This window comes from Excalfactoria chinensis, chromosome 1 (genome assembly GCF_039878825.1).
Source record: "Excalfactoria chinensis isolate bCotChi1 chromosome 1, bCotChi1.hap2, whole genome shotgun sequence".
NCBI classification, from domain to species: domain Eukaryota; kingdom Metazoa; phylum Chordata; class Aves; order Galliformes; family Phasianidae; genus Excalfactoria; species Excalfactoria chinensis.
The window spans coordinates 167274949-167338590 of record NC_092825.1 but is presented as its reverse complement, the minus strand read 5'-3'; the positions used below and the strand labels follow the sequence as shown (position 1 = coordinate 167338590).

Genomic DNA, 63642 nt, shown 5'->3' with positions numbered 1-63642 from the left:
CGCTTATTCAGATGAAATCTGATAAATAAATTATATCCATTTGTTTCCTTGGGTGAAGGCCTAGATGTATTTAATCGTAGACTCATAAGAATCACCAAAGTTGGAAAAGACCTCCAAGACCATCCAGCCCAACCATCCACCTACCACCAATTCTTCCCACTATACCACGTCCTTCAGTACATCTAAATGGAGGGGACCATTTGAATCACAGAACAGTTTTGTTTTGTGGCTGCCAGAAAAGCCAAAACTTAACAATTTGCTTGGGCAGACACATACCAGAATATCGCATTGCGATGTAAGGCGTTGGGTCTCCTAGGTGAGCATCCTTTTGTGTTCACCACTCAAAGGAACACACGTAGCAAACAATTGAGTCTACTGACTGAATCAATGGCAATGTGCAATCTGTTCCAAAGGAAAAGCTCTGAGCCAGGACTCCTGATGGGCCGCCCTGCACTCACGAGTGTCCCTGCACTCACCTGGGGTTGGGCCGGGTTTGGTCTGGAGATTTTGGAGGTACCCTTAGAAGCAGGCTTGATTTCACAGCATATGAAAAAATACTAAATTTAAGTCTGCTTAACCCTTAATTAAAAAACATTTGTAAGCAAATAACCAATGTGAATTTAGAAAATTGAAAGCAGTTGTCCTATGCAACCTCTAACAGTATGTACGGGTCCTGCTTTGGATAAATGAAGGCAGTGATCCTCATTGCTGATCAACCTCTTTACGTCATTTATAGATGCTCTCACAGATTGTATTTTATTTCAAAACCAAGTTGGTAATTTATTAACAATTTGCCACGGGGAAAATATTCCGAGTGGGATTTTAATGTAAGAAAACATGAATGTGGGATTACTCATCTTCACCAGCAGAAATTCTTCATACACAAATCACCTGACTGCGTTATTCTGAGCTGCAGCATCTGCCAGCATGTTTTTGAGTAATTCGACATGAAGTGTCATTTGAAAGGGAGCATCAGAGAAAACAGCAAAACAGAGCAAACAGACTGGAGCTGTTGAGGTAGTTGTGTTAGCCTCGGTGATAGTGCTGCTGGTGTTCTCAGAGGATGGTCGTCCTGAGGCACTAGTTGCTCAAGAGGCCACAGTGGGGGAGGTTTCAGTGTGGCGGAGAAGCCAGACGTCTCTGATGCATGGAAGTGCCATTTTCCACACAGAAATGCTGTCTAAAATCTGTCCTTTAGCTTGAGTTAGAGTGAGGATGTGCTATCACCCAGACATGCCTTTGAGGAGTCCTAAAACATGGTACGGATAAAGGAGGGAGAAATGCCACGTGTAAACAAGAAGGTGTTGTGATGAGTTGGATTTGGTTTGTCTCTGCTGGGCATTTAAGAGATTTACATGCCAGACAAAGTGGTGAAGGAGGTTTCCTACTGGGACGTTGGGACATCTGTGACAAGAGTCATACTATGACCATGCGTGGTTTGCTCTGTTGCTGCTCTTTTGACAATCTCAATTCTTGGAAGGCTTCAGTACAGAACTGCTTTTGGCTGCTATGTAGATAGAACCTGTTGTCAGCAGTTTAGAAATAGCTCACCCAGAGTGACCCAAGTACAACACCTATCATTGCTAGTATGCCAAAAATTGGGGAAAAACACATCACAGCAGGCAATAGCATTTCTGCTATCCAGAGATGCAGTGGTACAATGTACCCTCCCATTCCCCTGCTAGCTGTTGTTCTGACACGAGGATGTCTACACAGCAAAAATGCAACACTGTTGTTTGGGGCTGGATGATCCTTGATGCAGAAGGCCAAGGTGATAAAGGGAAATAGACTCTGAGGTTGTGTTTATTAGCCAGGAAGTGATTATTACCAAATGGGCAGGAAATGTGCCGGAGGCCAACGTACCAACACTGACACAGACAGACGTACGGGTCAGCTTTACTCAGTGTCACTGAAATACTGAAACTGCAATGTCAGCTTTTGTTTGAGAGCAGCCAATTGACTTCAAATTGTTCTTAATTTTTAGCAAACTCTGAAAGCAAACCCACCTTCACTTAGAGGGAGTGCATCTAATTTCTCTGCTCCAATGATTTTGGTGAAGATGAAGCCCATGAAATGAGACTGTCCACTGCTTTTGGAGAGATGGCAGCTGCACTGTATGACACTGTGCAGATGGCAAGAGGGAGCAGGATAGAGAACAAAAATCCCTTCAAGAGCTGCCATTGCTGGAGGCTGATTCTCACGAAATGCTGCCGTGACACTACTCATAGCAAGGTGACACCCAGGGGCAGGGTGCTCCATTCCACCTTCATTCACAAGGCAGTTTTGGCAGAACACTCCATGCTGTGCTGCTAAAGCCACACAAGCTTCTCAGCTCGGACTCCACAACCCAGTCTGCTCAGGACTGTTCTCAGACACTGCTGGTAAACTTACCCATGACCAAGCCCAGAGCTCAACCCTCTTATAAGCATGGACAGAAAAGGAGTTATGTGGGCAGCATCACCCCAAAACTGTGCTCCACGTAGGGAAAGAGCAGACTGGGGCTGACTCATCTAGCAGCAGCAGTCCAGAGAAAGACAGCAATTCATACAGTTTCTCTGGTTAAGAAGATGCCCTTTCCAGGTGTCTTTTTCTTTGGTCCCAGAACTGCTCTTCAAATGTTTTGCTTTTGACAGTAATTCAAACAAGGGATTACCTCATAGTCAACTTCACAAGTGGATGCTTTTCTGAAAACAAAGCAAGATTAAAAAACAGATATATGTGCCTCTTGTCAGACTTCGGTGTAAGACTTCAATTGTTAATTTACAACTGTAGGGGTAGCCTTCAGCTAGACTTGGTAGAATTCAGAGTAAGTTAAGCTGTGAGGAATGATTCAGTCTATGCAACAATGGGAACACGACATCAGAGTAATACATGGTGAGGCACAGGATGCCCAGAGAAGTTGTGGATGCCCCATCCCTGGGGGCTTTCAAGGCCAGGCCTCGTGGGGTCCTGGGCAGCCTGATCTAGTGGTTGGCAGCCATGCCCATGGTAGTGGAGGTTGGAAGTAGATGATCTTTGAGGTCCCTTCCAACCCGCACTCTTTTGCCAAAATATGCAGCGGTGGAAAGTCCCCATCCCATCCAAAGGCCCATCGCCTCCGACATCACTATTTTCACTCCCTCGAATGGTGGTACAGCAGTGTGGGATGTTGTGCTCCAGCATGAGGATGGTGACTCTGACTGTGGCAGCCTTCTGGGCTCAGAGCGGCTGGATATTGCACATCGTTCCGGTTTTGTTTTAGCAGTTCTGTGGAGCTGTTTTAAAACTATAAGACAATTAAGTTGAAAGTCTGAAAAGTTTCTAAAATCTACCTGAAAAGATAAAATTAGGTTTTATTTTCTGTTCCACCAGGCTGCTACTGGGACCTGACTCATGTGGCAGTGCTGGCAGGCCCTTGCCCAGTCTGCATCTGATGCAAGCAGTTATTACACAGTCTCCTGCACTGTAAAGTATCTGAAATCCTGTCAGTAAGTCAAAAAGGCTGAGGGAGTCTCAAATTCTTCTTTTAAACCCCAGGATGTGGACTTACTGTCTGGTTTAGACAGTTGGAGTCTCACCACAAGATGGCCCCATCACTAAGCACTGCCTGACCAGTCTAGTACGTATTAAGTGTTCCTGTGAGAAATATCTTTCCAGTGTAATCAGGCCTCTGTGAAACGATCAGCCTTTGGCTCCATGGTTCTACACACCAAGCACTCTGCCCAGCTGATGAGGTGGTCAGCACCCACAGTGTTAGACGTTCTTCATTGCCTCATTGGTTGTGGTGAGGTGATATCTGATGTAAACAGATCTGGGATGAAAACTGAGTACCTCATCCACAGGTTTCTGGGAGGTGAAGGCCGGTTAAGGCATCCTGTGGGGAGGCAGTCCAGGAGCACACAGCTCGATACTGGGAACTGTAGAATCACAGAACCATTAAGGTTGGAAAAGACCACTAAGATCATCCAGTCTGGCCATGAACACATCCCCACCATGCCCACTAACCACGTCCCTCAGTGCCACATCTCCACATTTCCTGAACACCTCCAGGGAGGTGACTCATGTGCAGGACACCAACTTGAGGGATTAAATTAAAGTTTCCTGAAGCATTTTCCACTCCTTGGCTGCTGGAGTGGGAACACTTAGGTCAGTGGCTATTAAGGTTAGCACTTAATCTAGAGACTGCACGGCATGCTCTCAGCTCTCATTAGCACCAGCAGCTGCTGAGGACATCCAGATCTCAACCAGAAAGATAGCCACGAACAGATTAATGAAGAGGACTACAGTGCCTGAACTTGCAGCGTCATTTGTATCCCACAGCCTTAAATGACATCGGCAGATCCCATAATAATTCTTAGAGTGAGGCAAGTGTTTTATTAGAACTGTATAATAAAAATATTTTTGCCTATGGAGTCACTTGAGATAGCTAAATTACCAAAGAGGGAAAGAGCAAGAAACGCTTATGTCACTAATTTGGTACCTCTGGTCAGAGTGCTGCATCTGCTGCTCAGCCATACCAAACCAGCTTCCTGGCCTGCACACAAATAGGAAGCTGCTTTGTTTGAGCACGGTCAGTCGGCTGGTGGCTGGAGGGTCAAATTCTGGGTGGGAAAGTGGCTCCTGCTGGACCTCTGCACCCTCTGGAGACAGAAGTTTCTCTCATCCCTTTGTGACAGCCTGTCTCATCAGACCGCTGAGGAGCTTGTCGTGGGAACTCTTAATTTCACCAAAATCTATTGCTCTGAAGCAGAAACCTCCCCCTGCAATTCTACTCCACTACTCCAATGAGCACAGCCACCATTTGCTGCATCTAACAAAGCCGGCTCTGCTCGTCAGGTACACAGTCCTTTACCTAGGTTAGGAATCTCATTTTATACCAGCCTGGCATCAGCTTGAATAAAGACCCTTGGCAGCTTGTAAGGAGTAGGATTAAGGCTTGTTTTTTAAGCGTCTTTGCCCCATGAAATCAAGGATCTCATGGGCTTGTGAGGGCAACCTGAGGGCTGCCAGAGCTGGCCATATTGTGGCAAGAGGTAACTAAGGACCCAGATGCATCCAAGAGCCTTTCAGGAACTGGATTTATCCTCCCCTCAAAGACTGACATCTGAGACATCCACCCATCAACCCACTGCTCAAGTGCTTGGGAGAGCTGCGGTGGAAAAGGAAAGTAACTCTAGTTACTAGTGGCAAGACTTGGCAGCTCTTCTGGGTAACCCTTGGGGGTAAAAGTGAATAGCAGAGTGGAGGGATCACACAGCAACGTTTTCTGACCTCCCATCACCCCTCATTTCACTTTTTGTCCACTAATAGCAAGTGTGAAAGGGGAAGCAAAGCATCCAGACAACAGGGGAAAGAGTCTTAACAGAAGCACCGTATGTTCCTCTTCATAAAAGTACATACTAACTCTGGGCTTCCCAGTGCAGGAGAAAGCCATCTGAAAATTGGGCTGGGGGAACTGCATACACCTGTGCTAGTCTGCCTGGTTTCTGCAGGCAATTAAAATGCCAACATATTGCCAACAATATGGGTCTGTGACCCACAGAGTGGCTCGGTGCCCATGGGAACCGTAGAGGAGCGAAGAGACAGAAAACTGTCAGTGACTGAAGTTCTCCATAGGCAAATCACCATGAACTGCAAAGAGGGAAGGAAACAACCTTTGTGGTTTGGAGTATAATAGGGCATAATGCTGTGTGTAACACCACCCCAGCAGCGTGCCCCTACACCTGGGATAACTCGGAAGCTGTTGGCGGGCAGAGGTGAGCAGTAATTATCACACCCGAAAGAGGGCAGCAGAAAAATTCCAACGGTCTGTTCCACGGTACAACAGGAAAATGGTTTTCGGCAATGCCAACTGCTGATTCAAGAAGCTCAGTAACTGGGAGCTGTGCCAGAGCCCAGCAGCAGAAGCTGGTGTTTCACTGGAGTTTCTCGAAAGGAACTCCAGCCCGACTGCATATATTGATGCTCAGAAACTGCAAAGTAACAGTTTAAATTCATGATAAAGGGATGGGGATGCAGCGTGGGGCTACCCCGGGTCACCTCAAGGTGTCCTACAGCTGAGGAGAAGGTACCAGGGCAGGAATGTGCTGGCAGCAATGCACTCTGCTTTGGCAAAACCACTGATTGAAATCAGCTGATTACTGAACGAGCTGTTAAAAATCCCTCCAAGCAATCTCCAAACGAAACAATTACAGTTTTTCAGCTTCCAACCAAGTTTCTCACCTGCACGGGAGATTTTAGACTCAGTTTTACATAACTTGAACACCAGGTGAAAGCCATTGACACAGCTGCTGCACTATCACTCAGCAAACCCGTGCCAGGGCATGCCTAAGTCCTGCTCCAAAGCTTTCACTGTGACTTTGAGCAATTAGGCTTCAAGGTCTTCACTGAATTAATTATCAAGGCCAGGAACAAGACTTGGGAATGTGGAATTGGCTTTGGCTAGGAAGCAACGTATAGAAGGGATTATGCTCTTGATGACCACGACTCTGTTTCAGCTGGACACGCCTGGAGCCCCTGTGTAAGCCATAGAAGCATACCACAGAATAGCTTGGGTCGGAAAAGGCCTTAAAGATCACCCAGTTCCAATGCCCTGCTGTAGGCAGGGTTGCCAGCCACCAGATCAGACTGCCCAGGACCTCATCCAACCTGGCCTCAAGCATCTCCAGGGATGGACCATCAGCAGCAGCAACAGCCTGTGAGGACAGAAAAGACAGAGGAGCCCCAGAACACTCTTTCCTGAGGGCTTCATGTGCCATGCTCAGCCAGAGCGTGATCAACATGGACAGAAGCCTTCTGGTACCTCTTGACTTCGGGATCTGGAGCTGGTCCATTTTCCTCAAGTCAGGTATGGCCATTACTCCCCATTGCATTCCCATTCAACACGCTCTCTCCTTCCAACTCACTAAAACTGGCATAAGGACAGCATGTCTCAAACTAACTGGCCTTGAAACGCTTTCACATCACCATCTTGCCTTGTGCGTATGTCGCTTTTTATCTTGCATTGTAAAAAGCTGCCCTACAGTTGAATTTGAAAACAACAATAACAAAATGTCCCAGCCATCAACCATTACCCTGAGCTGAACCATAATAGAGAAAAAAACTGCAAAACAGCAAACCACAGTGTTTCTATAAATTAAAGCAAACTGCCTACAGCGACGTCAACTCCCCAGCTGTGAGCCTGGGTGAAGAGCTTTTGTTTCACAGGAGCACTTTACAAAGATGCTCATGGCTGGGCTCATCTATAGAAGGCCCACCTTGGCCACAGGCACAGCTTGCTTTGGAGAATCACCCAGCACAGGACATCCTCTGCCAAGGGATGGTTTGGACACCCATGCAGTTACCAACCTCTGCATGACCATTGCTGTGAACCATCCCTAGATGGGATACAGGGATCCCTAATGGGATACAGGTTAGAACAGGCTGCCCAGGGAGGTGGTGGAGTCACCATCTCTGGAGCTGTTCAATAAACGTGGAGATGTGGCCTAAGGGACGTGGTTTGGGGTTGATGGTTGGACTGGATGATCTTAGTGGTCACTCCAACACTAATGGCTCTACGACGCTTTGGTGAAGACAGATGACATCAGCATTGCATGGAAGACGAGGATGTCAATTAAGCTCATTTTTATTCCAGATATTATTCAGTTCAACCTCCTCTGTTATTTTTAGAGCTAGTTTTAAATGGCAGGTCCTGTAATGTGGGAAGTTGAACATTAAAAAAATATATATATATTTGGTCTTAAATTGGAACAGGCAGCTGGAAATTTCTGAGAAATTATATTTCCAAAACCTGCCCTGGAAACATCGGAATGACTTATTCACAGCTGCTCATTTCTGGTTTTTTGGCCTCTTTGTAATTTTCTGCTTTGATTTTTGGACACGCCGTATTTATGTTTTTGAAGTGTAATTGTAAAGATATCAGTAAGTTCCTCCCTAAATAATTCCATTCACGTCAAACCAACATTTGAGATTTTAAAAGCATTTTCATTGAGGAAAAAAGAACAACAAAACCCAACAGTCACTGATCTCTGGATTCGCATCTTTCTGCCCCCGTGATTTCAGCAACACAAACAGCATTTCCCTGAGTGAAACAGCCCACCCACACCGGCTCCCTGGGAACGGAAAAATGGCTTTCTTCTGGGAGATACTTGCTTTTATTTATTAAATGCCCTTGGGATCATAGAACCATTAAGGTTGGAAATGACCTCCAAGACCATCCAGTCCAACCATCAGCAGCACATCCCCACCGTGCCCACATCCCTCAGTGCCGCATCTCCATCTTTCTCGAACACCTCCAGGGATGGTGACTGCAGCACCTCCCTGGGCAGCCCGTGCCACTGCCTCCTAACAGACTTGCCTTACAAGCACAGTATCACAGAGGGGTTTGAGTTGGGGGGGACCACAAAGCTCACCCAGCCCCAACCCCCTGCCATGGGCAGGGTAACTACCCACCAGCTGAGGCTGTCCAGGGCCCCATCCAACCTGACTCTGAATACCCTGAAGAGTGGGGCACCCACACTCTCTGGGCAGCTGTGCCAGTGCCTCACTGCCCTCAAAGAGAACAATTTCTTCCTTATACCCAATCTAAATCTATTCCCCTTCAGTTTAAAACCACTGTTCCTCATCATGTCACTATAAGCCCTGGCAAAAATTCTTTCTCCATCTTCTGCGCAACCCCCCAACTGAAAAGCCACAATGAGATTTCCCTGGATTCCAGGCTGAAGAAACCCAGCTCCCTCAGACTGTCTTCACAGCAGAGGTGCTCCAGCCCTCTGGGCATTTTTGTGGCCTTCCTCTGGGCTCACCCCAACAGGTCCACGTCCTTACGCTGGGGCTGGATGCAATATCCAGGTGGGGTCTGGTGCCAGGGACTGTAACTCTTTGGATACTGCACAGCCATCAGTGCTCTCTTTGCGATGAAGCAGGGCTGTGCAGACAACAGGTAACCTCAAGGTGACTAAAGGACTTGGTACGTGCTTAACAAATACCCTCACCTGCAGGTGTATGTGTGTGCCTCCTCACCATTAGCAATGAGGACACTGTGGTTCTTCCTCACACAGCATGATGCCAGGGGCTGTAGGCCACGTGCCTGGGGCTGTTCTGCTAACAGCAAATTCCTCCAATATGCAGAAGCCAGAAGATGCAGTCATGGGCATTTTCCACCCAGCTGAAGGGCAGACAGCGCATCCATCAGCCCATGTGAATTTCAACTGCCCACGGCACCGGGCTTCTGCTGGACCTGGAGCTACTGCGGCCTTTGCAGAAGGTGACCAGAGCTTTGCAGATCAGATCCACAGTTTGTTTTCATTAATGATAGTGATAATGAGCCCAGGACTCTGTTTTTACCAACACTGTCCAGGGCACGTTCACTGCTCAGACCAAAAACCAGAGGAAGTCACAACTTCCATGTTCGTGCTGCAGCAGATTTCTTTGCCAGGAAAAACATTTTTACACATCTTTTTTTTGTGCATTAATGGTTGCTATTCCTACATTATCTATTCCTGTGATTACTTCCTGTGGGAAAGATGTAATATTTTTAATTCTAATAATATTTTTAGTAGCGGTTGCTATTTTCTGCCAGTGATTCTGTATTTTGGGATGGAATCGAATTATATGTTCTAACTGCCCATTCCCATCGCAGCTTCCCTAGGAAACCTTTAGAGCAGTTAATTCATACCCCGTAAGCTACAGGGAAGAGAACAGGATTTTATGAAGTCTATGAGGCCGATTTTCCACCCAGCTCCAGGCGATGGCCCCGCTTCCTGCATGGCTAATCCTGTCCTTGCATTTCCATTTGAAAGCCAAATGGTTTTTTCCCTCATTTAGTTTAAGTTATTCAGGCTGGGTCATAACTTCTTAGCTTGTAACTTCTGTAGGTAGTTCTTTCTCCCTGAACCGGGAACAATGTGCTTACCAAGAGCTGCTGCTGTTTCCTGGCCCCACCAGAGAACGCAGAGATGAGGGGCTGCAGAAGCTCTTTTCTTCTTGTTTTCCCCTGAGGTGGATGAGAAGGTAGGAGCCTTCTGGAGACGGTGCCTGATAAGCTGAAAGGATGTAACTTCCAGTTCAACTCTTTGTTGGGTGACACGGCAATAGTTGTTCCCTGCAGTACAGATGCTGAACAAGCAGTCTATTAGGTGTGGAATCATCACTTCCTTTTGGTCTTGTTTTGCTTAATTGCAAAGATTCTGCACCCGAAGGTGAATTACCCACCTTTGGGTAATCTCCAAAGAACCGCTGCTGTGAAAGCGACAGCACTGCATTCAATGTCATATACTTTGTGATATCAAAATTGCCTTAAATGTGCCCAGAAATCCTACACCAGATGCTACAAAGAGATGAGATTCGGATCTTGTGTTTGAAGCTCAAGCCCATCACTAACGTTACAAAACAGACCCTTTACAAACTGCACTTGAGAATAGGCAGAAGTGACCCTTGCCAAGAACACATGAGGCACCTTCGGTTTTGATTCAGATTTTTAATAAATTGTGCCAGTAGAAGCTTTCAAAGGCAATGATATATCAATAAATAACAGTTAAACTGAGTTCCTGAGAAAGAACCTACCACATGAAAGAATGTCAAATAGATGTAAATAACAAAAAATGGCATTACTATATAAAAAAAAAGCAGTAATACTGAACCTTACATGAACTGTCACAACACAAGCACTGCATACCTCAGAACATTCCTTTCATACAAATGTAAACAAATACACAATCTTTTCTGTTTAGTTTAGGCTGATGAACTCGTATGTCGTTGCTTAGATAGCTAAACACTGGATAGGATAGGATATGCTAAAACATTAAGGAATAATACGTGGAACAATATATGGAAAAAATAACAAGGTTCCAGATTTAAAACAAACAAAAAAAGAAGCAAAAACACATGAAAGGAGTGTTTTCCTCACCTGTTACGATGTCAATCACCTTAAATAGGACTGTTACACTCATCGTTAATTAATTAAGGATTTTTGTGTGTGTTCACTTATATATAATATATGCAAATAAGTATGGCTTAATTACTTTAGTATTCTGATATCGTTTCAAATAATTCTCACTTACACATACAAGAAAAATGCGTATTTTAACATAGTTAAGAATTGATATTTCAAAGTATGTCTACAATCCGACAGAAACAAAGGACTGCTGCGCTCCACCACAGCAACGTTCTCTAAAGACAACAGGGCAGAACGATCTGTCAGCAACAGCAGCACCTTCAGATGCGGTGCCTAAAACCCTGGGATACACAGGAGAGAGGTGCTGGCTGGAAATGCCGCATCCCTCCAATGAGCTGAGGGTCCGTGTGCTGCAGGAGCACAGCTTGAGCCCCTCTGTTCTGACTGAGCTCCATGCTGGCATTGGTGCTCTGTGTTACGGACAGCATTAAACAAGGAAGGCTGTGCTGCATGCCATGTGAAGGGGCCAGACCCGGCCTGCTGCCACTGACCTGCCTCCTGACAACAGCCTTGCTATCGATCCTTCGTGGGGAAACGTGTGTGCCCATGACAAATGGTTACTGAAATGATCCACTGCATCGGACCACAAAATCACTCCGCAGTTATCAACTTTGCAATCAGTTTTACAAAATTAGTACTGGATACAATCATAAGAAGAAACCATCCACACGATACATTATCAACACATGGTTTAAAACGGTCTAATTTCAGACCCTCAGTAAAAACGGATCCACAGGACCTGCCTGTGAATGGCAAGAAAAGGCCATTTCAAATAGAAAAACACTGCTCATGCAACATTCTTCACACACTAGACAATGAAATCACACCCAAATAGTCGCCTGCTCACACTTTCTATTACATTCCAACAAGCAGAAGGAAATCAAGCAGCTTTAAGGTTATGTCACCATTTTGAAATGTGGAAAATACATACAATAAACAAAAATCATGGTGCGAATATAATGGCATCAGTAAATTAAGGAAATGAGAGCTGACTTTTTTTGTTGTGGGTTTTCTTTCTTTCATTTTTCCTTTTTTTTTTTTCTTTTTTTTTCCTTTCTTACATTATTGCACAGAGACCTTTCATCACACGTTCTTCAGCTTTACGCGTTTTCCTAAATGCGAAATAAGTGCTATGGATAAAACAAAAATGTAGAAAAGAAGAACAGCAGCATGATTTGTCAAAGTTAATCCCTATAATTTAGTAGGAAAAAAAACAAAAAAACACCCTGCTATAAACAAAATATAAGTGCTCTTTATTCATTTAAAAAATAACGCTGACAGACGCAGGAATCTGTAGATGTTATCTGAGTAGGGGGATGCTGACCTCAAATAAAAACAGGCCCAGAAGCAACAGGCTTCTGGCCTTGCAGATTTTGGTGAAGACCAGGACTTCAAGTGTAATTATCAACAAAGTTATTTACAGTAAAACTGACCTGAACTTCCAAGAGTGCCATTTTTAGGACCTGGCCCTGCAAGTTTCTGACTCCCCAGGATGACTTCAGCTTCATCTGAAGTTAGACACGAACAAGCACTGCAGGATCAGCTCCCAAAGGATCAGTTAAAGGCCCTACTGGATTTGAGATTAGTCTAATCTGGAGTACTTTATACAATAATTTACACATATACAGGTTGACAAGCTCCAGCCTGATCCACCATGTCTTTGTCCTCTACACTGGATTTCTCAGACTGGCCAACTTCCATTCCAGAAGGTTTGGGATACCTGAACGGATACCCGTTGTCATCGAAGAACCTTCGGAAAGTAAATTCATAAAAGGCGTGCTCGGTGTGTTTGCTGTTGGAAGAGGCTAATGGATCCCATGTCCTGGTGCTGTCACCACTAGCATCGTTCCAAGGACTTTCTTCTTCAACTGGATCAAAATTTGAAGTGTCCATTGGATGGCTGATCTTTGGAACATAAGGAGCTGGCTGCCTACGGATATCAGTAGAGAAGTCCATAGAGTGAAAGAAAGAATGGGCCTTAATATCATCTGCTCCATTTCTTCCAAGCCTGTCCTCAGCTGCGCAGCACAGCTTTGTGATGAGATCCGCTGCTTCAGGGCTTAGCTTGATCTGTGAGGGGATGTGCAGTGTGCTTTCCCAATTTATCACCTGAAGATGAGAATGGTATTAAGCAACTTCTAATCCTAGAAGCAGAAACCTTCTGATCCTTTTCTCAAGACTAACTGTACAGAAGTATACATGAAACTAGTCAGTTCAAATCCTGGTTAACGATTTTAGAGGTTCAAGAACCCAATGATTTGATAGGATCAGTTGCTAAAAGATTTCTTTAACAAATCAAGAAACATTGTCAGAGAGCAAACAGAAGAAGCAATTACATCATAAAAAAAGACAATTAGTTCATGGAGTGACTTGAAGGAATTGCTTCATTCAGTCTCCAAATTGTAGGAAGCTGGTTACGAGACACATTCCTTCTAATAAAAACTACTGAATGCTTAATTCTGAAACTCTCACACTGCCATCTGACATCATTACTGAATCAGCTTGCTCAAATCCGATATGCACCCTACAGAGTTGATATGGATGAACCTGTGCTCCAGAAACCAAAATTATGCAAAAAAGATTCATAAAACTAGCTGTGCAATTGGACAAGTCAGTTCTGATTTGACATCCAACATCTTCACTGATCGCAAAAGGTATTGTCCCTGCACAGACCTATTTAAAATCAAGCTTTTATAATGACAGCTCCTTTCTCCAGTACAAGAGGGGATGTGTCTGTACATGGTGGAGAAAAGACAGAAAAGGTTCAAATTTTGCTACCGCAGGAATTCCACTTACCTTCAGTTGGGTTTCCGTGGGTGTAGGAGCCAGAAAAGGAGGCTGTCCCACTAACATCTCAAAGAGGATCACACCAACACTCCACCAGTCACAGAGCTGGGTGTATCCTGAAAGGCAAGACAAAAGTTTGTCCTCCACCAGTCACAGAGCTACTATTTCCTCTTGCAGTTAAAGATCAAAACTTGCAACACAGACTTCTACCTTGTCTCAAACAAGTGAGCCAAAACCAAAGTACTCCTGGCCCAACCTTGTCATAAAATGCTGCTTCTTGCTGGCATACATTCTACTGTTGTCAGTAAAGATCTAACTCTGTTGTCTGGGAAGCATTTTCAATATATTTAATTCTCAACAACAGTAAGTGGGGAAACCACATAATTAGGAAGAATGAAGCTTGTTGGTTTTTTTTTTTTTTCCCAAGACCCACCCAACAGTTCTATCACTTCACAGCATATACTGGCCCTCAAAGAACACAAAATGCTTGATGACCAATGTCCCCCTCTAGGTTCAGTGGAGCTGACATTATGGGTCTGAGAAGCTGCTGAAAGACAAAGCCAGACTAGAGATAAAGGTGACCTTTTGAGCAAGTTCCAAGCAGAGGAACAAGTTAAATCACTTCATTGTTTAGACAAGTAAGATAAAGCTCTGAGATCTTCAAAAGGAATGGAGGACTTGAACACTGAATTCAATGGAGATTTTTGTTATTGGATGCTGTAGAATCTAACCTGAAATCTCTAGAATTGAAAACAGTAGAGATAAGTCTTAGGGTCTGGGTTGCAGACAACTCTGAACAGTGAACTTACTACAGTAAACAAGTCTGTCATGGATAGTCACAGAGTATTGTTTACATTCCTCAAGTACAGCTTTAAAGTGTAGTTAAGTTTTAAGTTAACTCGTGTAAGATTTCATTTTGTTTCCTCAAGATTCTGACTGGGAATCTGGAGAATTTGTATCCACAAGTTTTTATCAGCTATACTGAAGTGATCCATCTAAACAGATGATTCTAAACATTTGTAAACTTGCTAGTGGTCACAGTCTATGAGTACAGATAATTGCCTTTAAACCTGAGAAACAGCACTGCCAACACATCTGACATATTAGCAGTCCCCTTCAAAGGCCTCAGAGTGAAGAAATATGGAGACGCATATTGATGGTTGGACTGGATGATCTTTTAGGTCTTTTTTCCAACCTTGATAATTCTGTGATTCTGTGAGACAGACAAAGCACAATCACCTTTATTGTCAGCATTGTGAAGCTAATCAGCAAAGCATGTACAGAAATCTGTTCTCCTTAACCTGAGCAGTCTATGAACTCCACAATGACAAACCTCCAAAGCAGCAAATTAAGGAGGGGAAGAGAAAAAATAAAATAAAATTAAATTAAATTAAAAAAAAGAATTGATGATTATTGAAACAGGAGATAAATAGAGATTATCTACCTTTACGAAGCAGGACTTCAGGAGCAATGTAATTAGGGGTTCCGACTAATGAGTGGGCTAGACATCTCTGATGTTGCTTCTTAGCTCTTTGTTCCAATGTCTTCAGCCTATCTCCACATCTACAATTGGACACATCATCCCAAAGATCACTGGGCTCCATGCTGTCCTGTCTGATATGACTCCCTTTCAAGTGGGAGAGAAAATTTACTGTTACAGTCATAAAACACAACATGTAAAGAGAAAAGCATTTATCCAGATTTAGTTTGACATCTTCTAACATCACTGAAGAACAGCACTTAAACTCTAAACCCAAGGCAATGTTTTCTGCCTTCTTCCCAATTGGTTTTCCATAACCAGCAGAACGTTTCTGTCTCAACACAAGGAAGTATGCTCCCATACAGGAGATACAGAAAACAACAGAATACATTTAGATCAGCTATACCAATTGTTCATGACCTTTTTGCTGACATATTCCGGTTCTCCTCAATGGCACACATAAGAGGTACCTGGATTACTTTAAATCTGGGATTAAATTCTTTCACTACCAACAGAGACCCTCCAAACAACTATGAACTGAAAAACTGCTGCCACTGCAGCAGTCAGCCAAACTACTGTCAGGGCTTTGAAAAGTAATGGGAACAAAAGACTAGAAACAAACAAACAGAACGAGTAAGTCAAACCCACCATAATTCCCTGACATTTCTGCCATGAGGTAGCCTTGTTTCAAGATAAAAAGTGCAAATAAAGGCTAAGAACACTAACCTTTCTGGTAGTATTTTGAATTGTGAGTCCACCTGAATCCCGTACACAGTCCGAAGTCAGTCAGTTTGATATGCCCATCAAGGTCTATCAGAATGTTGTCAGGCTTGATGTCTCTATGAATAAAACCCATTTTGTGTACGCTCTCGATAGCCAAAGTGAGCTCTGCAATATAAAATCTAGCAAGACGCTCTGGAAAGACCTCCATCCGAATTAGCAGACTCATCATATCCCCTCCAGGGATGTAGTCCATTACAAAGTACAAGTTCTCTTTATCTTGGAAGGAATAATAGAGTTTAACCACCCACTCGTTGTCTGCCTCAGCAAGTATGTCCCTTTCTGCTTTGACATGAGCCACCTGGTTCCGGTTCAGTACATCCTTCTTACGCAGAGTTTTCATGGCATACAGGGCATGAGTATCCACTTTGCAGGCCAGGCATACTTCTCCAAAGGCACCAATGCCCAGAGTCTTGATTTTCACAAACATAGATTTGTCCATTTTGGCCCTTTTAAGCCTGTTGTAGTTGGATTCCTTCTGGTAGAGAATTTTCCTCATTTGTTCCTGTTCTGCTTCACAAAGGCCGGCCTTTATAAGGGAAAGCAAACCACAACAGCTAGCAAGGTTATATTCATAGCAACAGAACAATAAACTAGCATTCCTAAAACACATTTCTCAGAAAAATTAATCTAGAATGGGATGAGATATTGAAGACAGCCTCTGGTCTGTCTGTTTCATTTGCCATTCCTTGCTACCTGAATTTACTGTATCTAAGATTGCTATGTGTTTCTCAATCTCCTGAGCTACAAGGTGAGGAGAAATACTGTCAGGGGAACATAACAGAACAGATCTGCTCACAGGATTTGGTTTTTAACTCTCAGTTGTGCACTTCACCAATACATTCCACTATGTGTTTGCACACTACAGTACAACTTAAACTGAGATGCAACAGCCCCCTTGGTTCACTAGTAGCTATCCAGTGCAACTCATATGAAACCTCCCTACCTAGCAGTTGCTTTTTTTCATAGCAATTAAGAAACTGTTTTTGACAAAGTATCTTAGGAACCTTCTTTCTTCAAAACCATTTTTCCTCCTCTGTCATATAGAACCTCCACTCTCACACTTGGCAGATCTCTAACTTCCCTCCCAAAATATACGTATACAACCCTCTGGCCTCCTCCCATACACTGAAGCCAAGATCCAGATCCTATTTCTCTTTTAAATGTACTTTTTTTCCCTTTGAACCTGAACAGTAACAAAGCTGGCTTGTCCATACACCTTCTGTCCCCATAGTCTTATGGTAATTAAAAGTAACATTTCACATGGCTGAAGGGGAACATCTCCTGGGAAAAGGGAGAAGTACCCAGCCAGACTTCCCCCATGCTTCAGGATAGAGCCTGCACAATTCTGCCTTCAGTGCCTGACTGAAAACACAAGCAGCCTTCAGCAGCAGAAGCCCCTGGGCTAATTTCTAGGATCCTCCGAATTCCCTGTCTGCATTAGACCCCGTTCCTTTTGAATGACATGAATCTTGAACTGAAATAAGTGAAAATAAGCATTTTGAGAGGAAGGTCAGTGAGTGTTGAGAAGAGGCAATGGGGGGAATGGTGGATGGAGATGAAGCTGACTGAGAAGCAGGCTAAAGACCCCTTAAGTATTCACCCATAAGGCTGCTGCTTTGACTGTTTTTTTCATTTCACACCTGCAGTTGAGGCCATTAAGGATGAAAAGTGGGCAGCCAGACTAAGCAGCAAGATCCCCATGGCATAAAAATGAAATCCACGTGAATTAAGGATGAAAAAACTCTCAGAACGGGTAGGGTACCTCAATCCATAATAAAAGAAACATTTATTGTTTTAATGCATAACAATTACTGTGTTGTATTCTTGCTTAATTCTAGAATAACACGATATTCAGATGGCCAAAATCTCTTGAGTTTGTGGTGTGTTATTCCAGCCAGAAATGAGGTTGCTAGGGGAAGGAGCTGTTTTTTGTTTATAGTTATCTCTGAGTTATGAAGTGAACGAAAGCTGAAGGGCCAAAACAGAACTGGTGCTGTTAGTTTCTTTTCTTACTTCTTTAGAGACTGCTCCCCAACTTTCTCAGTCTCAGGAAAATATTCACTAAATCCAAGCAGTTCAACACAACCTATAGCTGCACTGAGGACAAACTATGACCTACCACTACAATACTGACCTTTCAAGAGATTTTTAGAAGCATCAAACGTAACCTTGGCAAGCAAACCACCAGATTTTCTTGAGCAGAATCACAGGGGTTGGAAGGGACCTCAGGGGATCACTGAGGCCAACCCCCCCTGCTAAAGCAAGCTCCCTACAACAGATGCACAGATAAGACCCAGACAGATCTTGAATATTTCCATAGAGGGGGAGCAATGTGAGAATCAAATTAATTGACCCTAGCCAGTTCTAAGGAAGATCAGGTAAGTTATTATCCATCGCGCATTAACGACAGCTTTCATTAAAGCTTATCCTTAAACACAAAAGTAGACTAGTCATATTCTAGCTAATCACACCTGAAGGGAGAAAAAATACAAAACTTCCATGTTTAAAAGTTACAAACAGAACTGCCAGAGCAATCATCAGAACTTGGCAGCTTGCCTTCAGACAGCCCTATCAGCAAGTCAGCTCAGTTTGAGCGCTACTACGAGACGTGAATGAAGCTCTCAAAGTGCAACTCCTCCTAGATGCTCCTAGAACAAATTCCAGCAAGGATCCCAAGATCATTTGAGCTGGCCAGGAGATGATTACTTGCATGGTATTATTACTAACATATGTTCAAGAGACAACTTTCAGTCAGGTATTATATATTCAAGGCAAAATATAGCATAGTAAATCTACTGCCAAGTTAAACTGTGGCTTTGGTGAATAAGCAGCCACTATCATGTAATAGGCAGGAAGAACTGGAGCAAAGAGAAAACCTTTCTCAGATTTTTTCAAGGGCTGCAAAGTATTGTCAGTATTACCATGGTCTCAAACCTGGCTGCTGAGTCCTTTCCTATGCAAACTTAATACTTTCCTACAGTGGATGCCCCTGCTTTATTTTACTTTTCTTGTATGAGGACATACTACATCCTGTCTCAGCTTTTTCAAACAGTCTCCCAGATCTGCACCCAGGCTTCTAAGTGAAAACAGTCTGGTAAAGGGAGGCATTGGGCATCTATTATCACTTCCCAGAGAACTTGCCTTTATACATTTTTTGAGTGATTTAAGATAGTAATAATTAATCTGACCCTATTTATTATATATAAAAAAAAAAAAAGTAATTACTTTAGCCATTTCTTGCTCCAATTGTAATCTTCTGTTAATTTTCTGCTGGTAGGTTTTTATGACATTTTCTACGTGTTGCTCCATATAGAACTTGAAAGCAAATGGTGAGTAACTCTTTATTCGGGATTCTCTCTTTTCCTCATCCTTGCCATTTTTTCGCACGGGCACTGGAGATGTCTGGATCTGCTTTTTATCCTTGCCTGGTTTTTCAGCTTTAGTGTTTTTGCTGTTTTTGTCGTTTCTCTCACTGTTCTCCTCAGCCTTATTGCACGTTGAACTGGGGACTACACGGAGGGTCTGCTCCACACCCATGCATAAGCAATTGATATCAAACTGCTCAGAGCTGCCGGGAATTAACAAGTGCTTGGGATACGGTGGTGGTGGACACCGCAGCTCCTGGTTACCATAATCCACATCTAGTTGATAGGCATTGGCTGCTCCAACAGCTGGCACGTGCTGTTCAATGATCTCTAGGCCATCCACGGCTGGTGCCTGGGCAGGTAACCAACCAGGATGGGAAGGTCCCACTGCAGTCTGAGGCTCAGGTCTCATCACTCGCATGCTCTTCACTGGCTGGAGAATATGAGCAGATGTGACCGCTGTGATTGTATTTGGAGATGCAATCGAAGGATCAGGCTTTCCTGGAGGAACCTGTCTCATAGACACGGTCACTTGCGGTTGTTGCTGATGGTTGTTAAAGGAGTTTGTTCTGCTTGGCACTGAGGCATCAGGTCTGAAGGACACATGTTGCCGTGGAGATGATTCTATTCCTGGGTTTTGTAAAGAATCTCGCCGTGAAGGCGTCGCTGCCTGCCACTGCTGAACTTGAGGGTTATTCATGTCATAGAGGTCCATGTTTAGACTATTTCTAGATGGAGTTAATAGATTTTGTGGTGGGCTGTCTGAAAAATCATTACCAAATGCTGGACCTCTAGATACCACGTGCATTTGATGGGAGGGAGGACTTGTCTGTTTGTGATGAGAATGTGACATATACAGGCTTGCTGGTGCCTGCTGAAATGCATGACTAGCATTATTCTGAACAACTGTCCCTTTATTTGGGAGATTGGCATAGCCTCCCTCCTGCTGCATCTTGTTTTGGAAGGATGGACTCCGCTGAACACCATACCCCATGGGTTCCCCCTGCACCATCATGTGCTGCCTACTGTAATGCTGGCTGCTGGAGCCATGGGAGGCCTGTAGCTGCAAGGCTGGGCTGTTGTGATTAGACACAGGATAATTAATCACAGAAGATTCAATACTTGCAGGGTATGTTTTCTGCTGATGGCTTGTTGGTGTGCTGTGAGTGCCTACACCAGAGGGTCGCTGTACAGGCGCATTCATAGCAGCAGACTGCGAAGCAGAGATTAAATAGTCCATGTATGGCCGTGGGACTTCAGTTAGCATATTTGCACCTTCTGCTGCAAAGCCTGTCCCTTCATAGGCTGCATTGCTGATCTGATGGTAGGACGGAAAAGATTCACTTGATCCTTCAAAGCTTGGCCTGCGGGTTACATTATTTGGCACAATACCCTTTCCTTTATAAAAAGAACACAGAAGAATATTAGGAAACAATTCAGGTGAAGCAATTACTTTGCATTACTCATCCACCTATCCATACACATGCACACAGTCTAGGGATTATATGTTACCAAAAAAAGCCTGACCTCCCAAAACATAAATTAAGCACTCTCAACAATTAAAATGATAGGTGCCAAGTATTACTACCAATAACAAGCTACTGGCTAACAACACTGATCATGCCAGGAATTATCAGGGAGTTCTACCAAATCATCAGAATAGAAGCACAAATTCCTTTACTGTGAAGTCATTAGATTACACTTCAGCCTGGTTTTTAAAGCTGGACCAGCTTTTAAATTGCTGGTCATTGCCCATAGACAGGAGGAAGCTACAGAGCAGAGGGGTATGTGGAGCACAAATGTGGAAAATAAGCTCCCTGAAGCACTGTCAGTACAACATGAAATACACATTGCTTTAAGCTACCAGATAATCAGTCCACTTCTTTCTCTACAGTGAGCTCACTGCTCATACTGGGGATCTGTTTGCATCTCTCTGTTCCACAGTGCTCCTCAAATATCCTTGTTTTCTACTCCATTTACAACAAAGGTGGAATGCAGCTTATACCGTCTTCTCTCCAATATGTTGGGCAAAGAACGTCCCCTCAAATTACTCATTTTCCTGCTGTTTGTAAGGCCAGTCTTTCAGTGTGTCAACATGCTATTTTCAGCTTGAAGGACTGCAGAGACAAGATACCAGCATTCCTATGCTGGAACTGTTAATGGCACTTTTCATCAGTTCTCTCATCTATGAATAAACTGCGGGTGTGGAAAAAGATAGAGAGATACTCCATTCTGGCTTTTTGTTCCCCCTCTGGTTCTTTAGCTTTCAAGAACTGTAGGACTTGGTCCATATATGCTTGAACAATTTCCTTGCAAAATCTTGGTTTCACAAGGTCCACAGGCGCGGCTGTACTGTGCTAACAGGCTGGACTGCAAGCTTATTTGCTTTACACTGTCTTAGCTGGGCCAGGTGCAGCACCCTTATGCACTGTTGCAGACTCCTCACCTGCATACACACAAACTCACAAGAACATGCAGAAGATTAAGCCAGGCCTACGCACCATTTTTGCACACTGAAGAGGCTGTGCCCATACTAAATGACACTTTGTAAACAATGCAATGTTTTGAAATCAAATTTAGTTGGACAAATTATCAATGTTATTTCAAGTGTAATCTATAATCAGCAGCAGTTTTTCCTGCAGTTACATAAGGGCACATTTCCAAGGCTGTACTTATAACTACTCCCTGGAAGCTGATCTGCCAGAACACAATGAGATGCACTGATAAGGCTGTGGCAATCCAAAGAATCCTAAGAACTGCTGCTCTGGGCTGGATGTGGAAGGCAGCCATATGACCCTTTTGTCATCTCCATCATCAGGAATCATTTGGAGCCTCAGGGACAAACCGACTTTGTTTTTCCCCATCAGAGGCCGTGGAGGAAAGCAGCAGCAGTAACTGTCCTCTCCCGGGATACATTCTTCAGCTGCACAAAAAATCTTGCTGATGTAAGGAGAAGCATGACCTCCACCTCCTACATTTGTATACCAGTAAGTCTGTTCTGGTCTGTCTAAGGAATATTTGGAACTGTGAAGACCAGTTGCTGCTGATTTTTTTTCCCCTCGCACATTCCCAGCCAACAAGGTTACAACCATCTCTTGCCTGTGGAGTGTTCTAAGTGCGTTCTGTAAGATTCATTAACTGTACTCATGGTATCAACTCTCTTTATACATAGTCTCTGTCCAAAAGAAACATCTATTAATTTTTAAGTCTCAATCGCATGCTAAAACTCACTAGCTTTGCTATTAAAGTAGGAATAAAATGAGAAATGTAAAAAATCTATTTCCATATATCAATACATGGAATTCACTTTTACATTCCTGAATTGCAAATGGAAAGTTCCCAGGTAGCATTACACGCTTCCCAGTCAGCTGCAAGGGACCTGTGCTATCCTAGCACAAACAATGCAACATCGAACAGATCAGTATGGTTCTGTTTCACTGTAGGCAAGCACACATCATTTGCATGGTATTTAAGTTTTGCATTCTATGTACCTAAAAGTAAAGGGAGATCTGCTCAAAAGGTTAAGGGCTCAAAACAGCTGCAAGTATTGGAACATTAAGAAAGCAAAACCAACAATGGAATAACAGAGCTTTCAAATCTTTTAAAAGAGATGTATCTTATTTTTGATGTTCGCTGATCAGGCACACACAGGGCCCAAATCCTCCCATTTAATTTATATGGGACTGAGCTGAAGCAGACCAGCAGGGATGAGTGAAAAGGTTCTGCCACCTTGGCCTGAGCTATTTCTGCAGTCTACTTACAAGGATGCTAACATGAATGACTTCCTGGGAAGCGAGCTTCACAGCTCTACAGCAAGCTTTTACCTTGTGGTAAAGCCAGATGGATGATATGACTTGCACTGAAGGACAGACAGCTTTGAGTTTAGGAAGGAGGAGTATGTATGCGCATGCAGATGGCTGTTGTGAAGAAAGTGAGCTATGCTCACCTTGCAGCCCAACTGAGCATAAGCAGTTTCTGCAAGACTACTGTTGGACACTGCCAATCCCCTCCTAACAGCAACAAGTTTACTCAAAGCTAGCTTATTGCAAGAAAGAACCAGTGAAAGAAAACTTTGTGCTTACCTGGTGAGGTCTGCTTAATTACGCGTACGATCTGCTCGTTTCTAGGATCCAAGTAGCCCATCTTACTGATATACTCCAGAGCTGCTTCAATACTTCTGCTGCCTGTCTGCTTCAGTGCCCGCACAGCCATCTCCTGTGTAAAGCAAACACAAACCGAATCACGTTGAGACAAAGCCAAAGCACTTTACTGCGAGCTAGAAAGCAGTAAGCTGTGTTAAATTTACAGAAACTTTTAGTAATCTATACCTGGTAACAGCTGTCTGGAGCCAAATGGACTCACATTTTGAAAACACTTGCTTACCCTATACAACTTTAGAATTAAAAGAACCCACCAACTTCAACCTACCCAAATTCTAGATCTGTAAAAATCAGCATAGTTTGACTTAGTGTGAAACAGGAGGAAATCCTTGGCTTTTGGTATTTGAAGGCACGTCTGTCAGTCATGCCAGCATCTCTCCATACAGCGCTTACAACTCTGAACTTCCCCAGACACCACAGGAGCTAAGTAGGCAGGGACTGATTTATCCTGGGCAAATCCTGGCCCCGCCAGAAGCAATGGGGAAGGCGGGTCTTTGCAGTACTGCTCACTATCTACTCCGTAAACAATTAGCACATTAAGCTGCATTTCACATTATTGGTCTTTCTAACTGCATCTTATTGGGCACAAAGTGATTACCGAAAAAATAGTACGGGTGCCAGGCATAAAAATAAAACTGGGCAAAAAATAAATACTCCAGTTGAACTACTCCATCGTAATCACTGTTAGTGTCCTCTGCTCTCCAGCCAGGAAACCACTCTCTTGGAGTTTGTTTATACACTTATTTATGGCTCAGGTATAAACAAAAGATTTCAACAGTGACGACTTCTCTGACTGTAATGCAAAATTTGCAAATCCTCACAGGGCTGCAAGGCCTTTTCTGAAATGATGGAGAAACTGAAATCCAGCTTGAATTCATAGCATTGAACTTCAGCCATCAAAAAGTCAGATTAACTTGCCTAAAGTAGTTTCTGAGAACTTCCAGGTACTTCCATAATTACTTCCAGAAGGCAATTTATAAGACAGAAATAGCAGGAAATAAACTCATCTTTGGTGACAGATGATTAGAAGACTAATTTGAACTGGACTGTTAGCTCTTAGATAGCAAAACTTGCATGAAATAAATGCTATAATCAAGAAATTGCCTGCAAAGCTCACTATCTTGCCACCTTACTGCTATTTTAGGGGGGCTGTTTTGTTTAGCACCTTTATTGATTACTGAGTGCAGTCTCCATATGTTTGCAGATGACACCAAGTTGGGAGGAATTTTCGATTTGGAGGTAGGAAGGCCCTACAGAGGGATCTGGACAGCCTGGATTGCTGGTCTGAGGCCAACAGGATGACGTTCAACAAGATCAAATGCTGGGTCCTACACTGTGGCTTAACAACTGCAGGCAATGCTAGAGGTGTGGTGTAGAGTAGCTGGAAGACTGTGTTGAGAAAAAGGACCCAAGGGGTGTTGGTCGACACTTGGCTGAACACCAGCCAGCAGTGTGCCCAGGTGGCCAAGAAGGCCAACAGCATCCTGGTTTGTATCAGCAATAGCGCAGCCAGCAGAAGCAGGGAGGTGATCATGCCCCTGTACTTAGCTCTGGCGAGGCTGCACCTTGAGTACTGTGTTCAGTTTTGGACCTTGGCTATGAGACAGATATTGAGGCTATGAAGCGTGTTCAGAGAAGGGCAACAGAGCTGTGAGGAGACTGAAGCACAAGTCTCGTGGGGAGCGGATGAGGAACATGGTTTAGTGGGGAAATACTGGTGGTAGGTAGATGGCTGGACTAGATGATCTTGAAGGTCGTTTCTAACCTTGGTGTTTCTACGGTTCTATGATTCTGCCATTGAGACCTGCCCACAGGCACTGAATTGGATGGAGTTTGTGCCTGCTTGGCTTGGCTTGCTGGCTGCAGATGTGCTGGCTGTGTTGGTAAAGCACTGCAAACACCCAGCTCTCCCACAGGGCAGGGCTGTGCACAGGATTGCATGCAGGAAGCCTCAGCATATGTGCCCCTTTCCACATCATCTGGAGCAAAGAGCTTTGCTTGGCTCAACAGCAAGTGCATGTTACATTCTCACTCACTGTTTACCTAGCAATGGAGAATGGTCTCAGATGACACTAATTCACACTTAGTACAAAGCCACATGCTGGCACTTGGCATTTAGTTTCGCTTAGCTCAGTCCCCTGTTACTCCCCCCCAGAATGGAAGTATTTTCTCCATTACTCAGAGGTTCTGCTTGGGGAATAGCTATAGCAAGTTTGAATATTTTTCATACAATTTATGACTCATAATTCATAGAAAGGCAGTAGTTGGTTTCACATCTCCTATAGCCGAAATATTTCACTGGCATCGACACATTACTAAGTGCAATTTCAAAACAACAAAAACTATTATGCATGAAGGAAAGAATTTCCCACAATGTTTTTTTCCTCTTTCTTTCTTTTTCCTTCTTCTGGATACATTTCTCAAGCATTATCAAATCCGTATCTTAGTGCTCAGCACTCTCACACCATCAAGGGGCTGCTAACACACCGCCCACTGACATCAGTTGGATCTGACCTTAGATCACAAGTCTTTGATTTCTCCAAAATCAAATGCTCTCAATACACAACAAGGTCTCCAAGCTGGATCTTGAGCTGTTTTGGTTTTGTCTGCTATGGGGTACCAAGAGAATAAATATCTGGTAAACAATCACCTTAACCATTAAGAAAAGTCTACATAGTGCACTCCTCATCTTAAATATGATAGCTCTACAGAATTTAGAGAGGCTAAAGAAGGTCTGCCTTTTATCACCACCATGATAATATCTCTGAAAACAAACCTTCCCTCCTATTCTTGCACTATAGTTTCCATCTTTTGCCACTGCCCCTGTAAGAAGAATAGCAGCATTAAAATGACAACGGTCTGCTCGCAGCGGTGTGTTCTACAATTAGCAGGCATAACGGGGGATTAATATTTAAATTTCAGTGGGAATAATGGGAAGGAAAAGCCCAGAACATTTCAGGACTGACCGTATGTTAACCTGAGAGAGCCAGCAAGAGCTTATGACCTGTGACCAGTGGATGTGTCAGTGTCAGTCTCACCCTTGCAGCCCAATGTGTGGACAGCAGTGCAGTATGCCAGCTCTCTGCCTCTCATCTTCATGAGTCAGCCCCTGCTCTCATAAGGGTTTCCTCATCACTGACCTTGTCTGCTCTGCTTTTACATCACTGCTGGAAAAATGTAAGGTTTCTTGTGGTTCAAAAAAACACCTGTATTCCCCAAATCCCATAGCTTCGGCCTTTTCCCCTCACAGATATCATGAGACACACGCAACCTCTATTCATGAGGTCAGTTCCCAGAAGGCTTGCATCATCTCTAAGCACATGGGGGTCGACCAACAAAAAATAAAGATTTCATATAGAACAGAAGGGGAAGAAGTGCAGAAAATGAATTAAATAGCATCGATGACTACATTTATGGGAGAGCTGGACGTTGGGCGTAGAGGATTAAGCAAGATGGAAAGCGTTTGCAAGAAGGATCAGAATGGGCTCTGGAAGGAGAGAAATCAGTGCCACAAGTTTGCAGACTGATACTGGAAACAATGTGACAGACGCTGGGCAGGGAGAAAGGGGCACAGCTACACTGACACAGCCAGAGCTGTCTCAATGTTATCACTGCAAGGTAAGTACATTTTAGAAACAGTAGGAAGAAAAGACCAGAAATGAAACATGAAAAAAAAAAAAAAAAAAAGCATTTGGAACAGTATCCAATGCCAAAACACTCAAGTGGGCACAGGACCAAATCCAGCTCCCACTGAGGTCAACAAAGGTTTCCATTAACTGCAAGGTACGCTGCTCCAGGCCCTCTGTTTCTGTTCTTTTCCCTTTCAGCAGGCCAAGAGCTGTCAGTTGCAGCACTGCTGAGAAACCAAGGCGCTGGCTTCATTCTGCACACCCCACAGCCAGCTGTCAGGCTCCAAGCACAAACATGAGCCCTGGCAGCGTGCGCCCAAACCACCAGGGAACAGAGCAGTCCTGGCCCCAGCTCATTCTTTGCATTCTGTGTATTCCCATTGCAGGATTCAAACACATCTCTGTGCAAGCCTTCTACTCACCTTTTTGCCTCTAGACACTGCTGTTGGTGAGAAGAAGGAGGAAAAATAGCTACAAAAGGGCTGTTACAAACAACTAATAACTTTATAATTAATGTTACAACTGAAATACTAAAATGAGGTTTCAGTGGTCAGTTGTGGTTCAGGACAGACCTAATGGAAAACCAACATCAGGCCAAGAACCACAAAGTTACTGATGTAGTCTTTGCAGACTGACACAGCTCTGCAAAATTCCAGATTTGTGGATTCACAGAGAAAAATGGGAGAGGGGCTGCTTCTCTGCTAGAGCCTCCAGCAGCCACCCAAACCAGAGAGCTGCTCAGCAGTTTCCCCATTCCTGTGTCCACAGAAGGCAGCTTGCCAAGCCATTTCAGGATGTTGTTAGAAGGAAAGGCACCTTTCAGCTCAGATGCTCAACGGGGAAAATCCTTGTTTAATGGTAAACAGATATTTGGACACACGCACAAAGAGGCTGCACCTCGCTCAGTGCTCCACAGACAATGTGAAAGGCTTCCCCTGCTTTACCCTCCTGCCTGGCCGTGCTCCACCAGCACTGGCAGCGACGAGCGTTCTTGCTCTACTACAGGGTTGTCCAGCAACATTTTTCATTCAGAAGGCTCCCAGTTGCCAAGACGTATTTATCATCCAAGTGAAGATTGCACAAGAGGTCTTACAATAAGTAAGACCTTTTCCCAAGAACATTGTGTCTGAAGGAGACAATAAGTCCTCCAAAATTTGGCAAGGGCAACTAATTGCTAACAACAACTAAAAATTAATTACTCACTTTCCATTCACAATGAAGGATGGGTAACAGATGCAGGAAACAGATACAGGTTCCCTCCGGAAGGGAGAAAAATCAGGCTCATGCCAAATGCATGCTCCAGAATTGATAGGAACCTTTCAGAGACAGTCCACCACTGTAAGAAATTTCATTCATGATTTTAAACGTGCAAAAACTAAGGAATTCAGGAAATAATGTGTACAATACACTCCGTTGGAACTACTGCTGCTCTACAGAATAGAGAACTGTATTTTTTTTATCTGCAAATGCTCACCACTTGGATGTTTCAACAACTTTGTGCTTTACCTGATTTTAGGTTGCTGGCAGCAGGGGCTCCATCTTCCCCACAAATTCCCACACTTGACTAAAACCCTAATTGAAACATTCTAGACACGTAACTAAATTTCAATCCTGAGAATCACTAGAGATCTTCAGTTTTAGGGTATCAACATGGTAGGAAAACAACAGCAAAGGCAAAAAAGACCTATTGAGTGCCTACTTGTCTGACATGGAATCACTTAGCACCTTCATAATTCATGCAATCCATTCAGAAAGTTAAGGGAAATCTACCTCAATGCCAGCCAAGATTTTTCTGCCTCCATCACTCCATGAGGAAGCTCTTCACAGTTACACTGCTTTGCTGGCAGTACACCTTCCTCTTATTTTCAGCCTCAGTTTCACATGGTCAGTTAATCCCCCCTACCTTTAGTGTTCATTACCTTTTAACTTCAACAGCTCTGCTGTTATCTATTGGGAATGAACCCTCTCTCATGCCAGTGTTGCAGGTTAGCCTCCTGGGTTAAACAAACCCATTCCTTTGGCTTTCTTTTGTACAACAGGCCTTCTGCTCTCTTTATCACTGCAGTAGCTTTTCTCTGTATCGAGGAAGATCAGAGTGAAACATGGATTTTGATAAGAGCTGCACACACCACTCTGAGTAAGATGCATGCTGTGGTGATGTTGCTTTAGAGGCAAAGTCATTCATTTTCCTTGTCGACTTCAGCAGAGGAAGTTTGAGTTTGGGCCTTGCTTCTAGTCCTTGCTTGGAGACTCTGCCCTTTGTGTTCCCCAGTTTATGCCCCGTTCAAACAGTACTTCAGTCCTTCGGATCATCCATTATTTTGGTAGGCCATTCCATCCCTGCTCTGCACCTACTGTACCTTCTCAGTTTGTACTGTCAGAATGTTTTTGTTGTTGTTGTTTGTTGTTTTTCTTTTTAATTTTATTTTCTATTTTTAATCAGATTTATTAACAGAAAAAGTATAACGAACAGACAACCTAGGGTACATAAAGTACCAAGGGCTAGACAAAAATATGGGCAGGTGATGAACTACAAGACTCACTAAATTAAACCAAATCAACACATGAAAAAAATCCCGAGCAGTAAGTTAAGAATGGGATTTTTTATAGGTAAGGAACAACTTTAACAAGAAAGTTTTAAAACACTATTTCTATATATTTGAAGAAATAACAAAGGGAACATGCTTAAAAAACAGAGAGAACTTAGGAAATGATACAAGATTCTGATAAACATCCTATCAGAAGAAAAAAATAGAAATCAAACTACTATGACATTCATCACCACCTCACTGCTCACGCTTTTCTAACTCTTCTAGTCTTGATTCAGTCACCTGCAGGCTCCTTAACTAACCTGTGTTTGCACAGCCATCATAGAACAGGGTCCTGTTCTCATTTCTCTTGCAGCACTGTGATAATTTAAGATTAAACAGAAGTAAGGAAACAAGCCCAAAAGGTTCAACTTGCAGTAGCAGATACAAAAGCTGTAGGAGTGCTCATGTGTCAGTGCTCCTGGGTCCCAGGACAGAAATCTTCATGTTGCTACCATACAAACCAACCCTGTGAGAGTGCCTCCATCCTTTAAGCCATGGGACATTAACATATTTACTTTAGCTAATGGACAGAATGTGTGGCAGCACTTCAAGCACTCTGAAAAGAATGTGGTAACAGGAAGGCCTGCAAGAAACAGAGAGGTGCTGTCCTGAGAAACAAACCTGCAAGTCACATGAGCTGCCCAGAAAAAATAGCTAAAAGCAGGCAAGGAAAGAGTGATCACGGCACTAACAGTAATGAAAAGGGAGTGAGAATATTCAAAAACTATGATGCGTGCCACTTGTTTTTGGATCTTTACGGTGAGCAGGCTGAAAAGCATGAACAGAGCTGAGCTGCTGTGACCCAAGCAGCAGGCAGGGGAGAACAGAGGGCAGCAGGGAGCAGCTGGCCCCATGGCACATGCAGCTTGGGTTGGGACCTGGAGGGCATGGCAGTGCCTAGCCTCCCTCCTGCTCCAGCCAAAAACACACCTGTGCTAGAAAAAATCTCATTTCACTTAGGCATCCAGTAGAACAAGAGACACTGGCAGCACCCACAGACAGCTGGTACGCTCATATATTCACCAATAGCCTTTCCTGGAGGCTTCTGTCCTATACCAGCTGAGGGAGGAGCACAGGTTCAAGCTCTGACAGCGACAGGCAACAGGAATGTCTCCACAAGTGCAGAAAGGCCAAGTCCTAGAAAACATGCCTTGCTGCAGGTCACACAGAGAACTGAGGGGTGCACATGCAGAGTGCTCAGTTTGAACACACGCAGTAGGACAGGATCGTCTCCATGCTAAATTCACAATCCAGAATTGCATTACTGGCAGTGAAGAAGCATGTATTTGTATGTTTTCACTGTGCCATGGATCTCAAGTTCTATCTGCACAAAGTCGTTTCTATAATGACACCCACAGCCTTCCACACAGTTCTGAGCCCTACACAGACACAAGGAGAAAATCCGATTCTGGAAGAGATTTCTAATTTAAAGCAGAACAAACAATTGTATATGCAGCCATAGCTGTTCCTCATTACTCTGGGTCTGCTCACTGGAGAGCTATTCCAACTATTCAGAGCTCGGTCTAAGCAAATGACCCATGACCGATTCATCAACAGAAAGTTCTTTAAATCTCTCTTTACTCAGTGCTGGAGCAAAAGGAACTCAAATCAGAAGCATTATTACGTGCTAAATCAGAAATCCTGTACTCAGGACAAGATACATTATATGGATAGCACTTACAAATTATTGCATTGTCAGGTTTATATCATGGAGTGGGATGGGAGATCATACTTGCTGCACACACACACACCTGTAGGCTCACAGCACCTTCCCTAAGGTGTTATTTTACTTCTTCAAAATGACACCACTTTGGAGCAGGGAACTGGAAAGGCCTGCAGCAGGTTCCTAGCTCCAGATCCTTCCCATCCTCCCCGACTGCAGCCTCTGTGCTGACTGCTGCTCCATCCCACAGTTCTCAGCCATACACCAATGAGGCTTTCAGGTTCCTCTGGCTGCCAGGTGAAACTCAACCAACCCACTGTCCCTCAGGTTCAACGTTGCAGAAATAACACAACACTACAGAACAGATACAGAATTCTGAAGAAAAGGAAACAGAGAGCAACTGGAAAATAAATTTAAGTATAAACACACAAGTTGTCCCCAACCACAAAGCATCACCTATCCCAAACTATACCATGAAAACTCCATCCAGGTTCCTGTTCCCATTTCTGAACAGAAAGAGGCACCAGCAAATACGTCAGCCTTACAGCACCAAATCTAGAGCTGGGCCAGCTCTGAGGTTCCCAGCTGGCACTCAAAGAACAAGCAGCCCACTGACTCCTCACCATGAGACAACCACCGAACCTTTTGTGCAGGGCAGAGAAACAGACCGTTTGTTGTCAGCCTCATTTTGACTGAAGTTGGTAAAGCTTTTAACACAGCACTTCCTAGCTCCAACTTCCACTCCCTTTCTCCAAGTAGGAAAGCAGGGGAGTTGACACATGAACAACCCCCAGAGTCCTTCAGCAGCAGCACTGCGGGGACTGCCAGGCTGTATTGAAAGTCATTAGCAGACAAAACCAGGCTTTAAAGTCCTATAAAGAGGAGGAAAACAAACACAGTGCAAGAATCTCAAGTGTTCTTTTGCCATTTGAACCCTGCCTTTGGATTCATCTGTTTTATAACACGAATCAGCAGTGTGCCCTGGTGCCATTAGCCATCTTGGCCTGTGTAAGAAGTAGTGCAGCCAGCAGGAGCAGGAAGGGGATCGATGCTCTGTACTCAGCCCTGGTGAGACCACACCTCAAGTGCTGTGTTCAGTTTTGGGCCCCTACAAGAAAGACACTGAGGCCCTGGAACGTGGGGAGCAGCTGAGGGAACTGGGATTGTTTAGTCCAGAGAATAGGAGGCTCAGGGGAGACCTTACTGCTCTCTACAACTGTCTGAAAGGAGGCTGTGGCAAGGTGGATGTCAGCCTCTTCTCCCAGGTAACAGTGATAGGAAGAGAGGTAAATGGCTTTAAGTTGCAACAGGGGAGGCCCATGTTTGATAGAAGAAATAATTTCTTCTCTGATAGAGCAGTGAGGCACTGGCACAGGCTGCCCGGGATGGTGGTAGAGTCACCATTCCTTGATATGTTTGAGCAGCATGTGGATGTGGTACTGAGGAACGTGGTTAGTGGGCATGGTGGGGATGGGCAAACAGTTGGACTTGATAATTATTTAGGTTGAAAAAGTCCACTAAGATTATTTTGTTCTATGCATTACAATGGTAGTTCCAGCAAAAGCAGCATCTTGCTGCACCAGGACCAGATGCTATCTAAAAAAGGCTGTATAAACCCTTGTCAGTTAACATCAACCTCTTGGAAAGATCTTTGCTTAGGTTCTCCCTCCCAGGCAGGCTGCCTGACAAGCAGGTCCTCTTGCTGCAGGAAGGGCAGGCTGTCCCTGCTCCCCCCAGAGCTGCCCATCATGTTCTGAGCATTCAGAACACCACCACGACTTCTTCCCAGCAGCTCCCACATCCTTCTGAGACAGCAGGTTTTTTTTTACCCTATCAGGGCAAGTAAATCAAGCTGGATAGAATAGCAGTTCAGTGAAGGTTTCATGATGAGCTTATTCCCCTTCATTAGCAGCAAGTGATGTGTTCGCTAATTTTATTGCTCGTGTTAGCCCAAAATGCATTTGGCTGGCATTCCATTTACGGTCATGCTATTTGTATATGAAAGCATTTCTTTTCAGTGGCCACAGACACTAAAATGAGTGGTTCTCATGGCTCTTCCTTCTACGACGGATAAATCATGAGTTATGTGTTAAAGGATTTTTACAAATATTCACAGAGCTTGCAGATGATTCCTTAGCCAAACACGATACAAGGGACTTGTCAGCTGGGTATTCAGCTCCAGCAAAATGAGTTATGAGCTTTGTTGTTAAGGAATAAAGCCCCAGAGCACTGAAGGGAATTGTGTCAAAGACTGGAAGAGCTTTTAGCACTGCCAAACTCAGCTGCTCCCCAGAATGTCATTCGGCGCTGCACATTTGAAATGCATTAGTACTGATTACAGCATTTCTCCATATCCAGCTCTACAGACTGAGTTTTGCACCCATTTTCATTAATGGGGCCTGTGTCAGATTTACTGAGTGCTCCCTACTTAAGGCGTTACAAATTTTCTTGTATATCTGAAGATTTTAACACTCCTCTCCTCCTCCTGCAACTTTGCACAGTTTTATTCAGTTTAAAAACACCAGAACTCTCAAGTGTTGTCTCATAAACTCTCAGATCCCCTTTCATTTTTCTTCTAGGAATACTCTAACAGAACTATAAAACCCCCAGGTTACCAGGCATTGCCACTGAATTGGTCTCTCCTTTGAGGATTTGTACCACTACAGGACTCCTAAAGGACTCCAACAGGACCCCAACTGATATCCTGCAGTAACGCACATGCAGAGAGAAAAAAACAAACCAAGGAGCATTGTGAGAAGTGGCCTTCCTTCCTCTCTCAGCCTCCCAGTGAAAGGCAGCAGCCCCACAGAACTGACAAAACATCTGGCTTTTATCTCAAGATTCCTCATACTTTTCAGTACAGACACATATACACACACTAGCACTGAATTTAAGCACGTTAGGCAAGACTGCTTGGCATTTTTATTGTCCAAAGAGCAAGAAGATGCATGCTGGATACACGCAATACGGCTTTAAAATTTGCTGGTATTTTGAATTTTTATTTATCAACTGGAATTTTCTCTTTTTAAAATCTCATTCAAAAATACAAAAAAGGCAGTCAAATTTTAAGACTTGGAAATTGATACACTCAACTTTGTACTGCAATATGCTCCAAGTGCACAGCATTAGGGAACTCACGAGACACTCACAGAGGCCACTTAGTTTCACTCACTCTATCAAATCACAGAATCATGGAATCACAACATTGGAAAGGACCTACAAGACCATCCAGCCCAGCCATCCTCCCATCACCGTTGCCACCACAAGCCACTAAACCATATCTCATAGCTCCTCATCCAGATACCTCTTGAATGTTGCCAAGGATGGCAACTGCACCACCTCCCTGGGATGCACATGTACAACTATGGGCCTGAAAGCAAAAGCTACTTACCACTGACTACTGCTTAAAGATATCCCTAAATTGTCTAAAGGCTCTGTGTGACTACTAGTCACTGCAGCTTCCTGCAGCTGCAAGATAAAACTCAACCATTAACAGTGCTGGAGGCAGAAAAAAGAAAAAAGATCTGACTGGATAAAATAACTGAAGGTCAGGCTTTTTACATGTAAAGCAGCCGCAGCAAAATTATTCACATTCTTAGCACATAACTGCCCAGGATGAGATTCCATGGAGAGACAAAACAATTCGCCCAAGAGAGCAGCTGCACCTCCCTCAGCCCAGGGCTGTGGGGGGAATGCCCACCAGGGTCCCCAAAGCTGACCAAGACTGGGAAGAAAATGAAAGGCTGTGCCTGCTCTGCTCCAGCGCAATGGCTTTGTGCCACTGGTCCTGTTCTATGCTCACTTAGAACAGGGAAGAGTAATAAACAAACAGAGTTGGTAACAAACAATGTCACTGACGTCCTAGAGGAACCATCTAAGCAAACACCCAGGTCTGGTTAAACATAGAGTAATAGGAGAGGAAACATCAGATAATGAATAAAATAACCAAAAGTAATACAGTCATCTGGTTTCACTTCTACTGCGTTGTTCTTTTCAGAGATATGTTTAGTAACAATAAATCCATTTCTTTGAAGGTTTTCACAACTGCCCTTGTAAATTCTCTTTCTAGCTCTATTCTCCACTCAGCTCACCTTGACATTGTTTCCATTGGCTATAGGTAGAGAAGCACACTTCAAATAAGCAAGACACCCACAGTGCTGAAGAATCACCCTTCTTTTCCACTCCACCCACATGTAAAGGCTGTCACACGTATTTGAGCTGTTGTAAGAATTCCTCTTCTGAGATCTTCCTCAAAGCCATCCCATGACCATCAGCATCTTCTCACAAATCTACCATTAGCTACCCATGAGATCAGCCACAGAACATGAAACATGACCACACCATTATAGCCAGTGTACTCAGCATTGCTAAGTCAACACACACACACGTTATCTTGCAGCTGCAGCTGTGTCAGAAACAACTGCCCCTTGTCTGACCACTCAGCTGGGTTTGCAGAGACTTCCAAGTGAGCTGCAGAAGGTAACTCAGCTCATTTTGAGCCAAGTGAGCAAGGGTTAACCTGAGCAGCAGCTCAGCTAGGACAGCCAAACCTGGCTGAGAGGAGGAGAGGCAGAAGAAAGCTGGTGACCACCTCTGGAGCACAGCTGGAAGAAGAAGCATGGTGAGCACAGGCTGAGCTTTCTCTCTCTGGTGGTGGTTGACAGCAAGGGCAGCTGCCACTGCTCTCAACTTCTCTGCTCATTCCTACGCCCTGTGCTGTACCCCAGTTGTGTTCATGTCTCTCCCACTGAACCCAAAAGTTATTTTTAACCTGGACTGGATCCCTGAGCAGTCACCACTCAGCTCAGCACCGTGCCAGAGCCTCTTGCAGGAACAAGCAGGGAGGGACGAGCGGGAAGGCAGCAGCTCTGCAGGAGCTCCTTCCTGCACACCAACCTGCAAACTTCTCAGCTGAACAGATACGTTTCCAACAACAGCACACACTGTAAGATGGGGTGTCTGTGTTTTGTTGGTGGTGGTTTGTTTGTTTGTTTTACCCCCTTCTATGCTGCCTGAAGAAGGTTTCCAGATGCAGCACTTTGCGTGTTGGTTTATCAAGGTAATCCCTCTTAACTTGAGCAGTTATCACCTGTATTGGTTTTAAATGTACAGATGGAAACAAAATGTACAGAAGGTATATAAGTGAATGAGTAAAGGGAAAACTCACCAACGGTGGTGCCTTGACTGAAGCAGCTGAGGCAGTCCTCCCTGGTGAGCGATCTCCAAGAGATACTGCTCCAGTGGGAGTCAGCCCTTAAATGAGGTCTCAGAGGGGATGGAGTCAAGCTCCACCCCTTCCGGGAGCACAGCTACATCACTCTCACCTGTGCTCCCACAGCTGACCCCATACTTGCCTCAGCTGATTAATCAGAGGTTCAGGCTGTGATTACCAATCTCCCATACACTCCACCCCTTCACAGCGTGAACCAATGATTAGGTGAGTTTTCCCTTATCACAGAGACCCAACGCGACGCTGATACAATTTCCCGTCGCACCGAATGCTGATGTTATTCAAATGATGATTGGATGGGTATTCACGATCTTCCGTGGGCCAGTGCTTGATAGATGTTACTGGAGACAAGCCATCTCGAGGTGCAGGTCCATTTGCGTTTCATCAGTCCACACAAATTGTTCTCTGATGGTCCTAGAGGCTTAGAATCTTAGGGAGAGTAATACAGATGTTTCAAGGGTACCAGGAGAGGAAGGTCTGCCCTCCAGGGCAAGATACAGGCCGTATTCTTGTCTTGGGTCAATACTTCTGCTCGCACCGGATTATGTCCCGGCCTCCGATACCATACCCTCTGGCCAGATATCTGTGGCTGTATAACTATATCTGGCACCAGAGGAGGAGTCCTGATCTGCCATAGGGACATGATGGGTGTCCCTTTAGCAATAAAGACCGGAGTATTGACCACGATGTCAGTAGGCCATGTACCTATCACCGAGGGGGTAACTGAACCTCCCACCTCCAATAGTCTCCCCCAAGGTGCAAGTAGGCCACACCACTTGGGTCCTACTTGCACCTTCCAGGGCCAATTTATCTTATGGATTCCTGGTTTTAGATTCTCAGGGGCAGGGAGCAGAAGATTATTGTCATTACCAACCTGCGGTTTTACCTCATTATCAGCACCTGTAATTTGAATCCTAAGAGGGGAGGCCCATATAGTGTGTAACATTTTCAGAGCACTGGGTCTGCCATCCCGAGGTCTTTCGTTCAAGTCCCGCAGGGTTTCGTATAATCTTTTTGTCCACCCCTGCAGGGACTGGGAGTCTGTCTTCAGGGCAGCCTTAAGAATACCATTGTAGCGTTCAATAAGGCCTGCCCCTGTTGGATTATATGGCAGATGGAATCGCCATTCAATGTTGTTCTCTTCTGCCCAGCGCTGTATCATCGCTCCAGTAAAGTGAGTCCCTTGGTCGCTCTCGATGACTTGAGGTGTCCCATATGCAGACATCAGTTTAGTGAGTGCCTTAATTGTATATGCTTGATTTGCCTTTGGTACGGGATAGGCTTGCAGCAGTCCACTTACAGTATCAACGCAGGTCAGGGCATATCTCGCCCCCTCAGACCGAGGGAGGGGCCCAATGTAATCAACCTGCCATCTCTGAAGAGGACTATATCCTCTAGCAATGTGGGATGTTGTTTCAGGCAACGGTCTTGGTCTCATCTTCGAGCAAGCGTCACAGTCCTGACATGCTTGGACGATATCAGATAACTGTACAGGCAGCCCCCATGCTTTAGCAGCTGCCCACATTATCTTTTGTCCAGCATGCCGTAGCTTCTGATGTAACCATCGGGCAATATTTTCGGATTGTGAATTCCCAATCCATCGAACTCGGGCCAGTGTGTCCGCTTCATCGTTTCCTGGTGACTGCAGGGGTTGATGACCAGAGACATGGTAGACACATACCGTCCTGTGTTTGACTGTATTCCAAATGTCTACCCACATGTCTTTCCCCCAGATCGGTCGGGCGTGGATAGTCCATTCCTGGGTAGCCCACTGCGTAATCCACAGAGTAAGCCCCCGGTACACGGCCCAGCTATCCGTACAGATGTTCAGGATGCCATCACCAGGTTCTTTAGTTATAACCATCCACACGGCTCGTAATTCTGCCCATTGGCTGCTCTGACCATCCCCCTCATCAAACCAGATTGTCTCAGTAGAGGGATGGTATGCTATAGCTCGCCACTTGCTCGGGTTGCCTCTGCTGGACCCATCCGTATACCAGGCATCTTCAGGAATAGGATATCTTCCTTCCTGAACAGGGCTCTTCTCTGGTGGAGCGACCATTGGTTCTTTCGGCGTATCACTGCGATATGTCACTGGGCCTAAGATCTTCTGTAATTCCTCCTTGAGTGGAGACGAAGACAAGCTGCTTCTTTGACTTAGATAGGCGACCCATCGTGCTACCGTCTGTGCTTGGGCCACCCCTGTCTTAGGAAGGTGAGTTAGATCTCTTACCCACCCCTGGATCGGTAATGTAGTTTTAACTATAACCTCTGCTGTTTGCGTTATTGGCTCTACCGCTTGTAACGCTGAATAGGCAGCCAATAACTGTTTTTCAATCATGCTGTATCTTTCTTCTGCTCCGTGCCAAACCTGAGACCAGAATCCAATGGGGGTTCGAACAGAACTCTGGCGTTGCCACAGGCCCCAGCCAAAACCATCCTGGGTAACATGAACGTCTAGTTCAGCTGGGAGGGTCGGATCAAATATACCCAATGCCTGGGCTTGTTTAACTGCCAGCTTTGCCTGTTGGAAAGCATCTTGTTCTACCTTCCCCCAGTTCCACGATTGACCCTTCTTGGTAAGCTTATACAATGGCCTCAACAACTGAGCTAAGTGAGGTATAAAGGAGCGCCAATACCCTAATATACCTAAGAACTCTTGTAGCTGTTTTGATGTTGTAGGGACTGGGAACGCTTGGACTTTATCCACTACTGCACTGGGTAGTACTTTGGTTTTTCCGGACCAAATTACTCCCAGGAATTTTACAGATAGCCCCGGACCTTGCACCTTCTGTGGGTTTATAGCCCACCCTCTCTTTTGCAGATAAGCTATCAATAAATCTGCTGCTTGTCTCACCGCCTCTAATGAATCGGATGTTAACAGGAGGTCATCAATATAATGATATAAATTTACATTATGTGGCTTCTGCCACTTAGCCAGATCACGCGCCACCAAATTATGACAAAAAGTAGGTGAATGCACGTACCCTTGCGGCAGAACCTGAAAAGTCCACTGCCTGCCTTCCCATGTGAATGCAAACTGGTCTTGTGATTCTTCACTAATCGGAATACTGAAGAATGCATTCGCTAAGTCTAGGACACAGTGATACGTTTTAATTTCTCTACTTAGTGTGTCCATTAGGGAGGCAATATTGGGTACGGCTGCATGAACGGGCGGCGTGACCTTGTTTAATTCCCTGTAATCCACTGTCATCCTCCATGTTCCATCCGATTTTCGCACTGGCCATATTGGGGAGTTGTACGGGCTATGTGCAGGCCTTATAATACCCACTCTTTCTAATTCCTGCACTGTTTTTGTTATTTCATCCTGCCCACCTGGGAGTCTGTACTGTTTTACATTAGTAATCCGACGTGGCTTGGGCAGACAAATAGGCTCATGTTTTGCATGGCCTCTCAATATTGTCTGAATTGCCCGGATACTAATGCATCTCTGCCGCAACCGGAACTCTCCCACTGTTGTGTGGAGAGCCAGACCCCACAAGATATCAATTCCCAATATGTACTCCGGAATTGGGGCAATAGATACCTTGTACTCCCGTGGTGGGAGGCGCCCGACCCCCAATTTTACCCAAGTTTGGGTGACTGGAACGGTCTGTCCCCCAAAGCCTCCAATCATTACTTTGTTCCCTCTGAATTTTGTTGGATCTCCATAAATTATAGATGTTTCCGCCCCCGTATCAACGAGGGCCATAACCTTCTGCACATTTTCTCGGGACCAATATATTGTCAATTCCACATAGGGCCTCCGGTCCCGTCTAGAGGCCCTAGGGTGACTGACGTCCCTCATCACGCCATAAACTGGGCCAGATTCAGGTCTTTTACCTCTGATGCCTCTGGTACTGTGACCCGAGGCACCTGAGGTGGCCTCTTTTTCCTATTTGGCACGATAAAGTCTTCTAGATTCCAAACTGTTGTTGGTCGTCGTTCTATAAGCCTTATCCCCGGTCTTTTGGGGCGGTTTTGAAATTTTTGTTCATCCTTCAGCTGTTTCCACAACTGAAGCAGAACGTGATTGGGCTGCCCATCAATTTTGGCAAATTGAACACCTGCTCGGAGTAGATCATTAAACATTTGTTTTCGGGACACCCTAATGGGTCCCGCCCGAGGGGTTCGTGGAGCCGATCTCCTGGCTCGGGCTATTGGAAAAACTTCAGGATCTTCAATTACTCTAATATTGCGCTTGGTTCTTAGGCGCTCCGTTTCCCCCAGGTCCGCTACCAATTGGGCAGCATGTTGGACTGCTGCCTCTGCGGCCACTAGAGGATTCAATATAGAAACCAATGTTCCATACATATGTGAGGGAGCCTGTTGTAAGATTAGGTCCCTCATTCCCGCGGAAAACTTCACCATGTCCGGACTAACAGATACATCTTCATAGACAGCCTCTCGCATGCCTAGTTCCCGGATATAATTTTGTAGGTCTTCCATAGAAGACCACATTCCTGTATGTATTGGCATGTCTGTTTTATTTGACCATACCATACGGCAGGCAGCCATTATCCAATCTACGATCGAATGATTCTCTTCAGGGAACTGGGACCCTGAGTACAATCTCTGCCTCAGGGCAGGATGGACTGTTATAGTTGCTAGTTTAGATACCTCGGAGCCGTTAACTATTACACTTTCTGCTCCCGAGTCCCATAATCGTAACAGCCAGGCTGGGACACTTTCCCTTGGTCTTTGCCTGAAGCGCTGTACTAGATCCATAAGTTCGGTGGGTGTGTATGGACGTGCTGTTACGTGTAAATAGGAGTCAGCAGGGGTCCATTGATCAGGAGGCACCCCTGCTGGTCGCTCCTGGACTTTTTTTGTTTTTTGGGTTACCATAGGGCGGACTTCTAATAAGTCCGTCTTAAGTGGCTCTTCTAGGTCAGATTTAGTGACCTTAGTTTGATCCGATGTTTCAGGATCCTTACTATCATCCATTGTAATATATCTAATTTGGGGGGTGTTTGAAAAAAATGATGAATTTTTCCCCGTTAATAGATTAATTTCGCCCTCCAATTTTTCAATGCGGGCTTTTAATAATTGATTTTCATGTTCAATCTTATCTGATTTAACCTCTGCCTGATTTAAAGCATTCAATAAAGGCCAAGCAGCCATGGATGCAGCCATTTGCCTTTCTTTGGTTGTCAAAATATCTTTTTGCAACCCCTGAAAGTATTCAGTTAGATGGTAAGGGGACATATTGCCCGTCACCCGTAAGGGCCCCCATTGTTCGATAATCGTCGCTAATTGAAAATATGGGGACGCCTCAAACCCTGGTATTTGTCCAGGGAGGATTTTCCCTAAGGGGGTGATCTTCTCCCCCTTGAACCAGCTAAACACATTCCACAGGAAAGACATTTTTTTTCCGATATTTACAGGCTCCTGCCTGGCTCGCCAAATGTATTGGTTTTAAATGTACAGATGGAAACAAAATGTACAGAAGGTATATAAGTGAATGAGTAAAGGGAAAACTCACCAACGGTGGTGCCTTGACTGAAGCAGCTGAGGCAGTCCTCCCTGGTGAGCGATCTCCAAGAGATACTGCTCCAGTGGGAGTCAGCCCTTAAATGAGGTCTCAGAGGGGATGGAGTCAAGCTCCACCCCTTCCGGGAGCACAGCTACATCACTCTCACCTGTGCTCCCACAGCTGACCCCATACTTGCCTCAGCTGATTAATCAGAGGTTCAGGCTGTGATTACCAATCTCCCATACATCACCTAATATTTCAAGGTAACAACAGGACATTTTTCAAAAAGATGTGATCATCCTAAAAAGATATAGCCAAGGGGAAGCAGCCGTACAGGACAGGATGTAAATCAACATGTTAGACAAGCAGTTTTAAACCACAGGAGGAAAGAAAAAAAAGCCTCACTCCATCAAGCCAATAAAGATCCTGTAGCACTGACTCTAGAAGATATTGTACCTATTCTGTAACAACTATACGTCTTACAGAAATAGAGTATTTTGAACTCTAAAGAGGTCTGAATTTTGCTACTTGCAACTGACACAAAAGAGATGGAGGAAAGCCAAACAGAGAGCTCGATTCCCCTCATCCTCCCTCCACAGCTGAAGCAGTGCCTTTGACCAAGTGGCTCATGCTGACATCACTGCTTACTAACACTCCCAGCAGCACACAGAGGCTCCTCACCTCCCTCTTTGAAGCCTTTACTCCAGCTTTTAGGAGACTGCTGTTTCCCAGCATTCTTAAGTCACAGCACGTAGCAGTAAGACAAATGGCAATTGTTTCCCAGGCTTTGCTACTATCAATAGGTGAGCTTGATTGGATTGAATACTATCCAGAGACAGCTGCACTTTTTCAGAGATCCTTAAGGTTGCAACATGTTAAGAAAGCAGTAAGAGACACTTAATCACTTCTCTTCCTTGAGATAATATTCTAGGCAAGGGGTGCCTACAGCAAGATGACCCAGGGTAAAACTCTTCTTCAGTATTTCAAAAGCAGAAGGAAGCCTGGTCAGTGATCTGATGGGACAGCACAAGCAGCAACCAGCACACCAACAGGTTTCACCGAACAGCATCCCAGAAACCAAGATCTCACCATGTGCAGCAGCGTGCTGGTGAAGTTTCTGGATGAAGTAAGAAAATATTGTTTCCATCCACCCATTCTACAGAGCTGCCAAAGGTAAGGATATGTGTCTGGTTAGGCAATCAAGCTCCAAATTCCTACACTTCCCCTGAGAATTGGGTAGAGACAGTACTCCTACTGGTTTCTAACCTGCATGTGTGTTGCCAAGTGCTGTTAAACACATGTTGTATCACACTGCTCTGCAGGTTCAAGGAAAGCTGTGCTCCCCAAGCATGCCAAATCCAAAATAAAGCTGAGCACCCATGGCAATGATACACAGTAAGGGTCTCTGTTCCTTTCCTTCAAGGCATCCATCACATCTCAAAACTGTCAATGTTACAATTCATATATAATTAAGCTTTTCAGTAATTGCCACCACCTTCAGAAACTAACTGCAGAAATCAGCAACATGCAATTTCAGAAGTATGAGCATAGTAGAGACCAGTATGTATAGAAACCTGAATTTACTTACTCCCACAACTAAAACTTGCAGTATTTGTATTCCAGAACACGCAGTATCTGAAATGTTGGAACTATCTGAAGGACCACCACACAAAGGAAACATTAACACAGTCATAGTAGTTCCACGTGCATCCCATTACTTTCTGTAATAATTGGACAGTCTACATTTTAAATAGGACCTACAGAGGATCTAGTGGAAGGTGTCCCGGCCACAGCAGGGGGTTGGAGCTGGATATCTTTAATGTCCCTTCCAACCCAAGCCACAACATAACCATAAATGCCAAACGAGCTCTAAGTTAGCATTTCAGTGCTCACATCTAAGTGATCTACGTGTCAATCAAGCACATTCCTTCCAGTATGGAGTATACAGCCTAGACACACTACCTGTTCTCTGCTTATTTACATCTGCTTTGCACATTGACTCTTCTTCCATACATCAAGATCATCACCTGAAGAGCACTAAGGAAGCAAACAGTGAGGTAAGAATGAGAGAGATCTATGCAGGACAATAAAAACACACTAAATACTGCTGTATCTATGTTACTACTTTCCTACACCCCCACCCTAGAAACATCAGCTCTGGTTGTAACACCTCCTGGGTAGAGTCCTCTACTGCAATGCCAATAGAACACTGCCTTTGTATTTGATTATCGCTGTAATGGAGCAATGCAAATGTGAAACCCTAGGTGAACACTGAAACTCTTGTTAGCAATTTACACTGGTAATGCGATCAGACCCACACCAAGCTTTCCCCACTTGCCGACACACAGGTCTTACAGCACAGATCCTGTGCATCCAGGAATGGCACCATCATGTTTTTTCACACCATTACAAGTGCCTGAAAAACTCAGTGGACTCCAACACTGTAATTGAGAGGGGAAAAAAAAAAAAAACAAAACAAAAAAACCCTAAAAATAAAGTGAATATCAGGTGCACTTCAGGATAATAATAACCTTAATTGGTTATTAAGTACAGCTGCAGGCGATAATTAACTGTTCACATAAGCTAAAATTCTAAGCTGCAGATATTAAATGAATTTGAACAGATTTCCATTTAAGGCTAAAATCTGTGCCAAAACCTAATTCCAAACAGCATGTGTGCATACTGGTGGGATGGGGGAACTCATCACTCAAAGTAAGAAGCAAAACTCTGACCTGATGAAATGAATAGAATTTTACTACTCCTGTCAATGAAGACAGCATCTGAGCACAAGAGCCTTCCAGCACAGTGGGGCTGGGTATACAGGCCCAACCTAGACATGCACAGTTGCTCCATGAGGAGCTATGAGATATGGCTTAGTAGCTTGTGGTAGCAAGGGTAATGGGAGGATGGCTGGACTAGATAATCTTGCAGGCTCTTTCCAACCCTGTGATTCTATGATTCTCTTTAACCCCAAACACATTACTTTTCCCAGCTTTCCCATCCTGTGGCCCAAGAACTCCACACTGCAGAGCAGAGCCAAACCCTGCCAGAAACCTGGATCGTTTCGACTTCTTGCATTTTGTCTTTTGACCCACAGTATCCAAAGGACACTGTTGGTGCAGGTGGGAGGAGGTCACAGTTCCCAGCAGCTGAGGAAAAGAAAAGGCCTCCCCACCCCCAAGCACTTCCTGCAACGCTCCATGCACTAAAGTCATATACCACTACAGGCTGGATCGCAGCACAGTGCATTCCACTGCACTTTGTCACGCTTCCCTGATCGATAGTATGCCAAAAATGACTAGCTTTAACAGTTCTCTGGTGAATAGAAGAGTTTGCAACTCTGAAGCAGAGCTGAGATTTTTATTTGTGTTAAATCTGCTTTTCTGCTCTGAAGGAACATTTTCAATGCTGTCTTGACTTCCCCTTCTGTGCTTTTTTCTTACTTCTGTACTGATTTTAGTCAAGATAAAGGGAAAATTCAAGCTGACCAGCTTTTCAAGGCCTTAAAGATACCTCTAAGCTATGACTGAAGGAAGAAAAAATATAGACTAGCAAAATATGACAAAGATGTACATCGTAATCATATAAATAAAATACATGGCAATGAACCACGAGAGATTCACAAGCCAGCTACCATGGAGAACAAAATCCAAAGTCCAGCTGGACTATCTAAACAAGCACAGAGCAACTTTATCCAACATTTGCACACTGACCATTTATTTACTCAGTACCCAACCGAGCACAATCTTGTGCAATTATACAGACTGCTCCTGCACACATCCCTTCTGCTCAGCTCTTCTAGGCACTGACAGCTGTAGGCACTCTGCTCAGCCATACTTTCAAGGCTATGGCCTAAGAAACTCTCAATCCTTTATTCAAAAAAAATGCCTGCAATTACAAACAAAGAGAAAAACGTAAAACTAAACTATGTCCTTAACAGACCAAAGTGTTCACTATAGCCATGCTGGGTGCTGCTCCCAAGTGGAAGAATACCGGTATGCTGAGTGTGCGCCCAAAAAAGGGATCCTGCTCCTCTCCAAGCCAGTAAGGTTTGTTCAGTACAGTAAGAACTGTTGCTGGTTCCAGCCCATTTTTGGAACAGATGATTTTGCTGTCCAACCCTATCTCTATGCTGACCTGGAAATATGCCTATCCCAACTGCTCCTCACGTATGGAAAGAGTAAAGCTATTTTTACATGAAAAGCGAATCCTTTATTTTCCCAACAGCAAGAATAACCATTGCAAGAAGCATAGAATGAAGACATTTGGGATAGAGGAGGGAGTTATCTACAGCAGCAAAAAGCAGTTCAGCCTTGCGAGCAGAGCACATGGGCAGATGAGTGGTTAACCCTGACTTTAGAAGGCAAGCACATAAAAACCATGAAGCAGAGTGAAACATGGAGCAACACAGAACATTTAGAGTCATCCAGCTGGGCACATGGGGGAAGATGTCTCAGTGTGGCCCAGCTGTCCTCCTCCCAAAGTCAACATCAAATATTGCACACTGCTCAGGCACTCAGTCCCTGCCTGCACTTCAGCAAGGCTATCAGCCTTACCGTGCTTCCCCTGCAGCGGCACTTTCCCAGCCATTTCCTCAGCAGTAATAGCTCCTTTATCCATTATCTGCCACAGGGAGATTTAGATCGACAGAGCTTCTTCTTAGACCAAGGAATCACAATCCTGCATGAAAGTGGCAAAATAAAGCAGAATGGCAGCATGGGGGTGAGATTTTCCCCAAACTGGTGGGCTCCAAAACTTGTGTGCTGGGGGATGGTGGCCCCTTGGTAGTCTGACTCAGGGCTTTGTGCGGTGCAGAGCAATGGGCCCATTCCAAGGCTAAGGGAGAGAGGAAGTGAGCACATCCATTCCCCTCCACAAGGAAGGAGAATGAAAACATCTCCTTACGAGAACTGAGGAATACTGTCAAACACAAAGCGCAGCTCATTGCGCAAAACAGCATTCCTAGAGATGCTAACAGGCAGCAGGACGTTCTGACCCTCCCAGGAATCTGGCAGAAGGCAGCACTACCTCCAGCACCACAGCCTGGTGCAGACGTGCTGGAGCTCAGGCCCTCATCTGCTTCCTGCAGGGATACAGCCCAGGAGGTGACCGCCTGCTCTGAGCACCTGGGCCTGCTGTCAGCATGGAGCAGGACCTGCTGCAGCAGTTCTCAGCCTCCAGCAGTTTCTAACACTCACATACCACAGGAAAGTTCCTGGAGAACTGATCTCTTACAGGCAGTTTACAGCACTGAAGATGTTCCGAAAAATACTCTTTCTAGGCTACTTTCATGTGGTTAAAAACCCCTAAAGGTTCACTTCTCAGTAAGCAGAGATGGGGGTGGAAAGAATAGAAACCAATGCAAAAGAAAATTCTTGTGGCTTGCTTTTGAATTTGCTGACATCACAGATGAGCTTTTGCAGTGTGGGGAACTGGCTCACATGTGCCCTGGAACAAACTGGTAAGTTTTGCCCACTTGTACATATCCTTTAGCCTCCAGGTCTCCAATTTGTGCAGCAAAGTACCACAACAACATCACCCCCCCCCCCCCCCCTCCATCTCCATGCCTGCAATACCACATGCATTTTACAGGTTCTTCAAAACAGATCTTCAAGAAAGTATTCAATAAACTCAGTGCTCAGTGGGGAATATAATAAAATGATCTTCTGAACAGGAGGGCACACCAAGGTGCAGAAAGGACCACAGGAAGAAGATGAAAATGAGTTTATAGCACACCAAGTGTGCTATAACACACTATGTGTGCTATAGCACACCAAGACATGCAGGCTGCTGCAGCATGTGGACAGCTGCCTGCTCCCACATCTGGGCATGACACAGGCAGTCAGCAGAGACATTGAGCGCATGATGAAGAAAACGAGTTGGACAACCAAAAAATAGGCTTCATCAAGGTGGAACAGACATTGCTTAGCAGTTATTTGGATCTGGAATAGAACAGCTCAGTACTGACCAGATTTGTCTTGACTTAAAAAATGTTTTAATTGGGACAGGCAGATTTCTGTTTCCATAAACCAAGATATTCTGCACGTATTAATAGTTCCAAGGCTGCAGTTCATTAACTGAAATAGATTATGCACCTTCATTAGGCTGACATCTGCCAGGAACACAGAACAAATAGAGTAAGCCTGGCTAGAAGGAATGCTAAGGTAGGACAGGTGCCAAATTTAAGCACAGACCGCAGCATCCCAGCACTAAAACAGAAGACAGTAACACAATAAAAATATATGAGATGCACTGTCCAAGTCCATTTGCAACTACAATTCCTTAAGAGGTCATGTTAAACATAAAAAAAAGCCGAGGTTGAAGTCTATAGAATAATTATTTCCTAATACTTTGCAAGTATTTATGCAATTAATTTGAGGTATTCAGAGGCACACGGAGAAAATAACGAGGGAGATCATGAATACTGGCTATTCAAAGCAGTAGAGCAGAAAACAGTGCAACAGAACAACCAGTGCAATACCAGAAGGTAGCAAAAAGAATAACCTCAAATATATTTACTTTTAAACGCAGGGGAAGAACAAAAATGAAGAGAAGGATGTTATAAAGCAGCAACAACGATGATCTCTGAGCTCTTGCCTGGATTTTCTTTGAAATAACACACATCCAGCAGATTCATAAATAGGGGACGACAAGACCAACCTAGCCATATAAACACACAGCAGCAATTTCACACTGCCAGTTATCCTACTAAAGTCCATATATTTGCATGGCAGGGACTTCTGTGTATTACCTTGTAGTATCATCACCATTCTATTGCTTTATCTATGTAAAGATTAATACACTTCATCTTTGTATACTTCTGATCAAATTACTTACAAGTCATGCATTAGAGGAATGAAGGATATGGAAAACAATCACAAAATGTTCAGTTATTTTACTTTTAAACCTCAACTTTTTTCTGCACTGATGTTACATTATTTATTTTCTAAGCATGCAGAAAATAGCATGTGTTGCAGTAACAGTTTCTGATATGCGCACATATACCAAGAACAATTAAAAGCACAGCTGCACAGAGCAGTTATTTTCACAAGCTGTCCTGCCACAGCTGTTACCTGATTCAGGAGGTTACTGGCACACAGTGTTCTCGGCCTTCAGAAAATGAACTAACCTAGAAATAATTATCTAAAAACTATTTTCATATTCTCTCCCGTTCTGTTCTTCCTTTCCCTCTCAGGGAAACATTTTTAATTGCTTGGCTTCGATTAAAATGAAGAGCATAAACTTCTAATCAGGGAAGTCCATCTCTTACACTACAGGGAAGTAGAATGCAGCCTCAAACATCAGTACTTTGTTTACTTAGACTGAAAAAGAAACATTCAGAGCAGTAACAAATCCTATGGATTAAGTTCTTTGCTAACAGCTGGTATCATGCAAACACTGCTGTCATCACACACACGAACACACGCATCTCCTGGGTACAACCTGATTCTTACATATCAACCTGTAAGCTGCCAGTCACAGTCCAGATGGCAAGGTAAGATCACCTTCTGTTTCACTTCTATTGCGCTATAGGTGGGTGATCCCATCAAGATGAGTCAACAGATCCACCCCAGCAGAAACACTTGACATCAGGGAAGGCATGACAGCCACTAAGTGATGGCAAGTCAGAAATATTCCAGCAGTAGAAGTATTTTGGTTACCAACAGCAGACGAGCAAAGAACATAACAGGCAGTAAAGTATGAAAAACAGCAGCTGCCATCACCAAGAAGGCTCAGCTTGAAGGTCTCTCTTTCACCTCTGTCTTTACTCATTAGGGGCTGCTGATCAATGCTCAGCTGAACATAAGCCAGCAGTGTGCCCAGATGGTCAAGAAGGCCTGGCTTGTATCAGCAATAGTGCAGCCAGCAGGAGCAAGAAGAAGATTGTACCTCTGCACTCAGCTCTGGTGAGACCACACCTTGAGTGCCACGTTCACTTTTGGGCCCCTCACTACAAGAAAGACAACAAGGACCTGGAACATGTACAGAGAAGGGCAACGAAGCTGTGAGGGGTCTGGAGCACAAGTCTTATGGGGAGCAGCCGAGGGAGCTGGGACTGTTCAACCTGGAGGAGGCTCAGGGGGACATTATCACAACTGCCTGAAAGGGGGCTGTGATGAGGTGGATGTTGGCCTCTTCTCCCCAGAAACAGCAACAGGATGAGAAGGAATAGCCATGAGTTGCACCAGGGAGGTCCAGGTTGGATGTCAAGAAAAACTTCTCCAAAAGATCAGTTAGGTTCTGGAATGGGCAGCCCAGGGTGATGGTAGAGTCACCATTCCTGGAGGTGTTGAAAAAACATCTAATGTTATACTGAAGGACATGATTTAATGGGTAATACTGGTTATATGGGAAATATACCGGTAATGGATGCTTGGACTGGATGACCTTGGACATCTTTTCCAACCCTGGTGATTCTATGATTCTGTAGATGCACTGGCAAGTAACAGAGAGACAGAGCCCAAGAAAAAAGGGGACTCAAGCTGCAGCCTGACTTATAGAATGGTTACAGGGCACTGTGATGCAGGGAGTGCCACACTGCGGTCTGCTGGAGGTGACAGCACTGACCCAGGGAACCAACAGCACTGCTACTGTGACACACAGCACAGACACTGCAGGGGCAGTTTCCTGTCCCTACCTCCCCAGCACAGCCGTGCTGGTCACTGTTTGCCCTTCCAGCAGTGGCCTGCTAAGAACCCAGCCGGCATCCTGAGTATTTCAAGAGAACAGATATACAGCTGCAGCACTACCATGTTTTTGGAAAGCGCAGAGTCACAGTATTGTCATTCTGCCCTTGGGCAAATACAACCACATCTGGCAATTATATTTTATAAACAAAATACAACAAAAGTAGGTTTGATTCTTTAAGTATATTAGATTACATTACGTAATCAAATGCTTGGCTAAACCCTTATAATTTAAGTTACTGTAAGCATACATACAGGGCAACGTCAGTATTTCCACAGAAGATATGGATGAAATTCCCCATTTCCTTCCCACCCCAAGTTATTTAAGTTTCAGTTCTGCTGATCAAGTAACTTTAAAGTAGCTTCAAAATATTTTTTTCCTGTGAACACAACAAAAAAAAAGGGGGGGAGAGGGGGCAGGAGGAAGAAGGCAGCTTACTGTCTTAAGCTCACCTATGCATGTTTAGCCATGCTTTAGAAAAATTACTCTATGTAAATGGCACATACCTGTCTACAACATGAGAAGCAGTCGGGGGCCTTTACTTACTTTATAGTGATTTCCATTAGCAGCTTTAAAATACCCTTTTATTTCATTTAGTGTGTAACAAAAATAACAAACACCTGAATTCAATGAGTTGACATTGAATTAAAAATGTTCCAAAATGAACATCTGTCAACTGCTGGCAGGCTGGTTTAGCCTGGTTCCGTGACATCCTATGTTACCTCTAATTTAAGGACAGCATCACATAGAAAGCTTCTGCATGAAGCTCTCCTACTGATATTTCTCTCCAAATTTCAAGGCTTCTTTCAATTTTTTTAAAATGTTTTATTTTAATTTTTTTACTATGTTTTTGGAAGAAAAAAACCAACACATGCACATGCAAAGATGTTAATTTCCAGGCTCAGAGTAAAACCACAGCATACATCACTCTCAGATACATGCTGCAAACAACAGCAAAGATTTAGGCTGAGAATGACACAAATGTGAAAGAAATAGTTACACCCTAATACTATTGTGATAGCAACTTCCTGCTGTGCTACTGGCAACCTTTGATTCTGGTTATAAAAGCTTTTCTATTCAGAGACTGAAATTAATGCTTATGCAGAACTTTTACTGACCTTAATAAAAAAGGAAATGGCCTCATCAAAGATTAATAGCTTGACCTTTTCCTAGCAATTAAATTACAATAAACACAACCATCCACTGTAAGTTAATCCTGTAGCTTGCTACACCAATTTATGATTTCAGACTGTTGTATTAACTCCAAGAATGATTTCCTGACAAGAATAGGGAGCATCAGTTTAACATAACTTGAGATTGACATGGATCTACAGTTGAAAATTGGCATCTGATTCCTGTTGCCATTTCAAATTATTCTAGTAGGATGTCCCAGCATATTCCACATGATTTGCCTAAGAAAGGAGACTAACAAGAATAATAAGAAGAATTCAAGAAGTCCTGCAATCTTCCTCCATGCTGAAACAATAGGCAGCTGCCAAGCCAAGAAAATAAACCTTGTCATGAGAAGAAGCACACCAAACCATCTACCACCACTAGAGTATTTCTTCCAATGTGAAAGGGCAAGAGAAAGCAGAATCATTTGTTGCCCTCCTGTAGGACCAGGACACACTGAGACAGAAGAAATCCACAGAATACCTTCCCAAATATACCATGGGAAATGCAAAATAACACCTAGAGTGCTTTAGTATGTTCACTAAGACACTGTTATCTGAAGTGACAGCAACTGATAGGGAGGTTGGAGGCAAGAGAACAGGGATAGAAGAGAGAGGAGTCAGCGAGTATCAGCTCAAGAACAGTCCTCACATCTTGCCTTCGGCTCCTGGAAAGCTGGGACTCACTTGTTTTCCAATGCATTTAAAAACTGAAATGACTTAAGGGGCCAACCTGAGGCATATGGGTACAAAAAACATGTTCCCTTACAAGTCCTGATGGATGAACCCTGGAAGACATTGGAAATTTCTTAGAAATAAGGAAAAGGTCAAAACAGAAGAGAGGTTACAAATAAAAGAAACAACAGCTAAAGGTTATGAAACAAGTTCCTGAAATAGCTAGAAGAGATGATGGAGTGAACAACCTACCTTCAAGTTAGGTAGTAAAAGAATACACAGGAGATTGTTGGCCTGAATTATGAAATCTAAATCAGTTACTAAAATAAAGTCCTCCCCCCCCCACATTCAGCAATGAGTGCCCTCATTACAAGGCCCTTTTTTCCCCCCATCCTTCCCAGTAACCCACAAATTCCTTCCTGACCTGCAAGAAGAGCCTGTGATGACTTGGTTGATATCTCTGACAAATAATCCAGGCAATCTTCTGATAGTTTATCAGGGTGGAAGACTTCTGTCACAAGACTGACAAATGTTATGAGATAAATTCCCCCATTTGCTTAGGGCCATTACAAAATTCACTGACCTTCACCTTGAAGGCAAGCTGCCTTTCCTAGGCTTGACCTCTTCAGCAAATAAATTGCAAAAGCTATTCTACTAGAAGCAAAACCCCAACTACACGTTGTCTGTAATGTTACCAAAACAAAAAGACAAGAATTATATGCAGTTACGACACAGAACACTAGTTCTACATAATGATAAAAAGGATGTAATCCATGATGAGAAGATCCAGACAATCCTGCAAGGCAAGAAGAAAAAAAAAATAACCAACCCACATACTTCTACAAACTGAATCCCAAGAACTCAGTGTAATGTAGATGACAAGATGGTCAGCTTGATATTCTTGTACTCATTGCAATATCCACAAACACCAATCCAGTTCTGTGAGATACACTGTAATTAGTGCCCAAAGCACAGATCTTCCCCTTCTGAATGTTCTGATACTAGCACAGGTGGAGTGTACAAGCTTTATTACAGAGATATTTATTAAAAGGATCTGGAAGAAGTGAAGCGTAAGGACTTTCAGTCTTCACATTCACACTGTTGTTCAGGGTACAGTACGTGCTGCATGTTCCCAGCGATACGCAGCCTCCAAAAAATCCTAAAACATCACTGTTAAAAATAGCTGCCCATTTAAACTGTCTAGAAATCTTCACTCAGAAAGTCCATCGTGGCTCAAAGAGAAAGGGTCTTCTTGAAGAAAAGAACTGACAAATGTATAACATTCCTCAGTTCATCCAGAACTGCTGCAGCCCACTCTAAACTACAATGTCAGTGGCTGTTTATGTTCGGAGGAAGTACAGTAAGTACAGTACAGCCCATTCAGGTTGGTGGAATGCCACTGATCATATGCTCAATTGCATCTATTCATTAGAAGAACTCAATGCACAACAGCAGCTGTATTTAGCACCGCACCCAAGCACCATCCAGTTGCCCCAGGTGATTCCAGAGGTTTGTCAGCCCACAGGAGCAACACTCTATGCCCTCGTGCCCTTGCAGCAACTTCAAATTACACTTTCAAGCTCAAGAAGTTGTATTTAGGAAATAGCAGTGTATTTCCAGCCCTTCTGGCTTGAAGATTTTGCAACAAATAAGGTCTGGCCTTCTGTAGTTGTGTTCTTCAAGTCTCAAAACAATTTGTCCTGTTCTAATCAAAAATATCAGTACTCACTAGATAACTACTGAAGAGATGACTTCACCAAAGAACAGACAAGCTACTCTGCTTGTTTCAGAAGAACTATGATTAATTAAAACATAATTAAAACATAATCCTGGCACCTGCCATGTCAACTGCAAACTTCTCATAAGGTTTCTGGAGTCAAACGTCAATTATGAAACCATAAGCAGTACAAACAGCTGAAAACAAACCTTTGTGAAGGAACACGGGCCATTCAAAAGGACACTTGCAATTTCCTAATTGATTGTAAGAATGTCTGCATGTAAACCTGGAACAGCTGTAACCGAAAGACACGAGTCTTGTACCTACTCTGAATTTCACCACATTCTGCATACTTGCTAAGTCTAACAGCCAGCCTATAATCAATTTCCTGTCTGTGTGGGTCTTTCACACAGCAAGAGGAAAGGAATAAAAGATTATGATGCTTCCTTTTTCTTTAAGACAATTTCAAACTAACCTTAATCCTACCTCTCTCTCTGCACCTTCCCTTACCAGTTTTCCCATTGCTAAAAATGTAACTCCTCATTCCTGGCCATCACTCCCCTCCGTCCTTCCAGAAATCCTTAGAATGGCCCAATAAATAAACGGAAGAATGCTGACCCTGGCACTGCATCATCACTGCAGCCAGGATTACTGCCCAGCACCACCACCTACAACACCTAACAGTATCAACTGGAAAACGGAGCTCACACAAGATAAATGCAATGTTACAGTCATATAACTGAATGCTATAGTTTCTCATGCTTCCTAGAACACCCACAATTAGAGCTTCTTAATCTACCTATTCATCAACTTCAGACACTTGTAACCACTAAGCATCTGATTAGTAGTCTGCAAAACAGGATCTGCAGGGCAGGAGGGATAAAATCTTATACTCTGAAGCTTGCTGGAAGGGAAGGCTAAAGTAGGCCATCCACAGGTTGAAGTCCTTCCACTCTCACATATTTCTTTCTGGCATTTGAGAAAGTTTGCAGTGGAAAAAATATTTATATATAAAAAAAGAGCCCAGGTCAGAGGGGAAAGAAGGCAACAAAGCTCACTTACCAGCCTCACAACAGCACTGGGTCTAGATGTATATAAAACCAACCCCAAAGAAACTGAAGCTCATTTTACTCTGTTAGCCAGAGATCCATTAGCTGCCCACCATTGGACTACAGAGATGGTCCCACACTAGAGATTTTGAAGTTCTGATTCACAAGCAAGAGCAAGGGAGCTTGGAATGGCTGATGAAATTACTTCATGTTATGCTCTGAAACGGTTCAATTGTTAATTCAAAACAGCACAGGCACCAGAAGGAAAGGAAGAATATAGATGTAGTAATCAGGGCTGTCACTCTACACCACTCTCCAGAGCTGAATACCATTCACACCAACTGAAGAAGCTTCATTCATTCACAAAGCTTTGAGAGGGCAAAGCTACATATGGCCTGGACCCACATCAGGAAACATAGCACTTTCAGACACCAGAATCCAGTTTTGGAATCCCTGCTTGGTCTCTAGCCAAACGGGATCCTGCTTATGCTTACGTTTTGAACTCAAAACACACCAAAGGGTTAGCCCCAGTAAATCCATTCCCATGTAACAAGCCACAGCTGGGGAAGAAAGCTAAATGCTAAGATGGGACAATCGCAACCAGTGATAAAAACACAAAAATGCAGAACCAAGTTAAGAAGGGAGCAAACAATCTCTGCATCAGAACAGCATTCATTCTCTAGGCTCTGTAACAAATAAAACCATTGTATCAACATTTAAGGCAAAACAGATTAAAATATCGCACGTACAGTGCGTTACACTATGTTTAATGCCAAGACATTTTAACAGGTGCTCAGGTATTTCTGTTTTATACATTGCTTCACATTTGTGTTCTGCAGTGCGCTCAAAATGCTTTCCAAGATTTCAACAGGCTTGTTCTGTGTGCGAATGATTTGTCCATGTAACCTACCAAATGCACATTTCCAATCCAGAATCCAGCTGTGCTCATTTAACCTTGGCTCATACGCACAGGGAGTGTTCTCATCCTGAACAGCTCGGGAAATTTGAAGAGTAGAATTCTATAACACACTGCTTTCATGGCACACTTAAGATGACAACAAACACTCCAGTTCCACAAGCTGAATTATTGTTCACTACAGCATCTTGTTTCACTGAAGTGGAAAGTGGTCCAGTTGTACTGAAGCACTTCTCGCTGGCTCTTCGATCCCTAATCTTGCACAGCAAATACTCTATGGAATAGGAACAGCACTAATCAATGCCTATACAACTCCAAAGAAATGCAGACCTGCCTTGTTACACAGACTTCAGATACAGTCTAAGAGAGCCAATTGATTAAGTTTCTGCCATTAATGAACAGAGGTTACATTCTGAAATCAAGGAAGCACCAAAGAAAGCATGTTAGTGTTAAACACAGTTTACTTCAAGGACTGAGAACTGTTTCAGCTTGAAAGACAACTGTTGTTTAGTCACATGGGAAAAGTTTTTTCCTTCAGCAATGAGAACCTGAACCAGGAACAGCACACTCTTGTCTCTCTCAAAAGAGAGATTTTGAGCTACTCTTGGGCAGAGGCGAAAGTCAGTACCAAAACTCAAAGCACAACCAAGGTATGTGCAGCTAAGCATAAAGAGGCTGTGATGTGCTCCAGGTGAATAGTCTTAATTGAGAGCATACATAGGTTGCTCTGAAAGCAATGCCTCTTATTAATTTCCATGGAAACTACAACAGATACAAAGAGCACAGTAACGCTATTTGATAGTGTTTTGTAGCTAAGAATATGCTCTCTCAGTTGTCACCACCATTAGTTATGCATTTTTGCCAGTGATGAACAAGAGCCTGCATGTCACGCTCAAAACATGCACCAGTGGAGGTGACCCACTGTTACCACCGTGGAAACACTCCATCTACTGCCTCACTGTGCTCACTGTTTGCTCCTCACAAACATTTAGCAAGTGCCACTGAATGTCAGTGGGTGCCATTTTTTCCCCGGGAGGAAGAATTCAATGGCACACTTTTGCATCATATGCACTTCCGTGTCAGACACCATTGTGTCAGACTGCCCCTCTGCTGCCACCTGTTGCACAACAACAAAATGCAATGGAATATTGGTGGGAAGGTTCAACCCCTACTACCATCCCACCAACATCTGCCACTGATGTTGCAGAGCAAGGTAACAAAATAGGAGGCGCTACTTTCAGAGCAGCTCTTGTATTCCAAAACCCATTTCAGGATGACAAAAACAAGCATCTCTGTGCTGAATTCCTTATCTGAGACAGGACTACCCTCCCTTGGTGGAAGCAAAGAAGGTAAGGAAGAAAAGGCACGCATCCAATTACACTTGTTCCTTAGCTTCTTCAAAGAACACATACATTGTTCTTTTCATTTGCTTCCAACAGCAAGTGGAGTTTAGACATATAGACAGAATTCCACCCTAATACTCACAGATAGAACTTGCTACAGTATTGAGGAGAAAAAAAACAAACAACAAAAACATGCTGCCCTGTTAAGCCTTATACATCAAATGAAGAAATTACAGAAGTCCTGCATGTCACCACAACCATCTTCATAACACGAATTAATCCCACACTAGATATGCCTCTCAACAGCAAGTTCATCTGCTCACCTATTCACATAGCAATATGACTGCCAAAAGAGTTGGTGCATTTTTTACAACCAGCAAACTTTATAACCACAATCAAAACTGTTACCTCAGGACCAAGCATAAACTTATTTTGATCACAGTGACGACTCCCCTCTCTTCAAACTCATACGTACCTGATCACAACCTGCATTCACCAGCTCCTGGAGCATCTGCCTATTCACTTCAACAGCTGCTGTATTGCTTGACTCATTAGCAAAAGGTAGCAAAGAATACCTAATTTCTCGCAGAGCTTTCTGATAAGGTCCAAACTTTGCCGTTTGTCTCATCTGCTGCTGCCTTGCAGCATCCTTCCCTACTAAAATCTTAGGGTCCAGAGAAGTTTCACTGCCTGGTCCAATAGGCAGCCCCTGACCTGAAGATTTGGATGGTTGCTTTAAACCTTCTCGAATCTCTTGTAACCTTTGTCTGCTGTTTCCAGAATACGTTGTAGCAGGAAAAGTCTTTGGCCTCATTGTTAATCCAGTTTTCTCTGAGCATAAATACAGCTTTATTCGTGGTAGGTTTTTTTTAGTTACTTTATTTCTAAGAAGTGTCACTTCACGGTATCAATTTCTTGTAAACATAAATCCTTCAAAGGGAAAAAGAAAAATGGCAAAATCCTCAAGAGGTTTCTGCCAGCATTTTACTTCAGCTCACGGTCTTCACATCTCCTACAGAAAATCCTTGGAGTCATCATTTCACAAACTGATGGCGTCTGAAACAAAAGAAAACAGAAAGCACGCGTAATTAAGTTGATATTGTAAACACCTCCAAAGGGACAGCATGACAATTAATCAAGTGAAAGCGAATCAGTTTAACTTATTAAGCTGTCACAGCTTAATGCATTAATGATGATTATCACTTTATCTGTTTTCAAGAATAGGATTTCAAAAGGCTTTCTCGACGTAATCAAAAAAAGCATTTTTCTTTAAGGCCTTGTTTTGAAAATAAAGGAAAATAAAAACCTCAGAAACTACAAAGCTTGAGAATTTCATACACTACCTAATTGTGGCAGGTTTCCCACCCCATTGCATAACCAAATCCTGGACAAGCCTATCCTGTTTCATAATTAGGGAAGAGTATGCTCATGAAACGTTTTTCCCCCACTTAAGATTTTGTTTGTTTTACACTAGCTGAGCTCAGTTTCAAGAGTTTATGAAAAAGACTTATAATGGAAATATTGATGATTCTAACCATAGCAACTTCTCGCATTTCAATAACAAAGTGACAAGATATTTTGCCATTCCACATTAACGTTCTTGCCAATGTTGAAGGTAAGAATTCCCCCTGGAACTGGGAGAGGGGTTTTATTTTATTTCTTTGTATTATTATTATTATTAAAGGGTGCAAGGGCGAGGGAATCAAAAGGGCGATGCATACTTCAACTGTGCCTGACAGGAAAAGACAGGGAAGGAGCTACTCAGTAACAGCACAAAAAGCTGAAGAAGTTCAGGCAGCTCAGATAAGGTTAAAACACAGCTGTGATACAGCCTCACATCCCTCTTCTGATATGCAGCGCAGGACAGCTATACAACTAGGGAGCAGAACTGAGCTACTCTGCAACTTGTGACATCCTTACAGCATTGAGAGGTAATAACTCAGTAAATAAAGTATTCTGATTTGTGGCATTGTTATTCTACACACCAAACATTCCATAAAGATGCATTTCAGAAAAAGTAAAAAGAAGCATCACATACCACTGATGCTACAAGTTTGCTTCTGCCACCAGTACCAGCATTTGCAAAGTGACTTTACCCTGATGCTCCATTGAGAAGGTCAGAATTTTGTCCAGTTGTTTTGAAGCACCAAACAGAAGCTGGTGAAGCTCTGCTATCGTTGGTCACTCAGAAGCATAGCAGAACTTCTCTCTCAGCCCTCCTCCCCTCATTATAAAGGGGCTTCACAGCCTGAAGTATTATATATATATATGTATATATATATATATAAAATGAAAAGCTGCTCCAGAAAGCATTATAGTCATACACTCCACTCACTGCAATAACTGTTCCTGTGACAGCTACAACATTTCCAACAAAACAACCATTCTATACAACTTACTACCACCTCTCACAGACAAGCAAACAGATTACTACCTGAAAGCCAGGAGTCTGGATACACCCCTTGAAGCCCATCATCACCTTCTCATTGGCACGGGGTCTACTGTCAAGAGAGTCAAGCTCTCCACTGAACCAAGAACTGAGTACAGGGCAAATTACAGCCAAGTCAGACCCCAGAGTCCTTTGAAATACAGGAGCACAGACTGATCACTTTAGGTACTGTCTATGTCTTATGCTCTTAACTAAGCACGCCAGGGAAATTTCTGTACAACCTAACAGCAGCCCACCCCAGCCCCCTGAGCCCAAAAGTGGCACACACCTATGCTGAGAGCTCCAGGACCAAACTGCTGGAGAGCACATGAAGAAGGGCACAGAGGTGGTGCTGACCCACGTCAATCTCTCGCTAACATTTGAATGCACAATTATCTAATGATTACTTATATTAAAGGTCTCGAATTCTTGACTCAGCACTGCAGGGATTACCTGCAACTTTAACTCATACAAGAGTAAGTGGCGTAAGTACAAACATGCACATTGGTACTTATCAACATCTCTTGCTTTAGGGAAAAAAACAGTTCTATTCAAGTTTTGATATTTTTGCAAAATCGGCTATTAGGCAAGAAAATACATTTTTGTTACACTCAACAAAGATAAAACCTGACAGATAAAAATTGAAGGATCACGATGGAATTTTGTCTACTTAGAATTGAGCAACAAATAGCACACAGCCTTAGCAAAGGGTTAAAAAGCAAAACAGCATTACAGCCTTCTTAGGATACATCATAACTCGCTAGCACTTGAAAGATACAGAGCAATTAAGTGATCTATGACTGCCCTTCCTTTCCTGACAGCAGCAGGCACCATATGGCTGGGTTTAGGAATCCGGGCTGTTCTTCCTCTTTTCAGACCCCGTGCCAACCCACAGGCCTGGGATGTGCGGGAAGAACTCCAGCCCTTCCCACCTTTTTGCCACAAAGGACTGCCTTCCCACTTACACACATGCTTCACATAAAGAACTGCCGTGACCTTTAGCCTAGGCTTGAGCCTAATAAAGCGAGGTCAAGCCAGCTGGCAGCTTCTTCAGCTTGCATTCACAGCACAGCTAAACTAGAAAGCAACGCTGATTGCTCAGAGATACAAATGAGATGAGCAACAACAGTAAGTCAGAAATGTCGATGCACTTCATATTTTGCAGAAAGTTGTTGGGCTTTTGGGTTTTTTTTTTAGCTAGATGTTCAAGATCAGCCAAGAAATCAGGACATTAAGTATTACAGGTTATTTACAAAGAAAGACAAGCTGCCTGCTTTTTAAAGTCCATTTTTACTTTTATAGTAAAAGGGTTATATGCCCCCAAAGAAACAGTGTGTCTGAGGATTTGTGACTGTACATTCGGATTTAGATAACTCTGAATCTCAAAACTCGCCTTGCCTCCAGCACAGATATATACGCAGCCTTTTTGCTGTCATGAGAAATGACTTCTCAGAATTACTTTTGAGCTCCAAACCATTCTGATTAGATACTTCTAAGGTGCTGTTCTGCTCTTTTTCCCCTGCCAAAATGCTGTATGCTCTGTTCATCAGAAGCTTCTTCCCTGTTACTCTGAAGAAATAATATTTCAAACCTTTTTAACAACACAAGGCCAGAACAACTTTTTGAGTAACTGAGATTTTTTTCCTTCATCTGAGAAATACCAATAGCTGCCTGGCAGCAACCAAGCAGCCAGCCACGCTGAATTCACATGCTGAAGTCTGCCATCCCAGCAGCACTGCCTACTCACTCCCATTTCTTCATTCAGCAACAGGCTGCATATGCCAGTGGCTCTGTGGGACTGAATACCGGCAAGAAACTAAAGCTCAGTTGTGCTTCAGGAGCAAAGTCTCAGACCCTGAGCTGACAAGCTGCTTCCCAGCCTCTAACTGAGCCAGCACGGTGAGTAACTACTGATGGCTACAGAAGGACTGAAGTTTCAAGGAACAGACACAACTGCCTTCTCACAATTTGCTGGCATCGCACTGGGCTTTTTGGCCCCGAAACGTATGGAAGCAGCCTGGCCACTTTGTGCTGGAGGTCTAACCTGGGAGAAAGGGGCCAGGAATTTCACCGTGTTATAAAGCACGCTGCTCTTTATAAGAGCACACACGCTAAAAGCGGCAAGAACCGAAAGCAGCACTTCTCCCAGTATCACTCCCCCTCTTCTTCAGCCCTGCTAACAAAACCGTCCTGAAGTAACTTAACGCTCGAGTCTCAGCCCAACGCACGGGCGCCGGCCCGGCACAGCGCTGCGGGACGCGGCCAGCAGCGACCGCCGCAGCCCCGGGGCGCTACGCGGAGCGATTTGCGCCAACGCGCGGGTCCATTCGGCGGGCAGGGCCGGGGCTGAGGCGCTGATCCGGGCCGTGACCTTCAGGCCGAGCCGCGGGCCCGGCGGAGCGAGTTGAGGCGGACGGGGGCCGGAGCTCGGCCCCTTCACACAGCCCCGCGGGAGGGTCGGGCCCGGGATGAAGATCCCGGTCCTGTCGCGGGCGGAAAGCTGCCCGGAGAACCCCGGCCACGCGTACCGGGGAGCGCTCGGGGCCGAGCCTGAGGGGTCCCCCCGCGCCGGACTGTCACACGACGTCCGGAGAGCCCCGGACGGAGCGGCGAGGCCTGGGGGGAGGGGGGGGCGGGGTGACGGGACGCGACAGCCACCCCCGCGCCCCTCTTCCTCAGGCGGGACACCCGCCTCCCCCGGGCCCCGGGCTCTAACTTTCCCCTCAGAGAAGCGGAGCATCCGGGGTGGGAGTCGAGGGGCGGCCGGGCAATGGGAAGAGCCGCACCGCCGCGCCCTTCCTCGCAATCCGCCTCACCTCTTCGGCTCGCCCTCCCGGCTCCGTCACTCAGCGTTGCGGCGGCGGCCCCGACGTCGCGGTCCGCTCTCCATCTCCGTCCGCCTCGGCCGTCCCGGGCGCAGTGCGGGGCGCAGTCGGGACATTCGCTACATTGTTAGCATTCCTCGTTGGTCACGTGACCGCGCGCCCGCGTCATTCCACTCTCACCCCCCGCCCCTCCCGCCACATACCAGCGGGGGGAGGGGCCTCGGGCGGCGGGGCGGGAACGGCCGCTGGGGCCGGGGCTGACCGAGGAGAGGCGGCGGGGCGCGCTGGGGGCGGGAGCGGTGTGTCCTCCGCCTCTCGATGTGTTTACGGGCGTCATGTGGCACTTCCCCGCCTCACAAAAACCTCTCCCGTCTCGTAAACGGTTCACCCCCATCTTCTCCTGCCTTCAAGTCGACGCAGTCACACCAAGTTCCTTCCAAAAACAATAAATATCCAAAGCCCTAAAATGGTCTCCGTGGGATGCTGGCATCGCTTCTCCAATTGTGGCCGTGGAGGGTTTCGGGGGCAGAAGGAGGCTGTGAGGAAACGGCGCTGCCCGGTGTGGGGAGGGCTGAGGCGCCATCGGCAGCGCCGTTTCCTCACAGCGCCCCAAACTCGATTCAATCACAAATTTGGTTGTAAATCTGTTACTAGTCCTTAAATTCCTGTCTAAAACCGTGCGCGCACACACAGGACTTGACATCGATGCCGATTTGGTCTTCTTAAGAGCTG

General features: G+C 44.3%; 1 protein-coding gene across 1 annotated transcript; it reads right to left on the bottom strand.

Moving 5' to 3' along the window:
* Positions 1-10445: 10445 nt before the first annotated feature.
* On the bottom strand, positions 10446-63080 carry LATS2 (large tumor suppressor kinase 2). Its single transcript, XM_072326555.1, has 8 exons — positions 62902-63080; positions 58133-58713; positions 23431-23563; positions 19209-20746; positions 15927-16509; positions 15165-15347; positions 13730-13836; positions 10446-13042 (listed from the first exon to the last, which is right to left on the bottom strand). Exons 2-8 carry the CDS (start codon positions 58469-58471, stop codon positions 12548-12550), a joined length of 3378 nt encoding a protein of 1125 aa, XP_072182656.1. The 5' UTR covers positions 58472-58713; positions 62902-63080; the 3' UTR covers positions 10446-12547.
* Between the last annotated feature and the right edge of the window lie 562 nt (positions 63081-63642).

Excerpts from the sequence above, each read along its gene's own strand:
- LATS2 (XM_072326555.1), bottom strand. The coding sequence starts at position 58,471 with ATGAGGCCAAAGACTTTTCCTGCTACAACGTATTCTGGAAACAGCAGA. Across the intron at positions 15,348-15,926 it reads TTCAAAATACTACCAGAAAG|GGAGTCATATCAGACAGGAC; the intron begins GTTAGTGTTCTT and ends CCCACTTGAAAG. Across the intron at positions 13,043-13,729 it reads CCACGGAAACCCAACTGAAG|GTGATAAATTGGGAAAGCAC; the intron begins GTAAGTGGAATT and ends TCTCATCTTCAG.